Source organism: Ptychodera flava, unplaced genomic scaffold, assembly GCF_041260155.1.
Source record: "Ptychodera flava strain L36383 unplaced genomic scaffold, AS_Pfla_20210202 Scaffold_162__1_contigs__length_58692_pilon, whole genome shotgun sequence".
Lineage (NCBI taxonomy): Eukaryota > Metazoa > Hemichordata > Enteropneusta > Ptychoderidae > Ptychodera > Ptychodera flava.
Window position 1 is genome coordinate 1 of NW_027248344.1, and position 58775 is coordinate 58775.

The window sequence follows — 58775 nt, forward strand, 5'->3', positions numbered from 1 at the left end:
CTTAACATATATTTAATATTTGTAAGAAAACTTTTATATCTGAACGGGGAAACTTTATTTTTGGGGTAACTGTTTTTAAAAACTTTTAACAAAAACAACTTTAACTTTAAAAAATAACTTTAACTTTGAACAAAATATCTGTTTCTCAAAAGCGTTTTTTATTCGAAAAGAAGTAAAATTGTTCACAGCAAGAGTTGAAGATTTTTGCTAAGCGCGAACTGAGTTACTTAAATGACATAACCTTATGTCTTTAGAGCAGAAAACTTAAATTCTTAAAGAAAAGTTTTATTTTTCCAAGAGTAAAATTAATTTCTTTATGGAAAAAAGATTTTCTCAGAGCAGCAAATTGAAATACAGAGAATAAAACTTTTTCTCATGGCGAGAAATTATTTTCTGAAGACAACAAAACTAATTCTTTCAAGATATATTTCTACATATGAGTGTGGTTTAAGAATTTGGTAAAACTGAACTGAGAAAGAACGAAAAAGGAAGGATGAAAAAGTCAAACTTACTTTTCTTCAGAGCGAAATTTATTTCTGAGAGGAGAAATATTTCATGTGAGGGCGCAATTACCTGTAATGCATCAAAACTCTTTCTAGCGAGAGTAGGCTAAACATATTTTGGGGAAGAGTAAAACATTTTTCCGACGAGCAAAACTTTATTTTAACGGCGGCGGAAGTTAAAGTATCCCACCATGCAACACCCCAGTTCGATGACCCAGAGTCTCCGAGACAACCATGACTGACTTCATCGGCGATACAGGCACCTAGCCCGGCCCTAGCTGCAGTACAGTACCTCTAGGTTTTACCTGGGTATTTGGGTGGACGGTTTGCCGTACTGTACTGCAGCTAGCCCGGCCCTACCCTGCCTGCGTACGATGCTGTGTGTTGGGGCCGTATAACGCCGGGAACACACAGCATCGTACGCAGGGCTATGGGCACGGGCACGCAAACGAGTCAGTTCAACAGTTGCCACTTGTCTGAGTCCCCGAAGAACGGTTTTGTGTTTGAGTGATTCGTCCTGACTGCAGACGTTGTGCGACGGGATGGACCACATTGGGTTCCTTCATAGCTCTGCATGGGCTGTGTGTTACCGGCGTTATATGGCCTCCCACCACATAATGCCGGTAACACACAGCCCTGCCATGCAGAGCTATTCCTTCATCAGTTGCTGTGTTGTTAATGTTATGTTGTGTGATAGTCATCTTTTCTATAAGCCAGATTCGTAATTGATAGAGTCTTCGACTGAAACTGAACCTTGCCGGCGCGCCAGATTTGACCACAGTCGAGCGTGGTTCAATACAGTAGTTGTGGGTCCACAGCTGTGGTGTTTTCGGACGGGATATGCCTTTTACGGGCTGGTTGACTTTCACGTTTTTGACCCCGCAAACCACACGTGAAAGTCAAAACCAGTCCGCGACTGTGGTCAAATCTGGCGGGCTCGGTTCAGTTTCAGTTTCTATAAATTACGAATCTGGCTTCTCCTCTTAGAAAAGATGAATATCACACACATTGGCTGTGTGTTACCGGTGTTATGTGGTGGGAGACTGTATAACGCCGGTAACACACAGCCCTGCCATGCATAGCCCTGCGTACAGGTCTGTGTGTTCCCGGCGTATAACGCCGGGAACACACAGACCTGTACGCAGGGCTATGCCATGCAGAGCTAATGAAGAACCCCAATGCGGTCCCGTCGCACACCGTCTGCCGTCAGGACGAATCACTCAAACATAAAACCGTTCTTCGGGGACTCAGACAAGTGGCAACTGACCCGCGTGCCCGTAGCCCTGTGTACGATGTTGTGAGTTCCCGGCGTTATACGGCCCCAACACACAGCATCGTACGCAGGCAGGGTAGGGCCGGGCTGGTGTGCCCGTATCGCTGATGAAGTCAGTCATGGTTGTCTCGGAGAGCAGATCGTCCATATAGCCGGCACGAACACGAACTGATGACACGGCTACCAACTCGGAGACTCTGGGTCATCAAACTTGGGTGTTGATGGTGGGATACTTTAACTTCCGCCGCCGTTAAAATAGTTTTGCTCGTCGGAAAAATGTTTTACTCTTCCCAAAAATATGATTACTCTCGCTAGAAAGAGTTTGCCATGCATTATAGGTAATTGCGCCCTCACATGAATATTTCTCCTCTCAGAAATAAATTTCGCTCTGAAGAAAAGTAAGTTTGACCTTTTCATCCCTTTTTCGTTCTTTCTCAGTTCAGTTTTACCAAATTCTTAAACCACACTCATATGTAGAAAATATCTTGAAGGAATTAGTTTTGTTGTCTTCAGAAAATAATTTCTCTCCGTTGAGAAAAAAGTTTTATGCACTATATTTCAATTTGCTGCTCTGAGAAAATCTTTTTTCCATAAAGAAATTAATTTTACTCTTGAAAATAAAATTTTTCTTTAAGAATTTAAGTTTTCTGCTCTAAAAACATAAGGTTATGTCATTTAAGTAACTCAGTTCGCGCTCAGCAAAAATCTTCAACTCTTGCTGTGAACAATTTTTACTTCTTTTCGAAATAAAAACGTTTTTGAGAAACAAATATTTTGTTCAAAGTTAAAGTTATTTTTTAAAAGTTAAAGTGTTTTTGTTAAAAGTTTTTAAAAACAGTTTACCCCAAAAATAAAGTTTCCCCGTTCAGAAATAAAGTTTGCTGTGGAGAAATAAAATTTCTTACAAATATTAAATATATTGCCAAGAAATATGAGTTTATGTTCAAAAGTAATAAATTTCCATGACGTGTAGGGGAGTCTGTTATCTTGAAAAAATTTTACGTTTGTTTTACAAAATAAAAAATACTTTTGAGAAACATATTTTCTTTATTGTTAAAACTAAAACTACTTTCGAGAAGTTAAAGTTAAGATAATGTTAAGATAAAGTTGCCCGTACAAAATTAAAAGTTTGCGGTGGAGAAATAAAATCTCTTACAAATATTAAAGATATTGTCAAGAAAAATTAGAGTTTATATTCAAAAGTAATAGAGTTTCCGTGACGTGTAGGGCCACCGTACTGAGCAGACTAAAGTGTTTTACTCTAGTCAATCTAAGATAAAAACAAGCCCGAGCTGCACGTTGTTTACTGTCAAAGGTTAATATGTGATTACGTACAAATGTTTCGCTAAAAATTCAAAAGAATTCTTAAACCATTATTGTAAGCAGCACGAATGTCACTCATACATCTTTTGGGGGAAACACTCTATAAATTGAAGCAGTACATCGAAGAACAGAAAGTTTGGAAAAGCCTTATTTTGACCAGAGTTGAACAGCTATGAAATTAATGTGAATTCGTCTATGAATACAGAGATCTAATTTGGCGTATTATATCGTTACCATCATTTCCAAAATGGTTCAAGATGGCTCCAAAATACGTATGTTTCACAACAAATTCGAAGACCGTATTATTGAGAAAAATGTGAAGTAAACGTGAAATGTTGTTCCTTGGTTGTTTTACATACAGACACTTCGATTTCTTAGCATTATAGATAATATCGTGCTGGACATCGACGCCACCATAACTAATTAAAAATACTTTTTAACTAGCAGATTAATAACCTTACCAGAGGGTCACACGAGAACAATATTGTATGCATACATGATGTGATTTACATATTTTCCTGCAAGGAAACAGCCAATTTGTGTTCCACCAAGTTCACTACTTAGCTTATCAACATACAGTGCAAAAAAACAGGGGAGGGGGGAAGAATTCCCCCTGTCTGATACCTTTTTTGACTGGAAAGCTGTCTGACAGTACTGAACCCCATCTAACATCAAAATCTTGGTGTCTGTTCCAAAAACTAAGAGTTTAACGATATAAAGAGGAACAGGTCTGTCAATCAATTAACGGAACAAGGTCCATTTGTTCATCCTGTCAAATGCTTTCGTCGCATCAAGAAAGCATAAAAATATAGTACTATTATAAAGATTGTAAAAATCAATGACCCTCTTTCCAAATAAAGATACACATATCAGTCGAGTGGTTTTCTTTACAACCAAACTGGTGATCACTGGTGCTGAGAAAACACTTACATCTCTATAAAAATTATTTCATACAATTTGGAAATTGAAGTAGTTATTGCAATTTGATGGTAGTTGTGTGTAAATAGGTGTGAGCTTAACGGGACAGGAACGTGTTGAAATGTCAACTCTATTTAAGGTAGAATGCGCCTCGGGGACAGATATTTTGGCTGTCAAGATTTTCCAATTCTTTCCTGATCTACCACTTGTGGGAGCTCATTTTGAAGCCATTGAGTAAGAAAATTTTCGCCGTCTTAGTTTTTTGAAAATTGAAAATTTTATTTTCTCCATAGAGTTCTGGACATTAATGGACATTAAATGTCAAAACTGGTCACAGAATTATACATTAAGGAAACAGGAAACAGCAAAAAACCCACAAAGGTATCATACCCATACGTCATCGTCACCGTATACAGTATATAGTTATAGAAGTCAACTTTGTACATGTAAGTCGATCACATGGATACATACACTAAATTAATCATTTCACATGGTTTTACAGCATCTTTGGCTTGGGAACAGATACAAAATTGGAATCAATGCCAATAATCATCAGATAATTGCTCCGCTTAGCTGTACCATTTTATTTTGTCAATATACTTATTCTACGAGCAACATTAACTGCATTAAGAGCAGTTCAAATGCCGCGGCATTTCCGAGAATTGTCTCTGTAAATGTCAACCTCAGTGATATGAGAATGAATAAACGCAAGGATATTAGGCTAGAACTTTTTCACCTTGAAAAAGCAGAACTGGTGCACTTTGCATCAAGTTCCGAAGTTATGTGTAACTACACTCTAACTGTTGTATGACTGCTTATAGTAAATCACTTTAATTTGGTATGTTTGCATCACAGTGCAGACATATTTAATCACGAGATTAAACCATTTAAGTTGTTCAGTCTAGGGTATACAGTGGCGCCTTTCCTCATTGGCGTCTGTATACAATCGCCTCAAAATTGATCGGGTGAGACATATGAAAGTAGAACGACAAGTGAATTATGGACGAATTCCTAAGCGACTGCAAGGCTGATTTTGTAAACTCTTACATTGACCTAGCAAAGCCTGCCAATAACTGTGACTTAGATCTGAGATCTATCGATAAACTTTAAGTTCAAAGGTCTGTCTGGAACATTGACGGTCGACAACTTTGATTCTACGTCGGTTGTATATTCCAGAAGAAACTTTCGGCACAACTGTGAAAATAAAGGAAGAGAATATGAGTTATTTAATAATCCAAGAGATTCGCGAACAGGAAAACTATATGGTAGCTCTATGTTATGGTAACGTTTCTCCCCTCCCTCCACAGATAAATGTTTTGCATGAAGTACATACCTGCAGGTGGACATAGAGAGTTTTTGTGATTAAACCCAAAGAATCGATATTGATAACTACTGCAGTAATTTGCTTCTTCCAATTTTCACTGATGACATATCACTCAAATTGCTTCAATTCAACATAATCACCCCAAGTATGCTATTTTTATCTATCGAAAATATGACTGTTTCCATACATGGGAAAATTGCACAAATAGCTGTAACTTTTGATAGTTCTTTCATTACTTTTCTTATTTAATAAGTATCTTTTCCTCTCCCTCTTCTCCTTAAAGACTTTTGAAATGTAAAACGCGAGTCAAGCTAGCAATAAAGCAATGTGTACGTTATATAATGTTAGTATGAAAAAACTCTAGCTTACATAATTCACTTGTCAACAAGACCAGATATGAACTGAATATGCTCACTTGTTTTACAACAGGTTCATTAATAGTAGTTCGCTTCACAGAACAATGAGATATATGTTATCACTATATGTAGCAGGTTTTTATCAACTTCGCACAGTACTCTCAGAGTTTAATCACTAATTACAAAACTTTATTTAATATGCAAATGAGCTGTTCATTAACTTGACACTGCTCAATGCTTTATGGGACAATTAGATATCCATCAGATCAACATTTGTAGCAAGTTCAATTTAATTTAATGCTGTAATTTTAGAGTAATGTCACTAATTACAAAGTTCATTAAATATGCAAATAAACCCTTAATTAACTTGACACTGTTCAATGATTCATAGCACAATTAAATATTTATCAAATCAATATCTGTAGCATCTTTTCACAAAATTTTGCTGCCGAAATTTCAGAGTTATATACCTAATTACAAAGTTTATTAAATATGCAAATGAACCCTTAATTAACTTTACACTACTTAATGCTTTACAACACAATTAGATATCTGTCGTATCGGTATGTGCAGCAGTCTTCGTCACATTTGATGCAGTTATTTCGGAGTTATATGATAATTACAAAACTTCATAAAATATGCAAATGACCTATATGTTAACTTGACACTGCCAAATGCTTCTCAGTACAATTAGATATTTATCAAAACAATATCTGTACCCAATTTCAAAGACTTGGGTGCCATAATTTCAGAGTTATATACCTAATTACAAAGTTCATTAAATATGCAAATGAACCCTTAATTAATTTCACACTACTGAATGCTTTACACTACAGTTAGATATCAGTCGGATCAGTATCTGCAGCAGATTTCATCACATTTGGTGAAGTTATATCGGAGTTATATGACTAATTACAAAACTTCATAAAATATGCAAATGACCTATTTATTAACTTGACACTGCCCAATGCTTCTAAGTATAATTAGATATATATTAGATCAATATTTGTTGCAAGTATCATCAAGTTTGGTGCAGTAATTTCAGAGTTATCTCACTAATAACAAAAGTTCATTAAATATGCAAATGAGAAGGTATTGACATGACACTCACAGCATCATCATAATGTTCTGAGATTGTCATCTGTGAAAAGTTTCATGAAATTTTGTGCAGTATTTCTTGATATGTGTCCTACACTGTCATTACCGTCTCCATAGGGAACCATTGTACGGAAAAAAACGATATTGCATAACTTCATTAATATGCAAGCCACACTAACCAAATCTAATCAGTTCTTGCAAGTAGCATATGGTACCTGTGTACCAAATCTGACGTGAATCCGTTCAGGCGTTTTTGAGTTATCGTGTAAACAGACACAACACACCAACACACACACACAACACACACACACACACACACACACACACACACAACGGACAGACAGACAGACATCGCTATGACAATAGCCCACGTGTTTACACACGTGAGCTAAAAATGAAGAATACACATAGAGGCGGAGTTGGTGAGTTGGATTGAATGATTCTAAGAGTAGGACTATTTTGTTTCATAACAGCTTACCACAAAGGATGGAAAAGAAGCCAAAAGTTAAGGCTACTGAAGATTTACATATCAGACTGAATTTGGTTAAAGCCTACCCTCGCTAATGCCAAATGTATTTCCAGTTCTGCCAATCTCTTTCCTGTTGAAATTTGAGTGAAATCACGCTTTAACACGAGAGAAGAATATTTGTTGGCTGTGATAAAATTCAGCATTATATGCGCTAATGCAAAGTTTAAGAGCGAAAGGAACACACGTATATCTTCTGATATTCTACGCGATGCTTATAATCTTTTACAATACAGGAGACTGTCAGCATCAAAATAAGAAATAGGAGTTTGAAAATAATTTTCGTGTATTGGGGAAATAGAAGTCAATAACCATTTCTTCAGGTTATACGACAGATTCTCTTCTTGGCTTAAAACTCTTCATTTTCTTACTTTACTCTTATAAATCTTAAAAATAAACAGTCCCAAGGACATATTGAAATCTTTATCCGAAAATGCTAAACATCTCTTAAAAGAATTTACATCCGAACGATGCCGTGTGGATAACGTCTTATGTAAAGTAACATTGTGTCTGGTGATTTCAAAGACCGCGTAATATATACCCCAACTGTCTCATGTATATGTCCGAAGACTTACCAATACACATCCTTGGTCCGTAGCCGAAAGGTATTGAAGTGAAACCGTAAAAATGTTCGTTTTCCCCTCGTATCCATCTCTCGGGGCGGAATTCCAAAGGATCGGGGAAATATTCCGGATCTCGACTAATCAGCCAAGTCTGTCCGACACAGGTAGTCTGAATAGACATAAAGGACAATGTTTGTAAGATTCGCTACCATTACTTCATGAAATGGATCCACAATCGATCAGACACGAATACTTCATCATTACAGTGACACGGGCTCTCGGTGAGGTGTCTTCATTGAATTGCTTCAGACAATTACATATGATATATGCGGACGATTTCATGAGCAAGCAAAAACCCAGAATACTTAAAATATTTTATCTGGCTTTTCTCTATGACATCCGTTTAACCAATATTTTGAATATTTTGTCCTTTGCCCCCAAACGTTATATACATATAGTAGTCTGAGTGTTGTGGCTGTAATATTTCATGCTGTATAAAACAAAACGATAACATATCATAGTCCATGTGTGTTATTGTCATTCGTCTTGGGTTGGTTCTCTTTTCTACAGTTTCGCTTACTATGTTTTCAGCGCTCATACTCACTTTAGCTGGAATTTGGTAACCACCAATTACCACATCTTTACTCAGTACCCTTGAAATAGTGGCGGTTGGTGTGTACAACCTATGCAAAAGGAAGAACAGATAATGTCAACTTTTCTGATAATCGATGTATTTATAAAATGTTAATGGCAAACTCTCAATATATTAAATGATTAGCTAAAATCCCCAATGTTCATAATATGAATATCATATTGCATCCTTTCAATTTACATAAATGATTACTCTTCCATAAAATATGAAAATCAGTTAAATGATGTTTGGATACATGATCATGCATTCACACTTCAACAACATGAGTAAGGATACGAAATTTGGGTAATGTAATCAATACATATAAATTAGCAAAGCTTATTATTTAAGATCAAGAAAGTGGCATTTTCTAAAGTCACACAAGATTTCACCCAATGACATTTAAAAAAAAAAAATACAATGATACTCGAACACACTTACACATAAACAGACTATAACACGCAAAAACACACATACACAAATATATTATAATAATATATATATATATATATATATATATATATATATATATATATATATATATATATATATATATATATATATATATATATATATATATATATATATATATATACTCTCTGTGCCCAAGTTCAGAGATTGCCATAAAGCCATTATGGTGAATACCGGGAGGGCACATTGTTTACATTTTGTATATATATTATATATATTATATATATATATATATATATATATATATATATATATATATATATATATATATATATATATATTATATATATATATATATTATATTAGATATTATATATATATATATATATATAATTGTACATACATACATATATATATATATATATATATATATATATATATATATATATATATAATTGTACATACATACATACATACATACATACATACATACATACATTAAAACTTACATTAATACATACATATTTTAATACATAAATACACACACATTGAAAGATACATAAATACAAGTTTTAGATTGATAGATTATAGGATTAATAAAAACGCTCCGCCATCTCCCCCTCCCTTTCCTACAATAACTGATTTATCATAGGTTTCCAATACGACTAAACCCCTTCTGATAGCTCAGTAAAAAGCTTCGTGCTTTTCCGATTACTATATGTGCGTGTACTGTGTCTTTGTGTCGTCTGCTCCACGCACACCGTGTTGTTTGGTCGCGCACAGAATTGCAACATCTAAGTCGGTTACTGTGACCAACTCTTTTGGGTTGGAAGCAGTGGCCGACTGGTTTTGTGTGAGGTCTAGCAGCTAGGCGATGTTGCCGTGAGTGTGTTGGGATTCGAATCACGTTTGGGTTATAGTAAAATTTATATTTATATTACTATGTCGTAATATGAGTGAATGACGTCAAAAAAATTATGACTATTTTACCTCAATGTTTCCCTAACAGTCGCCTTTAAATATGGCATTTGGTTGATGTGTTCGTACGTAGCTGTTCCTCCCACGGGGACCGCATTTTGAATTTCCCTGAACAGTGACTCCTGTACGTGTGGGTTCTTAGCGAGACAGTATAGTACCCATAACAATGAATTCGATGTCTGGATGGTACGAAAAACAGAAAAATTAGCCTAAAGAATCGTCATAAAAATCCTGAAACACTTTTATAATGTACTTTTTTTGTGGTAGTATGCGCCTCGAAAGTGAAAGACTTAAACTTTAAAACTTTTGTTTATAATCTTTCCTTGGTGAAGCTTTAAACCGATCTCTTACGAAAGTAAGAAAAAATCAGGGGTCACCATGTAAAGTTTGGGTATTAGAGAAGCATATTACCCTAATTAACATGTATTTAAAATTAAAATGACGCCCATCGCAATGTTAACTTCATGGGGAGAAATATTATTTTCCGTGCTTGGAAAAAACTAAGACGGTGAAAATGTTTCTCAATGTTAGGGCTTCAAAATTAGCTTCAAAAGTGATAGATAAAAAAAATGCTCCTTTAAGGCGGGCGTCATCTCGTATCCCGCAATGTTATTTCTCAGATCTCATCTCTCTCAATTATATTTCAATCCGACCGAGTTACACTTTCAAATTTGATCAGACAAAAAGTAAATTTTCTCAAACAGTAAACAACCGTAGCTAATACACAGTTGCCTACAGAAAAATTATAAATACGAATAATATATTTTATCATATGCACAAGCCAACTTTGTCGTCTCTGAACAGAAAACACGGGATGCATTCTCTGGTTGTTCTACGGCACGACAACCCGCGTCTATGTCATCATGTTGGTGCGTCGACCCATTTTTGCGCCGAGCCGAGGTGTTCTTATTATTGTAATCAAACGAAATGGCGGCTGGTATTTGTCCCACGATAAAAAGGTGTCAGACTTGAAAATATCGTAAAAATTTGTCATGATTATTAGAGTCTGACAAAATAATTTGGCAAATTTTGACTCCTTGTGTTTTAGTTTTGTCGTCAATTTGAGAGTTCGTATTCGTATAGATCCCCGCCGACACCTCAACATTCGACACTCTTGAGTACTTTCGTGCGGTACACATACAGCTTCCACTGCAACATGGGGGTCAAGTACGATGTCCAGGCTTCAAAAAGTCACGTTATGTAATAGATATTTTCATACTGCGACAATAATAATGAGAACAATGAAACACAAGAGTGTACCGCCAGTATATTCCTCAGGAATTACGTGAATAGTTTGCAGAAACAACGAACCCGAAGCTGGTCGAGCTTAAGTAGCGTTTACCGTGGGTTCCGTAAGCATTGTAACCAGGGTCAGGCGCAATGTTGCACAATGTGTTCGTGCCGTTGAGATTCGGTCAATTTTTGTTCTCGAAAAAAAAAGTTACTTGGTCGGAGGTAAATTTCTAGGCTTATGCTATCTTTGAAATAGTATATAACTTTGCGGAAGGTACGTGTAGACCGAGAGGTCGTTGGCGTTTCCTCCACTGATACACGAACGTGAACGCAGTGTTCCTCTCTCACACGACGGACTACAAATGATCGACAACTTGCCCACGGCGTATTGACATTACTCCTAATGTAGTTCAAAAGTTTAAACGCGGAATCGTTATGGAAAATTTCTTTTGCTTTGCAAAAAATAATGAAGTCTTGGTTCATTCATGTGATAAGTACATTATTAGCTAATATTTTTCTTCGTGACGTAATGACTGTGTCACAACGAGTCTAATTTAAATCGGTCTGTCTCACTGTCTAACTCTGGAGCTTTGTGCCGTCCCAGCTGAGATAAGTAGCCTATCAACTTTTACAGTTTGTACTCTGTCCCTTGACTTAGTGATTAATTTTATTTATTTTGTAATAAATCTTATTTAAAAAGGAAGTTGCTGAGTTCAACGTTGTAATTTTTCTCACGTAACACAAGATTATTAAACTTACAATTACGCAGTAATGTAGGCCTACCCCTCTGGGACCACAACGGACGAAAGGCAACTTTGTACAAAATGTACAAGGCGAAGGCTAGCACATCATGGGGATACATTATTGCTATCATTTTATAGATTTGCAATGCCAGGCGATTTTTAGATGTCGAAAACATATGCATTGGACCGCAATACTGAATAATCGGATAAATTATCAGAAATGGGAGTAACATCACGAAATTCACTAGTATTGACAAAACTATGGTATAATATCCTTTTACATATAAAAATGACAAAAAACAGTCTCACCGTATCGACAGACGCAGCTAGTAGTTCTGTCGCATTGGCGTATATTTCATCTAACTCCAGTGTTCCTTTCATAACCATGTACGTGATGAAATCGGCTTCTTCACCAATATCTTCTCCAGCGGCCATCTGTTTTGTGATGTCATTCATTCTCTCGTCGATAAACTTGTTTGCTGTCGGTTTCAATAAATTTTGACGCATTGTTATTTTTGGTTATTCTTAAGCAATAAAGCACACGCAGCGACGGTATACTACGAGACTTTGATCCGTTCATGCTTTATTGCTTTTATATCATAACAGCATATTCAAGTTCAATCATGGACTGTCAAAAAAAGGAGTTTTGTTCTTGCCGAGAGTTTGCTCGTGTGCCAATAGTGCTATATCGTTAATGTACGACGGTTCTTTTCACGTTTCGACAAATCAGATCGCTGTATTCGCACCATCATGTACTGGTATTAAGTAATTCTTAAAAATGCGTGTTAAATCGCTAACTATTCGTTTACGCAGGGACCTTTTCCATCATTGTGTCTACCCCATAAACCTGTATGCTGTTGTGCTCTAAATGATCAACATGGCCAAACACAAAATTTATATTCTGTATACGCTGTTTACGTAGCCTAGAGACCACGCACAGATATTTATCATACGCCTAACATAAAATTCTGTTGACCAATGTTCGATTCATTGCTTGTCTGGTCAGTACTTTCACGCAATTTGGTTCGAAAGGGTTGTGTGATATATATCACTGGAACACATGAAATTAAAATAGCTGCAGTGTTGATGAGAGGCACACTAACAGGTATTTCTAGAATACTGTATATTCGGGTATTTGTAAACTGGGAAGATATTGTACCTTCCAGGGGTTGCCTTTGACATTTGAGTAAATCTTGTAGAATAAAAAGCCATTTAACTCCCCCAAATTCCACTAACCAGTAGCATAGATGGTGTCCCACGCTCTGAGATGTTTCTTCTCCAAACCCAGCTGTTGAGCTTTTGATGAATTCGAATCGGGACGAGGTGGAGACTGGCCGTTGTGTTGAACATGTCATGTACTGCTTGTATGAAAGTCTCGGCCTCAAAGTACGGTTTATCACCGAGAAGGTGTAACTTCTTATCATAAATAACAGCACAGGTAGCTAAGGACATAAACGACCATGCCTTATTAAAAATCACATTTTTCCAGACTGGAAATCTTTCAGATTAAAAGTTGTGTACATGTAGCTTATGGTGTACTTCCATATTTTTCTACTCTCGACATGGCATTCTTCACCCCGGTTTCACATTCACTGTACATCAAATATGGTTACTCTGTGACTTTAATGTTTGAATGTGAACTTGATCTGGTAACTTTACTGATCTGTGAGTTTTAAATTTGGTGTACATTTGGTGTACGATGTGTTCGAGACCTGTATTGAAGAAGTGATTTTATGAAGGGCATGCTGGATGTCACAGATAATTTCGTAAATTCAAGCATACTTTCAACAATTCAAAGAAAATCCGCGTAAACGGCGAATTTCCACGAGTTTTATGTACAATAATTGACTTGTCGATTTATTCCATCTCTGACAACAGTAGGCCTAATGTAGGCCTACAGTAAACTGTAAGAAAGATTTTTCGGAAAGATTTAACTTTGAATATCATGATTTTATACAGTTATACCACTCTCCGCCTCGTGCCCATTGTTCTAACCATGCTCTCTAATTTCCATAACCGAATATTTTATTATATACCACCTGGCTTTCTTTTGTTTAAAAAGTGTCCGATTTACAAGTTCTTTTGTTTAAAAGTGTCCGATTTACTAGTAAATCGGCACGTTCTTTTGTTAAAAACTGTCCGATTTACTAGTAAATCGGGCACTTTTAAACAAAAGAACTTGTAAAATGGACACTTTTAAACAAAAGAAAGTCACGTGGCGAAGAGTAAAAAAAACAAAATGCGAGACATTATACCAGAAGAAATTATTTCACCATTAAGTACAGAGTAGAGACACTTTAAAAGAATCACCGGACTAAATTAATTTTGCACGACTGTACATCTCAAAATCAATTACAGGTCACCGTGAAATAACGGCATTGATTGCAAATATCACTTCAGTGTTAAGGTTATTATTATCACGATCATTTCGAAGCTGAAATTTAAGACTTAAAAGTCAGTTATCAACACTGAATGTAGAGGTTTCAGTCGCCTTTGGTAAAGTTAAATCTAGCTACAGGCAAACAGTGAACACACAAGCAGTACTACAGTCATTGTGGATCTACACGTATTTTTTTGTACTTGCAGTTTCTGTTGCGCCTTTCTCTGACGTGGCTGTGTAGCTTGGTCTTCCGATTGTGGCCGTTAGCACTGGCGTGACAGGGGGACTTTTCTTTTCTATCTTTGGCTTTGATAGTTGAAGTGCACCGGATACAGCTTTCATTTGTACTTCATCCGCCATATCGATATACGTAGAGCGACTCGGCAATTGCGTGTATGCTGCTCAAAGTTTTCGACCCAAATGAGCAAAGCGTGGCTCTAACGTCGATCTGCAAACACCCTTTCACTTCATTCAACTAACCAATCAATCAAACTTAATTCGTACAATTCAAATCAAACCAGGTGCTCAACTACGTCATCGCACTACAATAGCAACACATGTCAACTTTGTTTTATCCAATCATGGGTTATTTTTTTATACTTTCGTTCAACAAGGTGTCAAAACGCGTCAATGTTTTCCTGCCAAAGTTTCAACTTGCACTGCACTAAAATTACAAATAAAACTTTCGGCGTGCAAATAAGGCTCTAAAACTCGGCAAATTCGTGGTATAACACGGTCAGCGAACTCGTAGTCGGCGGTTTACGGAATTTAACGGTACAGTTTGCCATAAAACTCCACGGCCCTGCGGGCCTCGAAGTTTTACTGGCAAACTGTACCGTTAAATTCCGTAAACCGCCTCCTACTCGTCCGCTTACCTATAGTAAACTTGTGATTTTAATTAGTCATTTAGGGGCCATAACGATTGGTGCACTTACCATCTAGTGACCAGTTAAACAGTATATTTTCAATATCGGGTACAATGTTGTCCGTTTTGTAAGCATCTCTGGATCTGACACCTTATTTGCCAGATCAGTGATGACGTCATTGAGGGTATCGGTGTAGGAGGCAACTTCACGTGGTATCATCATTCGCTTGCTGAGCGCAGCTCTATTGCGGTGCCAGTCAGCGCCCTCCCTGTTCAATGAAAACGGTTGAAATTTCACTGAGATTAGGGACCGTTCAGTTTTTACGGCCTGGGGGCCGGCAAAATCTTGTCGCTGGTGTTCAAAAAAATATAGACCCCCCTGCATTTTTCGTGAAAAAAAGATTACCCCCCTTTGTCAGAAGAAAAAAATTGATGCCCCCCCCCCCCGCTGAAAAGTAACAAAAACCCATATGTCAAATTTACCCACACGGTTTGGATTTGAACTCCGGTACACGGCGCACTTTATTCGTGTAGCAGAGATGCCAGTGCACAAACTTCTCAGCCACATCCATGCAAAAGTCTGTTAATTAGGACGACTGTAAGGCAATTTTTAACTTCATTTCCATAGACAACTTATGTCCATGGACATTGTATAAAGTAAACTTTATTGGAGTGGTTCGCCAAAGGCAGCCCTCCGGTTAAGAAGGTCATGGGCCATTACGTAAAGTCAACTTTATTCTAGTGGGCCACCAAAGGTGGCCCACCGGTAAAGATGGTCGATCATTGCCATTGCATTATTGAAAGTAAACGTAATTGGAGTGGGCCACCAAAGGTGTCCGCCCGTAGATGGCCATGGGTTATTACATAAAGTTAATTAATTGTAGTGGCCGCCTAAGGCGGCCCGCGGTAAAGAGGGTCGATCATGGCCATTGCATAAAGTAAACTGTACTGGACAGGGCCGCTGAAGGCGTCCGGCCGTTAAGATGGTCATGGGCTATTACATAAAGTCATTTATTGTAGTGGGCCGCCGAAGGTGGCCCGCCGGTAAAGAGGGTCGATCATGGCCGTTGCACGAAGTAAACCTAATTGGAGTGGGCTGCCAAAGGCGTATGCCCGTTAAGAGGGTCATGGGTAATACATAAAGTCAATTTATTGTCTTGGGCCGCCGAAGGTGGCCCGCCGGTAAAGAGGGTCGATCATGGCCATGGCATAAAGTGAACATTATTGTAGGTATAATACCTACAATGAAATGTGGTGAACCCCCCTTTCCTACCAGTGAAAAAGTGATGACCCCCCCCCCTTCGCGGATTCCAAAATTAGGATGACCCCCCTGGATTTTGCCGCCCCCCCCGGCCGTAAAAACTGAACGTCCCTTAATGGATATGCATTCTGCCAAAACCACACGCTAAATTAAATACAACTTATCATATCTTGCACGCATACCCAGAGCTTGTTGTTTTACACACAGCCCCTCTGTGTTGTATATTTAATTTTAAGCTGCTCGTAAAGTTAACCTACGTGTAGATATATCTGTAGTGCTGCGGAGACATTAAGCCCTCCAATACAGCCCTCCAATCTTCCGATGAGTGCTATGATTGTTGAGTGACAGGGTCATTGGACTTACTGAAGCAAAACACCGCGGCCTAACTTTCGCTGTTCGCGATGCACCAGCCAAGGTTTAAATCCTGTTCTCTTCGGGTATTTTCCTTCACTTCGCAGTACGATTTCAAAATATGTCGGATCGCCCAGAAAAACTACTTCTGAGGACCCAAACTTTTGCTTCCAGATCGGACCATAGTCTTGTCGTAGCTTTGTCAACGTTCGCCATGGTTTGTACAGTTCGCCGGTTGCAACTGCGGCAATGTATGAGGTTGCCAGTGAGACGATACTGCTCTTAGGTCCCGGTATATCATGGAAGGGTTTTACACAACTGCTGTCGTCATTCGTCTGAGACGCGGTCGTTGAGCGGAACCTGGCGATGCTTAGAAGCTTCAGCCTGCAGTTTTGCCTGGTGACAATCGTGTTAATTCCGAAGGCCGCCATGTTTGACCTCACACGGTGACCTCGTTTTCTGAAAACGTTTGCGTTCGTCTGGGGTCAATTCGTACAGGTTACGTGATTGTGTTGTCACTCTATCTGTATCGTGGTGAAAGAGAGAAATGGGAAATGACATGACACATTACAATACTTCTATACATACGTGCTTGAGCTTAGATGTGTATGGATATGGAATATTATCATATACCCTGCCCATATCGGGACCCATATCGCTCCTTCCTGGTGACGTTTAGCCTAAGCTTACCGTAAAATACCAGCTTTGATATTTCACGGTAAACATCGAGATATGCAGTTTTGGAGTTCTCGGACTAAATTTGTAATGTGATAGTAAATCAGGCAAAACGGCTGGCGCTCTCCGCCTACTATTTGATGAAAGGCATTGAGAAAAAAAGGTTATTTCGGGTTGCTAAATACCAAAGTAACATGTTGAATCTTGTATTAAATTCAATAAATTCAGTAGATTGGAACTCACAACGTACTGCATCCAGTCACCTAGCGAAGACATCACAGCCAAAACTGCTCGGTTCCTGCCCATAACGGACGAAAGCAAAATTTGCACAACATTGACTAATCAAATTTCCTGTACATACATGAACTTGTAACCACCCTATTCTAATCAAGTACAATTATGTCAATTATAAAATGTCTATTAATGCACAGATATTGCTAGTTTTATATTGGAAAACAATTGTTCATAAGTTTCCCATAGATTACCACGTATAGTGAATCAACATTATCGATAAAATCCAATAATAATATTTTTATAAACACATACACTTTCCACTTACAACGTCAAGCAAAATCCTTTTACGTGCATTATCAAACGCATAGAAGTTTACAGATATAGCTTTTTTATAAGGAAATGTTAATGGTTTGCCAAATAGACTCCTATGTATTATGATTTGAAATTTCATAGCAATATATCAGCCACATTTTGCCTTCTAATAGTTGCAAGCCCCTAAAATGTTGACCCCCCCCCAAAAAAAAAAGCGTACGTGAAATTTCATGACCGTTCAAAATACGTACGTACGTAAAAAAGACCCACCTCTAATTTCTCTCCCAACCTTTTGAGGGGATTTTAAAAATTATGGTAAGACAGAAGGGGGATTTGAACGCATTGAAGGTTTGTTAGACGGCATTTGAACAAATCGGAGAACTTTTATTGGACTCCTCTCCCCAGAAGTGTTTGTTTGTGAAAGCAGCCTTATATCATACCATGATCGGTGGTGACATAAACCGTGGTATATTTGCGATGTAGCAGGAATGGCACACTTGAGGAGACTTTGAATGAGAAGTCATTTTGAAAATTACATAAAAAGGTCTAGTCAACGTGCTAGATTTCAAGATAATGTAATAAGTTTGTACAAGAGACCGTTTTTAAAAATACGGTTTGCTGCAACTGAGCCAGATTAAAAACAACAACTAAGTTCAGATGCATACCATACATTTAGAAGAATAAATGAATCAAAGTTAATGTTATGTTAGCTTTTTTCAATGTTTGCTTAATTTCTTCTCTTACATTTGCACATTTGTACGACTTTTCGTATCATAACATGTATTACAATTTTAGAAAATATTAAATATTCATACTTGGATGGATGTACTGTCTCTGCTATTTTTAATAGTTTACACGATGAGAGACTATTGTCCCATTAACATGCCATTGGGTACCTGTCTACCTATGTGTGGCTTTCTATGCAGTATATGTTGGTCTTATAGACAATAATAATTGGACCATGCTATAAATATCGATTGGTATCTTTCTAAGCTACGTTGCCATCACAAAAGTGGTATATCACCATATCTTGGCAGCAATGTAAACCTCAACTAGAGTGCTACCTCTGCCTTAATGATCCAGTTCTTGGAGGTCAACATATACTATCAAACATCTGTACAACGGGGGTAATAAAGTGCATACACGAAATATGTAAAATGAACGTCATCTCATTTTAGAAAAGACGGCATGAATCAACTACCTCCTCTTCGTCCATCCATCCAGGGAATGATAAGCCCTGAACTATAAAATTGAGAGTTCGTCATTGCACAGATAAAGGTTTAGTTCAATGATTGGTGTGAAAGACTTCAATACTAGCTCTCATTGCGTTGACGTCAGTAAACTCAACTAATACGAAAAAAATCTTATTCTCTAGCAAAACGCGCATTTTCAAACTGTCCCTCAATATTGCTCTTCGTTTTTTTAGTAACACAGTTTCTTTGTTTTGCTAAATCCATCAGCCAGCAAGCGTACACTGAATTACAGGATGAGGTACCCATTATACCAGTTACTCAATGGAGCAATGAAGAAGAAAGTGCCTTGCTCAAGGGCACAACACCAATCTAGATTCTCGAACTCACCATCCTCTGACAGAGAGTCCGTTACCCTTGACTTACTTGGTCTTGAACTCTCCATACTCTGATAGTGAGCCCGATACCCTAAACAGAACATCATGGTGTCTCCCATATGAATACATCAGACACCCTGGATTCAGGCTCATCACACACCAGACCTCTCAGCATGTATCGTGCAGTGATAATATCTCTTTTAACAATGTATAGTAGCGACCATGGTGATGTATCCAAAGGGTGTCCATTGCCATGTATGTTATTATCTATAATGTTTTGTGTCCATTTCAGCCATGGGCTATTGAGATTATATTATAGGTGGGATGGTACTTAACATCTTTAATGCTTTCATTGATATGGTTTGGCCAAAATCCATGGTTTCTACTGTTAATTCTGGGCAAGCTGCTAGTTAAGTGAGTAAATCTGTAAATCGAGCTGTCTGTCTGTATCCGAATTCCGTGTAAACGTTTTACAGTCACCAGCTAATGAAAACGTTTGCTCAACGCAATAATTGTCAACATTCACAAAAGTGTACTGATAAAAAATCAACTGATGCACACAAGTTCTGTTGAATACTATAATGCAAAGTGATTGCCTGTTTTCCAATCATGTAAAACCAACGATCCGTCAATCAGAATATCCGACAGTTTCTTCATTCCGAAAGAATAACTTGTCAAATTGACATACGAGAGAAAGTTTACAATCAATTTAGCCATGTCGAATGTTGAAATGTTGCAAGGCTACAACCGCCTCGTAATGATTATGTTTAGGCACTTTTCCCGACGAAGTTGTTAGGAGGGCGGGGGAAAAGGTTCATCGCCAGTCTGTCATCAATTGCGACAATTTACTTCTATCCCAACCGGAGGAAAACATAAGCTATCTCTGGATCTTTTATCAACGAATTTCATGTTCAAAGGTCTGTCTGGCAGGGCCATGGTAGTCATTTTGACTTTCACACCGATCGTCGATTTCAGAATAAAAATTTGGCACAGCTGCAAAACAGTAGAAAATAAAACTAAAACTTAAGAACTGTCTATCACTCATGTAGTCGTCCAATGGCAGACCGCAACCAACACTAAAGAATATACTGCCAGTAACACTTTGAAAGTGAAGTAAATTATCACTCTATGTGTCCACACACAGTCACGGTCATGGTCACAGAATGATCCAGTAAGTAAACAGGAAATAGCAAAAACCCCACAAGGGTATCGTCACACCCAAACGTCATCGCCCCCATATATAATATGGTCAAAGAAGACAATTTTGGACATGTAATTAGATTACCTCGGATTTTCCAGACAAACTAAAGTGGCTTGTTACTTGTTTAACTTAAAAGACACACTATATAGTATATGTACTACGTATTGTAAAGAAGAACACGGAGGCCGTTATTCACTGGTTTTTAGCAATAAGGAGAGCCTACTTTATTCTGAGCTTACGCACAACATTACTTATACGTCACCAGATGGATATATTAGCATATACTAAACTGCTTCAACTTTTAAAAGAAAAGTGTTACATGCCTAAATTTCTGCAATTACACTACATTGCAAAATTAACAGATTTAATTTTACTATTGGTTTTCTAACTCTATTTGATCTCCTGACCGGTTTAGTAGTTGCACTAGGTTTTGCTTATGAATCCTGACTTGGTGTTACTTTGTTGGATTTACTGGTACCATTAACTGCAGTATTTTCTTCCGTTTTCACTACACTTGGTTGGCTGTGTACTGAAATCGCTCACATACGCCTTTGATACTCTGAAGAATAGTACTTCCATATAATTGAACTCGGGTTAACTTTCTTCATAGGTTTTCACCATATGATCTGCAAAAACCAATTTAGTCAAGTACCCTATTTTGACCGTGTAATTGCGAGGTCCTTTGACTTCAATTACAGAGCGTAATAACAAATTGTCAAGCTTTGACCCGGCTGTATGATTTTTCATTCTTACAATATCACCTATTTCGAAATATTTCTCTTGCTTTCTATGACGATCAAATTGCCATTTTTGTGCTTTTTTGGTTTCTTTTCTACCCGCTTTGCAAAACTTTGTTTTACCAATTGCAATCTAGTTCGAAACTGACGTTTACACATCAACTCAGCTGGACTTACACCTGTTGTATCATGAGGTGTAGTTCTGTATCTAAACAGAAATTTTACAAGTTCTACATATCAAAGAAAACGACGCGTCTGTTTAGTAAAGGTTTCCTTTGCAAGCCCTACTGCTCTCTCTGCATCACCATTAGATGCAGAGCGATATGGACCTACTTTAACATGCTGAATGCCATTTCTATGTTTACATTTTAGGTATCATTAGCTACAACTGGAAAACTCTCATCTATTACACTCACAGCAAATACAATAACCTGAGCACCTTGTGTGCTTGGACTTTGAAGTCTTGACAATGCAACACTAATTGCGTGTGCTTGTATATTATGATACTCTGTATCATAGTGCAGAGTTAGTGCCCATCCTTGCATTCTTGCAGTTGCTATGGAACTTTTCGAACCAAAGATTGCTAGAAATGGCTTATGTTCGGTAATCAAGTGAATTTCCTCCCATACAGAATTTTTAAACTCCAAATATAAGTGACAGTGCTTCCCTCTCAATTTGAGCATAGTTATGTTCACTCGGGCTTAGCGTTCTAGAGGCATACGCTATTGGTCTTTCATCACCATTTTCAAACAAATATGAGAGAACAACTCCCACACCATAACTTGAAGCATCACAATCTAACTTTAGCATCTTATTTAGATCATAATGTACAAGTAAAGTTTCATAGGTTAACTTTGCTTTACATTTCTCATACGCTTTTTGATATTTTTCTTACCACTATCAATCAACTCCTTTTTTAACAACTCACGGAGTGGCATGCAAAGTTGTGGCCAAATTCGGTAAAAACGGATAGTAATATTGTACCTTATCTAGAAATGATCGCAACTGTGTGAAATTATTTAGAATTGGAGCCTGCTTAATTCTTTCGATGACGATTCCACAGGTCTCAATCCTTTATCACTGTATTCGAAACCAAGATATACAGTGCTTGCTTAGAAAAAATCACATTTCGACAAATTAACATGGAGATTGTTATCACTCAATCTTTTGAGGACTTCCTCTAAACTATCAAGATTCTCATGGACATTATCACCTTCGAAGAGAATCATCTTGAGATACAATCCATCTTGCTTTGGAAACTCTTTGATGCAGACTTCACACAATAGAGTAACTAATATAGGCATACAGCCCTTTGTCAGTATCGATGATTAAGTACTTTCGACTTTCATCATCAAATGACAATTGTGCAAATGCATGAGTCAAATCTAAACGTGAAAATACCGTCCTCGTCGCCACTTGTAGTATATGTAATACGCATTGCATAGAAGGACACGGAGGCCGTTGTTCACTAGCCTCTAGAAATGATCAGAGTCTACTGTATTCTGAGCATGCGCACTACAATACTACGTCACTACATAAGTATATTAACATATTTTACAACTACCATAATGAAAGATAAAAAAAATGAACGTTACGCAAATGAAATGATGTAAATATAATATTGAATAAGTTTACTTAGATTTCATCCTTACAGCAAAATAATGAAGTTTTTATATAGCAGAAAATATAATTAAAGGAAAGCAAGAACCTTCATATAACACTTGGGATACATGTTAAATTAATCAATCTACATAGTTTTTACAGCAGCTTGGGCTCTGGAACAGAGACAAAATTCGAATCAAGGTCAATATTACCATTATTTTTTGTCAATATCTTATTCTACGAGCACCATTAACTGCATTATGGACAGTTCAAATAGTATTACCCACATTTTGCTCTGTAAATGTCAACATCAGTGATATGAGAATGCAGAAATGAAGGATATAAGGATAGATCTATTTCACCTCGATGAAAAAGAAATGGTGTCCTTTGCATCAAGTTCGAAATTGTGTGTAAGTACTCTCTTACTGTTATATGACTACTTATAGTAAATAAGTCTAATTTCGTATATTTGCATCACAGGGCAGACATTTTCGATCACGAGAATCGGAGATTAAATCATTTAAGTTGCTCAGTGTAGGGTATAAAATGGAGCCCACTTAAAACAAATGGATTTCCTCATTGATGTTTGTATGCAAATCGTCTCAAAATTGATCGTGTGAGACATAAAAGTAGAAAAAAAGTGAATTCCAGGTGAATTATCGACGAATTCCTATAGCGATGGCGTCGCTAATTTTGTAAACTCTTACATTAACCTAGTCAAGCCTGCCAATAGCAGCGACTTAGGTCTGAGCTCTATCGATAAACTTCAAGTTCAGAGGTCTGTCTGGAGTATTGACGAGCGTGAGCTTTGATTCTACGTCGGTTGTGTATTCCAGAAGAAACTTTCGGCACAACTATGAAAATAAAGAGGGATAAATGAGAGAAATGTTACTTTTATCATAACCTATGATATTCATGAATATTAACACTATATGTAGCCCTATGTTATGGAAACGTTTCTCCTCTAATAAGACTATCTGGTTTGTATGAGTTACATACCTGCAGGCGGACATAGAGAGTTTCGAAGTGACCCAAAGAATCGATGTCGATAACAACCGTACTAATTTGCTTCTTCCATTTTTACCTGATGACATATCACTCAAATTGCTTCAATTCAACACAACCCTAGTATGCTATTTTTCTGTTTAAAATATGACTGTGTTTCCATGCAAGAGAAAATTGCAGAATATGTAACTTTTGATAATTCTTTATTTGCTTTCTTCTTATTTAATAAGTATCTTTTCCTATTCTTCTTCTCCTTAAAGAGTTTTGAAATGCAAAACACTAGTCAAACTAGCATGAAGCACTGTGTACAATGTACAATGTTGCTATGGAAAAATTAACTCTAGTGCTGACAACAATTGATTTTTCAACTGGAAAATGGAGAATACGGGCATAGAGCGGTGTTGGTAAGTTGGACACAATTAATTCTGTTATCAGGAGATACACACAAATGATTGAATAGAAACGAAAATTTATGGCTACTGGAGATCTACATCTCATACTGACTTTGGTTAAAGCTTACCCTGGCTAATGCCAAGTGTATTTGCAGTTCTGCCAATCTCTTTCCTGTGGAAAGACGAGACAAGAGTAAATTGTACGTTGGCGTTGGTTCAGCATAAAATGCGTCAATGCCAAGTTTAAAAGCGAAAAGAACAATTGAACCTTCTGATATTCTAAGAGGTGATTAATACAGGTGACTTTCAGCATCAAAATAAGAGAATAGGAGTTTCAAAATTATTTTCGTACACTGGGGAAATAGAAGTTAATAACGATTATAAATTTCTTTGGGATAGACGAGAAATTCTCTTCGTGGCTTAAAACTCTTAAGTTTCTTTCTTTCCTCTTATAAATCGTTAAAATAAACAGTCCTAAGTTCTGTAACATCGGATATATTGAAATCTTTACTTCAAAGTCGCTTAACACCTCCTAATAGAAGTTACATTTGAACAATGCCATGCGGATAACGTCTTATGTAAGGTAACATTGTGTCTTGGTGATTTCAAATACCACGTAATAATCCTAACTGTCCCTTGTCTGACGACTTACCAATACACATCCTTGGTCCATATCCGAAAGGTATTAAGGTGAATCCGTAAAAGTGTTCGTTTTCCCCTCGTATCCATCTCTCGGGGCGGAATTCCAATGGATCGGGGAAATATTCCGGATCTCTACTCATCAGCCAAGTCTGTCCGATACAGGTAGTCTGAATAGACATAAAGGACAAGGTTGTAAGATTCACGACCATTACTTCATGGTACGGATCCACAGTGGATCAGACACGAATACTTCCTCATCGCAGTCAGACTGGCTCTTGGAGAGGATATTCCATTGCTTTAAAAATTACAGATGATACACGCGCACGATTCGTGGACAGAGCGTAAACACACCATACTTTAAATATTGTGTATAGCTTTCTTGTATGGCATCATTATAATAGCATTTTGAATCATTTGTCCTTTGCTTCAAATGGTATGGTAATCTGTTTGTTGTTGCTCTGATATGCCATCTGTTTAAAACAAATCGAGAACATATCATAGTCCTTGGAGATGTGTGTTATTGTCATTGGTATTGGGTTGGTTCTCTTTTCTACAGTTTCGCTTATTATGTTTTCAGCGCTCATACTCACTTTAGCTGGAATTTGGTAACCACCAATTACCACATCTTTATTCAGTACCCTTGAAATAGTGACGGTTGGTGTGTACAATCTATGCAGAATGAAGAACATATAATGTGAACGTTTCTGGTCATCTATTTATTTATACAATGTTTATGCAAACTCTCAACGTATTAAAATGATAAGCTAACATGTCCAATGTTCATAATATAAATGTCTTATTATATTATTTCAATTTACATAAATGATCATACATTCAACACTTTAACAATATGAGTAAGGATACAAAATGTCAGTAATGTAATCAATACATATAAATATACAACCGTACAACTACATACATACATACATACATACATACATACATACATACATACATACATACATACATACATACATACATACATACATACATACATACATACATACATACATACATACATACATACATACATACATACATACATACATACATACATACATACATACATACATACATACATACATACATACATACATACATACATACATACATACATACATACATAGTTAGATTTATAGGATTGCTACAGACCCTCCAAGATCTCTACCCTCCATCCTCACCAACAGTTGTTTCAGCAAAGGTTTTCAATGTGACAGAACCCCTTACCAGGTAGTTGTATGAGTTAATGACGTAAAAAGTTATGATTATTTTACCTCAAGGTTTCCTTAAGGATCGCCTTTAAATATGGCATTTGGTTGACGTGTTCGTACGTAGGTGTTTCTCCTACAGGGACCGCATTTTCAATTTCCCTGAACAGTGACTCCTGTACGTATGGGTTCTTAGCGAGACAGTATAGTACCCACAACAATGAATTCGATGTCTGGAGGGTAAAAAAACACAACATATAGTCTAAATAATCACAGAAAACTCACTATCAAATCCTGAAACAATTTTAGAATGAACTCGTTTGTGGTAGTATGCGCCTCGAAAATGAAATATATAAACTTTTGCTCATAAACATTCCTCAGTGAAGCTTCAACCATTCTCTTACCAAATCAAAAATAAAAATCAGGGGTCACAATGCAAAGTTTGTAATTAGAGTAGCACATAACCCAACATTTGCGGATGTTTTAAATTCAAATTGGCCGCCATCCCAATGTTAACTTTATGGCGAGAAATAAGATTTTCTATGTTTGAAAAACTAAGACGGTGAAAATGCTTCTTACTCCAATGGTGGCAAATTTATCTCCCACAAGTGATAGATCAGAAAAGAATTCTACCTAAAGGCGGAATATCTATATCCCTTAAATATCATTTCTCCGAAGGAAAGCTGTCTTCAATGTTCAGTATTCAACCGCGTTACACTTTCAAAATTTGATGAGACAAACAGTAAGTCTTACCAAACAGTAAACAACCCTAGGCGTGTAGCTGATACACAGTTGTCTACATAAAATTATAAATACGAATGATATATCTTATACTTCATCATCATATCTTTTTTCTTCTCGTACCTTTGCAACGGTTTCGGAAATACATGCAGGTGAATGAAAATATATGAATCACAGAAAATCAATAAATATGGAAATGTAATCCTCCATACATTTACATCTAGTTTTATACATACATGTATCACCAGAGTGAAATAAATGGTACCTAAATGTCATGCCTTACCTTTTGAAAAGAACATGACAGGATCATTAGACTTACAATTACGCAATAATGTACCCTATAATCTACAATAATCTATCCCTCTGGAACTGCAATGGACGATAGGAAACTTTGTACAGCATGTACGAGGGCCGAAGGCGAGTACATCATGAGATACATTATTGCTACTATTGTATAGTTTTGGCAGTGCCAGGGGATTTGTAGATGTAGAAAAACCTGCATGGGACTGCAATACTAAATAATCGGATACATTATCAGTAATAGGAAGTGACGTCACAAAATTTACTGGTATTAATAAAGCTGTAATATAGTATCATTTTATATATAAAAATGATAAAAGAACAATCTCACCGTATCGACAGACGCAATTAGTAGTTCAGTCGCATTGGCGTATAGTTCATCAACCTCGAGTGTTCCTTTCATAACCATGTACGTGATGAAATCGGCTTCTTCCTCAATATCTTCTCCAGTGGCCAACTGTTTTGTGATGTCATTCATTCTCTCGTCGATAAACTTGTTTGCTGTCGGTTTCAATAATTTTTTGACGTATTGTTATTTTTGGTTATTCTTATGCAATAAAGCACACAGTGACGTTATATCACGATATTTTGAACAGTTCACGACATATGTGCACGAGCGATAACGCGTTCATATCAGGTGGTATGCCGTCGCTGGGTGTGCTTTATTGCTATTATATCATGACAGTATATTGAAATTCTGGCATCGAATGTCAAAAAGGGACTTTTGCTCTTGCCAGAAGTTCGCGAGTGTGCCAACAGTGCTATATATTGTACCACGGTTCTTTTCATGTCTCGACAAATCAGATCGCTGAATTTGCGCCATCAATATACTGGCATATGATTACCTATAATGCGTGTCAAATCGCTAACCATTCGTTTACGCAAAGGCCTTTTCCATCATCCACTGGCATTAATAAACCACCAAACGAAACAAATAACACATGAGTCAACTCATTATATCTTTCTTAAAGTCAGTTAGTGCAGCATGTTAGCTACCTGATATCTCATTAGAACCAGTCAAGCAGCCTTTACAGTCATCTAGAGGGACATTGACAAGCGATATGAGTAAGTGAGTAGAATAAAAGCCATTTATCTCCCCCAAATCTCACTAACCAGTAGCATAGATGGTGTCCCAAGCTCTGAGGTGTTTCTTCCAAAGCCAGCTGTTGAGCTTTTGATGAATTCGAATTGGGACGAAGCCACGGAGGAGTCTGGCCGTTGTACTGAACATATCGTGTACTGCTTGTATGAAAGCCCTGGCCTCAAGATTCGGTTTATCACCGAGAAGATGCAACGTCTTATCATAAATAACAGCACTGGCGGCTAAGGATATAAACGAACGTGCCTTGTTAAAATCATATGTTTCCCGTACTGGACATCTTTCGGATTAAAAGTTGTATACAAGTACATGTAGCTTATGGTCTACTTTAAGTATTTTTCTTCTCTCGATATAACATTCTCCATAGCCGGTATAATAGATACTGTACAGATTTGGTTAATCAATGACGTTATATTTTCGGCAAATTGAATAATCATTTGATCTGGTACATATACTTATCTATGAGTTTTGGTGTACATTTTATGTAAGATGTGTTCGAGGCCTGCTTTGAAGAAATGATTTTATGACGGTCATGCTAGATGTCATTGAGCAAACTTTCAGCAATTTAAAGAAAATGCGGCAAATTTCCACACGTTTGTGTAAATGATAGACTTGTCGACTACAGTGTTATTCCATCTCTGACAACAGTAATGCACAGTACATTGTAAGAAAGATTTTTGGGAAAGATTTCACTTTGAATGTCATTATTTTATACAGTAAACTTGTGATTTTTATTAGTGATTTAAGGGTCATAAGGATTGGTGCACTTACCAGCTAGTGACCAGTTAAACATGATATTTTCAATATCGGGTACAATGTTGTCCGTTTTGTGAGCATCTCTTGCTCGGACCACCTTCTTTACCAGTTCAGTGATGACATCATTGACAGCATCAGTGTAGGAGGCAACTTCACGTGGCCTCATCATTCGCTTACTGAGCGCAGCTCTATTACGGTGCCAGTTAGGGCCGTCCCTTTTGAATGAAAACGGTTAAAATTTCACTGAGATTAATAAATATGCATTCTGTTTTCACTGCATACTAAATTTAATACATCTTATATCTGGCATGCATACCCTAAACTTTGTTGTTCTGCACACAGTTCCTCTGTGTTCTATATTTAAGTTGCCTCGTCGATTTAACCTACGTGTATATATGTGTAGTGCTGCGCGGCAGTAAGATCCCAGTGTAAGAAGACAGCCCTTTGATCGTTGGGTGACAGGGTCATTGCACTTACTGAAGCAGAACACCGCGGCCTAACTTTCGTTGCTCGTGATGCACCAGCCAAGGTTGTAATCCTGTTCTCTTCGGGTATTTTCCTTCATTTCGCAGTACGATTTCAAAATGTGTCGGATCGCCCAAATAAACGACTTCTGAGGACCCAAACGTTTGCTTCCAGATCGGACCATAGCCCTGCCGGAGCTTTGTCAACGTTCGCCATGGTTTGTACAGTTCACCGCTTGCAACTGCCGCAATGTATGAGGTTGCCAGTGAGACGATACTGCTCTTAGGTCCCGGTATGTCATGGAAGGGTTTTATATTCTTTCTGATGCGACTGCTGTTGTCGTCATTCGTCTGAGACACAGCCGTTGAGCGGAATCTGACGATGCTGAGAACCTTCAGGCGGCAGTTTTGTCTGGTGACAACGGACATTGTGTTGCCGAAGGCCGCCATATTTGAAAGCCAGTCACATCCTCCGCTCACCCGACCAGGTGACCTCGTTTTGAAGAAAACGATTGCGTTCGTCTAGGGTCAATTGCAGGTTACTTGATTGTGTTGTCACTCTATCTGTATCGTACTAAATGAGGGAACAAAGGGGAAAATGACGTAGCACATTACAAATACATATATAACAACATGCTTGAGCTTACATATGACTGTATGGATATTTATGTAGAATCCCATGCTATTTTGCTCTGTTTGACGTCATCGCATATGAGTGTTTTTCGCGGAGCCGTACAAGTTCGAGCCGAAGGAGAGAAGTTTAATATTTTGCGGCTCCGCGAAAAACACGAGTATACCATGACGTCAAACAGAGAACAGTTCCATGGGATTATATATTTATTACATGAACAGTTTTCTTAATTTTCTTTTGATGTGGATGGATCAAAATTATTGTCACAAATTGCATGATTTTTGTCTCGATTTGTATTATATTTGCGCGAATTACTTTTATTTAATGAATAAAGTGGCCCATCTTCGCTACAGCCTATGCTACAGATTTTATTCCGATTGAGAATTTATGGAATTTTTGTGTGATTAAGGAAATTTATCGGAGCTTTTCCAACATTCGCCATGGTTTATGCAGTTCACCGGTTGCAACTGCCGCAATGTAAGAGATTACCAGTGAGACGATACTGCTCTTAGGTCCCGGTATATCATGGAAGGGTTTTATATTCTTTCTGATGCGACTGTTGTCGTCATTCGTCTGAGACGTGGTCGTTGGGCGGAATCTGACGATGACGATGCTGTGAAGCTTCAGGCTGCAGTTTTGTCAGGTGACAATGGAAATTGTGTTGCCGAAGGCCGCCATATTTGAAAGCCAGTCACATCCTCCTCTCACCCGACCAGGTGACCTACTTTTTTAGACAACGTTTGCGTTCGTCAAGGGTCAATTGCAGGTTACTTGATTGTGTTGTTATTCTATCTGTATCGTATGATAGAGAGAACAAAGGCAAAAACGACATGCCACATGGAACATTAACATATATTAAGCCTATATATAATCCCATGGTATTTTTCTCTGTTTGACGTCATCGCATACGAGTGTTTTTCGCGGAGCCGTACAAGTTCAAGCCGAAAGCGAGAAGTTTTGCGGCTCCGCGAAAACACCAGTATACCATGACGTCAAACAGAGAAAAATTCCGTGGGACGTACACTTATGATGATGAACGACGTATGTATAGTGCAGAAAAAAAGTTACGGGCTAGTTCATGTGATAATGAATATTATCACATGAATTGGCCTGGATCGCCACCTGTGTGAAGTAGACCAGCACAGATAAGAAATCCATATTACCCTGTTTTACGCCATCAACCGGAACGTTTTTCCTCCACCTTTACCTGTAAGCTATTCCCAAGAATCGAATGGGTACGCTGTCGATCGTTTTGCTCGGTAACATCGCGGCTCCAGTAAAGTCGTCGGGCTCAATATTGACGTCGTACCTGGCAAACAGGCTGGCGATACACCTGAAAGCTACACCTCAACGTAAGTTCCACTGAATAAACTAAGTGACGTATTATCTTCGGGAAAGCGACATAGAAGGCACAAGCATCAAGTCATTCGACGAACAACGATAAGTTTCCTTCATCACACGAAAAATCCGTAAATTCTCGATCGGAATCGAACCAGCAGCGGGCCCGCCAAGGTCGTAAACTTGTGATATCTTTAAAAGCCACGACATCTCTCAGAATGTATACTACTGTTTCGATAGTGTCATTAGTATCTTATAAGTATATATATATATATATATATATATATATATATATATATATATATATATATATATATATATATATATATATATATATTTGCAGCCGTGTATCGAGTATTAATACTCTAGCATGAGGCTCTGATTGACCATGAAGGTGTCTCAAAGTGTTAACGCGCACGCATAGTGTTATATACTACAGCCCGCATGGCCTAAAGCCCGGAACATGTGTAACAATAAAAGAAAGATATTCGCTGATATCTGCAATATATATGTATATATATATATACATATATATATATATATATATATATATATATATATAATATATAGTATATGTAATATATATATATATATATATATATATATAGATATATATATATATTATATATATATATATATATATATATTTGTCAGGGCGCGGTTTAGAAATGAGACTTGCATGTTTACGGGATGGGTTGCTACCTATGGATAGTGCAAAACCAGTCAGTTACTGTCTCATATAGAAATGCAAGAAAACATCTTTATATTATTTATTGTCATTTTCTTGAAACTCACAAAAGACTTCGAATGAGTAATTATTTTGAAAATTATATAAAAATGTCGTGTCAACGTGCTAGATTTCAAGATAATGTGATGTTTGTACAAGAGACTATTTTTAAAAATGCGGTTTGCTGAAACTGAGCCAAATTTAAAAACCCAATTAAGTTCAGATGTAGTACATACCGTACATCCAGAAGATTAAATTAATCCAAATTAATGTTATGTTAACTCGTATTTGCATATATTGGTGAACATCTGTCGTACGATTACACTCACTGACTTGAAAACCAGCCGTGTATCGAGTATTAATACTCTAGCATGAGGCTCTGATTGACCCATGAAGGTGTCTCAAAGTGTTAACGCGCACGCATAGTGTTATATACTACAGCACGCATGGCCTAAAGCCCGGGAACATGTGTAACAATAAAAAGAAAGATACTCGCTGATATCTGCAAAATATACATGTTGGCGTAGAAAAGTACATTCCAAAGGTGACGGTATGTTATAGATCTGAAGTAGATAACGGTACAGGGTTTATCAAATTTTAATCACTTCAAATGAAAAGTAGACAGCACATTACCACATATCAGCACCAAACTATTCACAATTACACTGTACAAAAGCAAACACAACGTCCGTTAATTTATAGCTTTCCAATCTCCCCTGACCATGAATAAATCTTCCTGCATACCCTTTTTTCAGGTTCTTTCAATGTTTGCTTATTTGCACTTTTTTACGACTTTCCGTATTATAACATATATTACAATTTTAGAAAATTAAAATATTTATACTTGGATGGATATACTGTCTCTGCTATTTGTAACAGTGTGAAAATCAGACTCTTGTTCCTTTAACATATGCCATTGGTACCTGCCTACCTATGCATCATGGCTTTCTATGCAGTATCTGTTAGTTTTATACACAATAATAATTGGTTCATGATATGAATTATCGATTGGTATCTTTCTCATCTACTTTGCCATCAAAACATTGACTAATCACCACATCTGGCAGCAGTGTAAACCTCACCACCTTGAGTGGTAATGTTGCCTTAAATGCGATCCAGCCATTGGAGATCAACGTACACTATTAAACATCTGACATAAGTAATACAAAGTCCATACTTGAAATATGTAAATGGCAGTCATCTCATTTTGGGAAAGACGGCATGAACAGAAAAAAATCAACTCCCTCCTCTTCTTCCATCCATCTAGGGGAATCATTGGCCCTTAACTATAAAATCAAGAGTTCGTCATTGGTGCAGATAAAAGTTCAAAGTTATATAAAATGCTGACCCGTGTGAAAGACTGCCATACTAGTTTCCATTGCGTTGGCGTTAGTAAACTCAACTAATACGAAAAGTAACCGTCTCATTCCCTAGCAACGACGCGCATTGATTTCAGAGGAACGTGTCATCATTATTCACTGCTTTCCAGGCTCCGTGATCCTGGTTCGCGTCATCTTCTTGACTTTGCCTCCTAAGAAGAAACAATGAACTTCCTTTCAAACTGTCGCTCAATGTTGCTCTTTGGTTTTCCATAACAGAGTTTGACATTGCAAACACATATTTGTTTTATTTCACTAAATCCATCATTCCACAGGCGTACGCCCAATTTCAGGATGAGGTACCCACTATACCAGTTACCCAGTAGAGCACTGAGGAGGAAAGTGCCTTGCTCAAGGGTACAACACCGATCTAGAGTCTCGATCTCACCATCCTCTGATAGTGAGCCCGATACCATGAACAACACACCATGTCTCCCATATCAATACATCAGGCACCCTGGATTCAGGCTCATCTCAGACCAGACTAATCAGCATGTACCGTGTATAGTAGCGACCATGGTGATGTATCCAAAGGGTGTCCATTGATTATGATCTTTGTACAAATCAAAATTTTCAGTAAAGTTACTATGTTTACGATATTATTCATATTTAAGGGCATGAAAACAAACCATTACTGTGTATTTGTGGGCAGTCACGTGGTTCAGCTCTACCAATTAAAACGCAATGGACAGGGCATGGTAATATGAGTATCAACAGTCTACCACGAGCCTTCTAAAGGCCCACTGGGAGAATTCTCAAATTGTTAACGCTTACGCATGGTATTATATATTATATTATACCAGTATACTGACGGCGCAGATACGGCGATATGATTGGTTAAGACGTGAGAAGAACCGTGGTATATTGGCGATATACCACGGCTGGTACCAGCGCGAGTTCTCGGCTGGAGCAAACATGCTCGTGCATACATGACATTATCTGGTCAAAATCTCGTGGCATACCGTCACTGAGTGTACTTTATTGCACGGCTTAAAGCTAATGAACATGAGTAACAATAAGAAGAAAGATATTCTTTAATATTTGCAAAATACGTGTTGAAGCATGAAGTAGATTCCTATGGAGACGGTATGTTATACATCTGACGTAGATAACGGTACTGGGTTTATCAATTTTAACCATTTCAAATGAAAAGAAGATGTCGCAAGAGCACATATCAGCACGAAACTATTCACAATAACTCTTTACCAAAGCAAACACAACGTCCGTTAATTCATAGCCTTCCAACCTCCCGTGTCCATGAATAAATCTTCCTACATACTTTTAATTCAGGTTCTTCAAATGTTTGCTTACTTCTCTCTCTTACATTTGCACTTTTGTACGACTTTTCGTATTATAACATGAATTACAACTTTAGAAAATATTGAATATTCATTACTTTGATGGCTGTACTGTCTCTGCTATTTGTAATAGTTTGGACGTTCAGAGACTGTTGTTTATGTTTAGGCACTTTTCCCGACGAAGTTGTTAGGAGGGCGAGGGAAAGGGTTGCATCGCCACAGTCTGCCATCGATTGCTACACTTTCCTTCTATCCCAGCCAGAGGAGTCCGTCAGGTTTCTCTGGATCTTCTATCAATGAATTTCAAGTTCAGAGGTCTGTCCGGCAGGGCCAAGGTCGTCATTTTGACTTTCACATCGGTCGTAGATGTCAGAATAAAGTTTTGGCACAGCTGCAAAACAGTAAAAAATAACCCTAACAATTTAGAAGTGTCTGTCAAACATGTATAGTCGTAAAATTGCAGACCCAGGCAAACACTAAAGAATATACTACCTGACTGAACACTTTTTTGAAATTTACGTGATCTTAGAAAGGTCACTAGTTTCACACAGCCAGGGGTGTCTATCTAAGCAAACACAAAGGTTAACATAAACAAGATTAGGCTCCAGTGATATTAAAGGGGGACTAGCAATGTGTAGGAAAATCTGAGCAAATATTTCATTGATTTTTTTCCTGCATATAAGTAAAGGTTTTAGTCCACTTCCATGTAACAAAAAATATATAAGACACAGGCAGTGCCAATACTTCAATTAAAGACAATTAATTGACGTAAAACTAACCCTTGCCAATGTCAGGTATATTTCTAGCTCAGCAAGCCTCTTCCCTGTGAAAACAATAGAAAAATCGTCTTCTTAGTTAGGGAGTGATACGTTATTCTAGATGACATTAATAGCCAAACATTCAATACAAAAACACAAACACACACACGCATATAATATATGTACATACATACACACACATATACATACATACATACATACATACATACATACATACATACATACATACATACATACATACATACATACATACATACATACATACATACATACATACATACATACATACATACATACATACATACATACATTATACACACAAGCAGACCGACAGACAGTCAGACAGTCAGACAAACAAACATATGCATATACATGTACCTAAATATCGAAAGAAAAAACTCACCAATGCACATCCGCGGTCCGTAGCCAAACGGTAAGGACTTGAATCCGTAGAAGTGTTCTTTTTCAACTCGAATCCATCTCTCTGGTCGGAATTCTAGCGGATCCGAGAAACATTTTGGATCTCGACTCATCAGCCACATCTGCCCAACTATGGCTGTCTGTCAAAATAATTGAGAAACTGTATTTGTCGGGTATGCCCTACATTTGTCTGGCCTGTGAATACACCAGATACCTGTGAATCACGATGTCCAGGCCAAGGCTATTCATTTTAACACACCGTATAGAAAGTGATACTTTATTACTTGCCATGATCGGGTCGATACAGAGCGCAACATTTTGGTAGAAACATCAAAAACTGCGATCAGAGTAACGCTTACGGCTACTTACCCCGGCTGGTATCTGGTAACCGCCGACTGAAATATCTTTGTCCAGTATCCTAGCCAAATTGGCGATTGGAGGGTATAATCTAGATCAGGTAAAGTAAGCCGTTTATTAACAAACGTAACCGACCAATTTATGAGAACGATTACTTGGCTTAGGGAAGTACAATACGAGCTTTTTCCAAATGATCATGTTATCCTAAAAGCCATTTCAGTATGACGGTAATACTGTTATATTTTTCTTTACTTTTTCGGCATATTGATAGTGTTTTATGTCCCTAATGCAAAAGTAATGTATTTCGGCAGATACAACCAGTTGATAGTAAATTTAAAACAAACTCGTTCGAATTTCGCAACGTACACACTTTATTTCATGTTATATCAAGCGAAATGATGACGTCATAGATTATCATGGCTGCTACGTATATCTGGCCTGAGCTTGAAATCATTCACAAGAAAATTAGGATTGAAGACTAATTACTACCTCATAGACTCCCTGACAATTGCTTTCAAGTAAGGCATTTGATTGACATGTTCGGGTGTTGGCGTCTCTCCTCTCGGTACGACCCGCTCAGTTTCCTCGTACAGGGCATCCTGGACTCGTGGGTGCTTGGCGAAGCAGTACAAAGTCCACAGCATAGTGTTCGCTGTCTGCAACCAAGAATACGAGTTTTTGATCACGTGCATCAGCTTCAGGAAAGCGACATTTCACCCCCCCCCCCGAGACTATTTCTACTTATCGTTGCGACTTAGCCGATTTCCGGACTTTATTACCATTTCTCAAAGAAAACTTCAAATACAGACTGCAAACACCGATTCCCGATAACTGTGAAATTTCAAAAAATCACAGAACTTGGCAGCAATTTTTAAAGGCCCTGACTATATCCTTTGCCTCTACTTTTCCTAGCTGTGTCTGGGATTCTCTTATGCCACATTCAACGTTCGTAGGATAAAATTAACAGCCTGAGGGTACAATAAGCGCAACTGAAGAAATTACTGAGATATCCCTGGTTCTCGCATTAGTGGAGTTCTCCTCCCAGTCAAACACTTGGCCAGTACAATGTTTGATTTCTATAACATTAAATACACAAACTGATCGCAACCTTTTGTCACATTTTGCTAATCCTGCAAACAGAGTTTATGCAAGCTTTTGATTGACGGTCGGTTCAACTTGCCAACGGTCATTGATTCCTCACCAAAAACGCTTAATTTCCTACAAAATTGTCTTCCAGTCGCGCTAGACTTTGAATATAACACAGAGTTCGATCGGCAGCAACTTCGCGCTGACCGCTTGGCAGTCTGTCTGCATTATTACGACCGGGGAAAACTAAAAGTGGCATTTTCTGGAGCGTGAGCCCGCTTGTTGCCTGTTTGGTGTCACTTACACAGTGAACGCCGCCATACCTTGGCGGCCTTTTAAAGGGAGGCTCCGCCTTTAAGGTTTTAGTTCCGATGCTGTATACATGAGAGGGTTGAGAAACGTTTTTTCGTTGCATTTTCAATTTTAGCTTGCTCTGACAGACTTAATTAAAAATACTGGAAAATATATATATATTAACCTCACCGTATCGACAGTTGCAGCCAGCAACTCCGTCGCATTGGCATAAATTTCATCGACGCTAAGTGTTCCCTTCGTAATCATGTACGTGACAAGATCGGCCCCTTCTATACCTATGTCCTCTGCAGCAGCCATTCTCTTAGTGACGTCATCATTTTCTCGTCGATCAGCTCCTTCGCTGTGAAGATATGAAACGAAGAAAATTACCACTCGCCCGCTTTGTATGTGTACGTACACACACACCAACACACACACACACACACACACACACACACACACACACACATACACGTGTACTATGACTTGTGAGACGCCAGTTATAATGACACTTATGGACCCCTATGTTGCTTTAGTGTTAGAACCACAAAAACAAAATAATTCTAAAGTATTCCAGTCAGACTACACATAAATCATAAAAGTTTTTAGAAATAAGCATAAATGACATTTCTGTAGCAGTGTAGACTTATGAAGCCATCCTGGGCTGACCTGAATTATGGATCCGATGGGTGTGATTTATATGCACCCCATAAGCAGTAAAAGTGTGGCCATTTTACAATATAGTACATAGTAAGGCCTTTGAGAGTTTATTTTTCTGCATATGTCAAATTTGACAAGAACCACATCAACTTCCATTGTTGTTGCTATTTCCTTGGCAAAATATTTAGGAACTTGATTGGTGGTCATCCACTCTCTTACTTTATCATTTTCCTGGAGTCTCTTAGTACCGCCTTTCTCTATCACTGCATGAAAAGCCAATAATACTTACTGTATTTGCATGGATTATTGCCTGTATTTTAGCTGAAGAGTGCATATACAGGTGAATACAGTTATTAATCCATTGCTTGTATTCAGCAAGCCTGTATTCACGTGGATTCATGTGAATTCACGTGTATTATTCAATAATACAGTCAACTCATCAATGTGAATTTATCTGTATTATTGCGTTTTCATGCAGTGTATATAGTCAGAAGAGTGAACATAGGGACGTAGATGAAAAGAAAGCACTGCAGCAATGACTAGTCAATGTACATCACCAATTTCACCAATCTACTTTCTGAGAATCCTTGCCTCACTAACTTTTGTGCTAACAGTCCGTGTCTCACTCAAAAGTCTTCATATGCATTGAATGCTCTACTGTATCTAAGATGTTATGAAATATATATATCATAAGCTGGAGATGATGGTATATTGGTTGACAAAAAGGAAAAGTTTATAATTTCAAAATTGAATGTGATATGCAACGAATTTAAGAGGAAAAGTGGGGACATTTATACACTCATGGTATTTATAGTACGCAGTAAGACCATATGGTGTATTGGAAGAGGAAAGGTGGGGCCATTTATACACTCATGGTATTTATAGTACACAGTAAGACCATGTGTGTGTATCTGTAAGAGGAAAGGTGGGGCCATTTATACACTCATGGTATTTATAGTACACAGTAAGACCATGTGTGTGTATCTGTAAGAGGAAAGGTGGGGCCATTTATACACTCATGGTATTTATAGTACACAGTAAGACCATGTGTGTGTATCTGTAAGAGGAAAGGTGGGGCCATTTATACACTCATGGTATTTATAGTACAAAGTAAGATCTTGTTGTGTGTTTTAACAAGAACATACCAGATTAAGAATAAAATGTAACTTCAACCTTAGACAGCAACCAACTACACACATGATGAATGATTTGTTGGTCTTATTTTTGATATCAGTTGATATGTTATCTTTGGCAGAAAAAAAGGTGTTTCATCCTTGACATCTTTCAACCAGATATGAACTGAAAATGCTCACGTTTGATCACAAATACAAAATATCAAATTTGTTGATAGGAAACTTTGGAGAGTCTCTTCATACAGTTTTAGATAGGTACAAACAATATTCTGGCGTTTTCTTGATTTGCAATGTGAAAGGTCTCTCATATAGTTAACTATGTACACAAACAATATCGACAGGAAGTTCATGGCGTCAGAAGCAAGGGTTTTGATTAAAACTGTGAAAAGTCTATTGATACAGTTTAATAAGTACACAAATAATATCTCAAACAAGTTAAATGGAGTTCGGAGTAAAGGTTCTTGGTTTTAAGTGGTAATTGCTTAACCCATTTAATATGCAAATTAGCTTGTAGTTGATAAAAACCTGTAACAAAGTCTCTAGCTACAGTTTAATATTTACACAAATAATATCTCTAACAAACTTCATGGAGTTCAGAGGTTTTGATTTTGAGTGCTAATTACATAATCCCATTAAATATGAAAATTAGCTTGAGGTTAATTATAAACTATGAAATGTACACAAACAATAGCACCAGCAAGTTTCGTGGAGTTTAGAGTACAAGTTCCTGATTTACAGTGCTAATTTGTTAAATTGATTAAATATGCAAATTAGCTTGTTATTAACATGATACTGCCCAATGTCTCACTTCTCAATAAGAATTTATTTGGCATGATGCTTCTTGAGCTATATTGCTATTCAGATAATAGCTGGCATGGTAAGTTTCAAGGTGATTGGTGCAGTAAATCATGCTGTATAACACTATAGTCATCATGCTTCCCATACACAACCACGTATCAGAAAAATTAAAACTGTGATAGCTTCATTAACATGAAAACCACGCCCATCAAAACCTTTTAAGTTTTAGCCATTTTGGTTCTGAACATGTGTACCAAGTTTGGTTGAAATCTTTTCAGCCGTTCTTGAGATATCATGTATACACACAGACAGACATAGCTAAACCATATGCTCACGTGTGAACACGTGAGCAAAAATGATGCAGCAACATAGTTTCTAACTTTTTTTTATTTTTCAACCAACAAGAACGTACAAAAGGCATGAAAACAACATAGGAATGAATGCAGAAATATATGCACAGCAGTGATGCCTGAGGGGATTTTGTTGCACAGCAACAGTTCTGTGTTTGATTTTTTGTGCACTAATGCATAATTTTGACAGCTTAATATAACAGTGAGATATCTGTACAGCTTTTTTTCACTTAAATTTTCCTCTTGAGATGAAGAAATAAAAGGTTCACTTGGCAGATCTATATTGACATGAATGAGGATGAGAAACAAACTTTTCTTTTGGCTGTACTTGAAAAACAATAACAGGATATACTGGTATAAACATGAATAACTATTAATCATATATTTTTACTGCAAATTGCCGACGAAGAAAGAAATTTTCACAGCCGTAATTTTTCTGTTTTGGAACAAGTCATCGTTGATGACACAGTCCCCACTTGTTAATGGGTACTTTGATTACAGGTCCTGTGATAAAAATACTTTGATACAGATGGCACTCAATGGCCAAGAATGAGTTCCATGGTAATGAAAAAACATAAAACCAATGAAGACCACTATCCAAAGGTCATTAAATGAGTCAACCGGGAATTAGTTGACAGGATGTTGCAAAACATTTTTTCATACTATTCTAACACTAATAGATTATCACCGGTACCATATTTCATAAAAGTTTAATGCAGTATTTACAACACTATGAGATCAACATCTGTATCAAGTTTCATCTAATTTGAGGTTGTATCTGTGGATATATCACTCTAATTAGGAAAGTTCATTACATATGCAATTACAAACTAATTAAAATGACACTGATAAATGTCTTTTTCACTGTTAAAGCAATGTGACCTTAACATCTGTACAAAGTTTCATGAACTTTAATGCAGTATTTCTTGACATATCAGCCTAATTATGAAACTTCAATAATTGACATGATACTGCTACATGATGTGAAACAAATTGACGAGCATGTATGAAATATGTCAATGTCCTTGTACCAACTTTGAATGATACTGGTGGAAATATGTCTGAGTTATGGCTCACTACATGAGAAAATCGTAACCACCGCCACGCAGCGATATTTGATCTTACTGTTTAAAAAATCAACACGTATATGTATGACATAAGTCAATGTCCAGGTAGAAACTTTGAATAAAATCAGTTGAGACTTGCCAAAGTCATGGCTCTCGACATGAAAAAAACCATAACAAAATTGCCACCATGTGGCCATATCGGACCATATCGAGAAACAAATCAAAGTACATATTTATATCGAAGTACATATGTATACTATAAGTCAATGTCCTTGTACCTACTTTGAATAAATTTGCTTGATACATGTCTAGTTTAGTTCAGGACATGGAAAATCGTAAATAAAATGGCCGCCTGGCAGCCATATTGGATCGTATCACAAAACAAATTGATGTGCATATCTATGACATTGGTTAATGTCCTTGTACCAACTTTGAATAAAATCCGTTGAAACATGTGTGAGTTATGGCTTTGTACATGAAAAAATTCTAATAAAATGGCCGTCTGGTGGCCATATTGGATTGTATCGCAAAATAAATCAATGTGCATCTGTAGGTCATAGTGCTATGCCTTTGTGCCAAGTTTGAACAAAATTGGTTAAGCAGTGTCTGAGAAACTGTTGATGACGGACGGACGCACACATGGACGGGACCCAATCTATAAGTCCCAGCCGGACTTAGTCCGCGGGGACTAAAAAAATAGTGTCAGGGACACTGTGCTCACATGTTTTGAATTGGTACATTTGAGAGTGATATAAACCAGCAACCTAGCTTTTGTATCCTGAAAAGTTCTTGCAGACATATCAAAGTGTGGGTACTGATGAACGTTCACTATTTGATTTGAACTATTCATAAATATCTATAATAAGATAAAGATGACATCTGGCCTAGAAGCTTAATATCTTTTATCCTTGGCACTGGGCGTGGGAGGCACGTCACATTGGAAGGTGTTATCAACTATCAGTGTACATACTTAAGTGGACAAGCGGCCTTGGGACCAATATAGACCCTTTGTGATATATAGGACAATTGAAATGATGACACCCCTAGGAACCTCCATACTAAGTTTCAAAATGAATTGGACCAGTGGTTTCAAAGAAGACTTTTAAAACCACAAATTGGAAAGTTGCCCAAACATACAATTATGCAAATTTCATCACACTTCAAACAAATATGACAGAGGTTACCCCTACGAACCTACATACAAAGCTTAAAACCAATTAGAGTGCAGTTTCAGAGGAGATGATTTTTTTTTACCAACATGGGAAAAATTGCCCCAAAACTACAAATATGCAAATTTCATCACAATATCATCAATTCCGACTTAAGATCACCCGAAGAAACCTCCATACCAAGTTTGAAATAAATTGGAATTATGGTTTCAGTAAGAAGATTTTTTTAACAAAAATGGGAAACATTGCCCAAAAAATACAATTATGCAATTTAATCACAATATTTGAACAAGTCTGACTGATGTAACCCCTAGGGACCTCAATACCAAGTTTCAAATGAGTCAGACTTGCGATAACAGAGAAGAATCTTTTTTTACCAAAAATGGCATTTTTAAAATCTAATTTGCATATTTTTGAAGAAATCACCAAAACGAAAATATCATCCGGGCATTTACACATCTTGCATTCACACTCCAAATATCAAGTCTATAGGTACTACGGTTCTCAAATTATTTGAGTGGACAGACATGACATACATACATACTGATGCCAACTTCAGCCTATACAATAAGCTCACATTGGTAAAGCAAAAGTAAGCTATAAAATCTTCATCAACTCCATGAACTCTAATACATAAAAATGAAGGAACAAGAATTCGATAAGGCTAAATGTAACTCTCAAAACTGTTTTACATGTGAAAGACAACCTATTTGAAAAAAAAAGTGAAGAGTATGGTACATCATATATTTTTTGTCTATGTTATCAATTGCGAGTTACCACATGAGGGTTCATCACATGCTAAATTCCTGAAAACGTTGGTTTTGCTGTGTTAAAAGACAAAGCGTTTGAACAATTTTGAGCGAAAAAATTGAAGAGTACAGTACTTAATTTAAACATTTAATCAGAATTCAAATTTTGGAGTTACCTAATTTTGTTCATCACATGGTTAATTCCTAACTCTGTTGGTTTTGCTTTGTGGAAGAAGAACTGTTCAGACAGTTTGAAAGATAATAAATGTAGAATATGAAGAAGATGGTATTCACATATTTTGTTTTTCAAACTTAGGATTTTGGAGTTACCTCATGAGGTATATCAGATGGTAAATTCCTAACTCTATTGGTTTTGATGTGTTCAAAGACAATTTTTTGGAAGATAACAAGTGAAGACTATAGTGCCGCTGGTAAACATTTTCTTGTCAAAGTTAAAATTTTGGAATAACCTCATGAGGTTCAACACGTTGTAAATTACTAATACTGTTGGTTTTGCAGTGTTCAATGACAAATCATTTGAACTTCTGAAATTTGAAAAGATAAGTTGGTTTTGATGTTTTCAACGACAAACTTTTACAACATTTAAAAAAAAACGAGTGAAAAGTATGGTACTTCATGTAAACATTTTAGTTCAGAGTTAAAATTATTGAGTTACCTAATAAGGTTATCACATGGTAAATTCCTAACTCAGTTGTTTTGCTGTGTTCAAAGACAAAGTGGTGGGATTTTGAAATTTGGAAAAATAACAGGTGAAGTGTATGGTATCTGCTGTAAACATTTTGTCAAGAATTAATATTATGGCGTTACCTCATGAGGTTAATCACATGGTAAATTATGAACTCTTTTGATGTGTTTAAAGACAAACTGTGGACATTTTTGAAAGCTAACAAATGTAGTATACGAAGAATTGGTACTTCATGTATTTTTACCCGAAAAATAATAATTTTTGAGTTACACCATGAGATAATCACATTATGAATTCCTATCTCCTGTTGGTTTTGATATGTTCAAAGTCAAACTGTTTGGGCATGTTTAAAAGATAGCAAGTGAAAAATTAACATATTTTTCCAAATAAAAATTATTGAGTTACCTCAAGAGGTTCACCACATGGTAAATCTCAACTCTATTGGTTTTGCTGTGTTTAAAGACAACCTGTTTGGACATTATTGAAAGATAACAAGTGAAGAGTAGGGCACTTCACATACTTTTTTTTTCAAAGTTACAGTTTTGTCATTACCTCATTAGGTTCATCACATATAAAATTTCTAACTTTGTTGGTTTTGCTGTGTTCAAAGAGAAAGTGTTGGGAATATTTGGAAGATAACAAGTTGAAGACTAATAGTGATTCATGTTGACATTTTTTCAAAATTAAATTTTGGAGTTGCTGTAAGATATTCATCACATGGTAAATTCCTAACACTATTTGTCTTGAAGTGTTCAAAGACAACCTGTTTGCATATTTTTGAAAGAAAAGAAGTGAAGAATATGGTATTTCATATCCTTTTTTTCAAAGTTACACTTTTGGAGTTACCTTATGAGAGTCATCGCATGTCAAATTCCAAATTTTGTTGGGTTCTTGATATGGCCAAAAAGAATCCTCATGAGGAAACTCAAAAAGGTCTAATTTTGAAAAAAATGTGGTACCATAACTTCACTTTTTATATCTCAAAAATATCCAGTTTGTCTTCGAACACACCAAACGCAACAGACCAAGTAGGAATTTACCATGTGTTGAACGTCAGGGGGTAACTTCACAATTACATTATTCTGAAAAACATTGTACACACAGAAACTCAGAGTCAAGGTAATCTAACAATCTGAATGCAAAACAGCTATCATTATACATCTCCTACAACTGTTTCTTTGCTCTCCTCTCATATGCTATTGCCCTGCTTTTAACATGTGCCATTTCAGCAATTTCAAGTTTCTGTTGCTCAAAACATTTTTTTATTTGCTAAGCATTTTTCAGCTTCGGCCTTTGTGACTATTTTATTCTTTCTAATGTGTGACATGAAATGGCTGTCAATGGCGGCTTCTTCTGCTTCAGTTAAAATTTTGGAATTACCTCATGAGGTTCATCACGTTGTAAATTACTAACACTGTTGGTTTTGCAGTGTTCAATGACAAACCATTTGAACTTCTGAAATTATGAAAGATAAGTTGGTTTTGATGTTTTCAAAGACAAACTTTTTGTAACATTTTAGAAAAACGACAAGTAAAAAGTATGGTACTTCATGTAAACATTTTAGTTCAGAGTTAAAATTATTGAGTTACCTAATGAGGCTAACACTTGGTAATTAATTCCCAGCCCTGTTGTTTTGCTGTGTTCAAGGGCTAAGTGGTGGGATTTTGAAATTTTGAAAAATAACAGTTGAAAAGAATGGTACCTGTTGTAAACATTTTGTCAAGAATTAATATTATGGCATTACCTCATGAGGTTCTTCACATGGTAAATTCTGAATTCTGTTGCTTTTGATGTGTTTAAATACAAACAGTGGACATTTTTCAAAGCCAACAAATGTAGTATATGAAGAATATGGTACTTCATGTATTTTTACCCCCCAAAAATTATAATTTTGGAGTTACAACATGAGATAATCACATTATGAATTCCTATGTCTGCTGGTTTTGATGTGTTCAAATACACACTGTTTGGACATGTTAAATTAAAAGATAGAAAAAAAAATTAACAGTTTTCCAAGTTAAAATTATGGGAGTTACCTCAAGAGGTTCATCACATGGTAAATTCTCACATTTCTGGCCGCTGGGAGTGCGGGATCGACAGTGTGGGAAAAATTGATCCCACACTCTCAGAAACCGTCCCACACTCTGCAGTAAATACTACACGAGCTCTGATTGGATGATAAACAGTCTGTTTTGTTCCACGCGCAAAATGTTATCCAATGGCACGACGAGTAACACACAGACAGAACTACAAAGTAAGCAGGTCAAAGTACAGTGGCAAATGATAGACTTGTCACGATTTTGGAAAATGTTGTACATGTCCAATGTGAATTTAACGCATTTTGTGGTCATGTGAGAAAAGAATCTCACACACCAAGGACCTGGGATCAGATTTCTCACACCAGTTGGGGATATTTTGTCTCACACGAGCCTGCGGCTCGTGTGAGACAAAATCTGATCCAAGGTCCTTGGGGGTGTGAGATTCTATCATTCCCAACTCTATTGGTTTTGCTGTGTTCAAAGACAACCTGTTTGGACATTATTGAAAGATAACAAGTGAAGAGTATGGCACTTCAGATACTTTTTTTTCAAAGTTACAGTTTTTTCATTACCTCATTAGGTTCATCACATATAAAATTTCTAACTTTGTTGGTTTTGCTGTGTTCAAAGAGAAAGTGTTGGGAATATTTGGAAGATAACAAGTTGAAGACTAATAGTGATTCATGTTGACATTTTTTCAAAGTTAAAATTTTGGAGTTGCTGTAAGATATTCATCACATGGTAAATTCCTAACACTATTTGTCTTGAAGTGTTCAAAGACAACCTGTTTGCATATTTTTGAAAGAAAAGAAGTGAAGAATATGGTATTTCATATCCTTTTTTCAAAGTTACACTTTTGGAGTTACCTTATGAGAGTCATCGCATGTCAAATTCCAAATTTTGTTGGGTTCTTGATATGGCCAAAAAGAATCCTCATGAGGAAACTCAAAAAGGTCTAATTTTGAAAAAAAATGTGGTACCATAACTTCACTTTTTATATCTCAAAAATATCCAGTTTGTCTTCGAACACACCAAACGCAACAGACCAAGTAGGAATTTACCATGTGTTGAACGTCAGGGGGTAACTTCACAATTACATTAATTCTGAAAAACATTGTACACACAGAAACTCAGAGTCAGGTAATCTAACAATCTGAATGCAAAACAGCTATCATTATACATCTCCTACAACTGTTTCTTTGCTCTCCTCTCATATGCTATTGCCCTGCTTTTTAACATGTGCCATTTCAGCAATTTCAAGTTTCTGTTGCTCAAAACATTTTTTTATTTGCTAAGCATTTTCAGCTTCGGCCTTTGTGACTATTTTATTCTTTCTAATGTGTGACATGAAATGGCTGTCAATGGCAGCTTCTTCTGCTTCAGTTAAAATTTTGGAATTACCTCATGAGGTTCATCACGTTGTAAATTACTCACACTGTTGGTTTTGCAGTGTTCAATGACAAACCATTTGAACTTCTGAAATTATGAAAGATAAGTTGGTTTTGATGTTTTCAAAGACAAACTTTTTGTAACATTTTAGAAAAACGACAAGTAAAAAGTATGGTACTTCATGTAAACATTTTAGTTCAGAGTTAAAATTATTGAGTTACCTAATGAGGCTAACACTTGGTAATTAATTCCCAGCCCTGTTGTTTTGCTGTGTTCAAGGGCTAAGTGGTGGGATTTTGAAATTTTGAAAAATAACAGTTGAAAAGAATGGTACCTGTTGTAAACATTTTGTCAAGAATTAATATTATGGCATTACCTCATGAGGTTCTTCACATGGTAAATTCTGAATTCTGTTGCTTTTGATGTGTTTAAATACAAACAGTGGACATTTTTCAAAGCCAACAAATGTAGTATATGAAGAATATGGTACTTCATGTATTTTTACCCCAAAAATTATAATTTTGGAGTTACAACATGAGATAATCACATTATGAATTCCTATGTCTGCTGGTTTTGATGTGTTCAAATACACACTGTTTGGACATGTTAAATTAAAAGATAGAAAAAAAAATTAACAGTTTTCCAAGTTAAAATTATGGGAGTTACCTCAAGAGGTTCATCACATGGTAAATTCTCACATTTCTGGCCGCTGGGAGTGCGGGATCGACAGTGTGGGAAAAATTGATCCCACACTCTCAGAAACCGTCCCACACTCTGCAGTAAATACTACACGAGCTCTGATTGGATGATAAACAGTCTGTTTTGTTCCACGCGCAAAATGTTATCCAATGGCACGACGAGTAACACACAGACAGAACTACAAAGTAAGCAGGTCAAAGTACAGTGGCAAATGATAGACTTGTCACGATTTTGGAAAATGTTGTACATGTCCAATGTGAATTTAACGCATTTTGTGGTCATGTGAGAAAAAGAATCTCACACACCAAGGACCTGGGATCAGATTTCTCACACCAGTTGGGGATATTTTGTCTCACACGAGCCTGCGGCTCGTGTGAGACAAAATCTGATCCAAGGTCCTTGGGGGTGTGAGATTCTATCATTCCCAACTCTATTGGTTTTGCTGTGTTCAAAGACAACCTGTTTGGACATTATTGAAAGATAACAAGTGAAGAGTATGGCACTTCAGATACTTTTTTTTCAAAGTTACAGTTTTTTCATTACCTCATTAGGTTCATCACATATAAAATTTCTAACTTTGTTGGTTTTTGCTGTGTTCAAAGAGAAACTGTTGGGAATATTTGGAAGATAACAAGTTTAAGACTAATGGTGCTTCATGTTGACATTTTTTTCAAAGTTAAAATTTTGGAGTTGCTGTAAGATATTCATCAGATGATAAATTCCTACACTGTTTGTTTTGATGTGCTTAAAACAACCATTTGCATATTTTTGAAAGAAAAGAAGTGAAGAATATGGTATTTAATATATTTTTTTTTTCAAATATATTTTTTTTCAAAGTTACACTTTTGGAGTTACCTTATGAGAGTCATTGCATGTCAAATTCCAAATTTTGTTGGGTTCTTGATAAGGCCAAAAAGAACCTTCATGAGGAACTCCAAAAAGGCTAATTTCGAAAAGAAAAATATATATGGTACCATATCTTCACTTTTATATCAGAAAAATGTCTCGTTTGTCTTCGAACACACCGAAAGCAACGGAGCTAGGAATTTACCATGTGGTTAACCTCATGGGGTAACTCCACAATATTAACTCTGAAAAACATTTTACATACAGAAACTCAGTGTCAAGGTAATCTAACAATCTGAAAGCAAAACAGCTATCATTATACGTCTTCTACAATTTTTTCTTTGCTTTCCTCTCATATGCTATTGCTCTGCTTTTTACATGCCGTTGCAGCAATTTCAAATTTCTGTTGCTGAGAACTTTCTCAATTTGCTAAGCATACTGTTCAGCTTCGGCCTTTGTGACTGTTTAATTATCTCTGATGTGAGACATGAAATAGCTGTCAATGGCGGCTCCTTCTGCTTCAGTTCACGGTACTTACTGGCCAACAGGCTTTTTTCGAACTATAGTGAGGAAATATAGAGAAAATGGTTCATAAAATCAGGCCTTAACAAAATTCAAATATCTGTATTTCTCTGAAGAATGGGACCCTTCCTCACTAAAAAGTTGTAGGGGTCCTAGTGCGAAATAGGGAGTCTGCAAGCAAAATTTGGGGTTAACGCAATCCCTACATAAATACAAACAAACCCCACAAGGCAGCTCAATATGCTGCACACATCAGTATCTGTTTGTCTTTAGCTGATTTAACAGTTGTGGGGTCACAGGTTCATGTGGAAAGCTATTTTCCCCCTAGGTATTACACAAGGAAGACAATCAAATAATATTAAACTCTATGCTATGCACATGATGTTCTGTTGATCTACTGTTACATGCTCAAGGAACAGATTTGTGATGTCACCTTCATGGCAAGTCATCCAATAATGTTTACTGGTTACAGGTACATATATGTCAGTATATCATTGACTATCACTGACCTTCAGAAGTTTCATCATGTTCACATTGCTTCTTGTTCTTTTCTGCAGAGGACTCCATATGACTCCCTGGGTGGATAGTGTTCCTTTGCATATTCTCACTCGCAACTAATAATCATAGGAAAGAGCACCATCATGTAAGACCATGCAACACATAATACTGAACTTGCTTTTTGCAGATAATTTGCACTAGCGAGCGGCTCTCTCTGTGGCCTCTCTGCTAGGTGACTGATGCCGTATGTTGTGGGTTCGGACCCGATTGAAAACTAGCCGTATACAAAGGATATTCAAGATGAAATCTTAATTTCTTATTGCCATCTTTCCGACAGTAATCATAAATATGTGAGAGAGATAAATCATGCTGTCACAAATTAATTTCCAATTATATGACTGCCACAGATTCTGTATATCCCTGTATTTTATGGAAGTATTTAGCTGTCAATTGATATGTCAATCAATCAATCAATCTATCAATCAATCAACCAATCAATCAATCAAAGCAATTTATAAGTGCTAGAATCAATTACACTGTTATTTTTGAAGGCACTGAAGTTAAAATACGTGAATTCTGTTACCATTGGAAGCAGATGGCACCTAGTCCTCACAAAGTAGAGCACAGGGCAGCACTTATTTTTTTTATCAAAGTTAACAGGCAGGCCACTACCTTTAATTGCTTGGTATTTTCAGTTTTTGTGGGTGTGTGTGGCAATGCCATTTTCTTGTTCTCCATAGTGAATTCCAACATACCCAGTTTTTTACAAGTCAACATATGTTGTGTCAATATATTAGTTTCGTTGTTCTCATTTACAAATGCCATCAAATCTGGAATGATAATTTTTCAGACCTGATCTGTGTCAAGAAGATTAAAGCCCCAGTAACTCTTGAAAAACTTTCAAGGTGTATTGTCTCAGTTTTGTGTGTATTATAACAGTGGCCCTCGTTGTATTCTGCAAACAATTGCTTGATGTAATTTATCAACACACCCATTCTGTAGTAATCACCATTGTTATTGTTGAAGTCATTGTCAATGACATAGTCCCCATTCAGAATTGTGACATCAGTCTCATAGAGCATTCAAATGAAGTCTGTATAATATACGGATAGTTTTCAATCGGATGCGAACCACAACATACGGCATCAGTCGCCTAGCTGAGAGGCCTGAGACAGAACCAGTCGGCTAAATCTCCACTCCCAAAAAAGAGTGGTTCAATAGCCGGCTAAGTTGTTACATTTTTTCTGACTGAGAACCTTTCAACACGTTGTAGAGTTCGTGAAGCACTCACGCTCGCATGCTCACTATCATACATCGCACATACACACTTTATCGAAGCCAAGAAACAAATTTCATCGCTTTAACTGGGCGAACAATAACCTCGGGGACAATTCTGTCCACCAGCAGTGTTACCGACCCAGGATAGAAAATACGGATAGTTTCAATCGGATGCGAACCCACAACATACGGCATCAGTCGCCTAGCTGAGAGGCCTGAGACAGAACCAGTCGGCTAAATCTCCACTCCCAAAAAAGAGTGGTTCAATAGCCGGCTAAGTTGTTACATTTTTCTGACTGAGACCTTTCAACACGTTGTAGAGTTCGTGAAGCACTCACGCTCGCATGCTCACTATCATACATCGCACATACACACTTTATCGAAGCTAAGAAACAAATTTCATCGCTTTAACTGGGCGAACAATAACCTCGGGGACAATTCTGTCCACCAGCAGTGTTACCGACCCAGGATAGAAAATACGGATAGTTTTCAATCGGATGCGAACCCACAACATACGGCATCAGTCGCCTAGCTGAGAGGCCTGAGACAGAACCAGTCGGCTAAATCTCCACTCCCAAAAAGAGTGGTTCAATAGCCGGCTATTGTACTGGTGAATCCAGTGATTGTTTTCATGTCGAGGCATCAATAAATAAGTGTGATTGGATGTATCATAAAAATGTATGACACAGGTTAATATCCTTGTACCAATTTTGAAAGAAATCAGTTGAGACGTATTGAGTTATGGCTAAAGGCATAAACAAATCATAACAAATGGCCAGCTGGCAGCTATCAATTGCATCATATGACAACAAAATTGAGAGGTACATGTATTACAAAGGTTTATGTCCTTGTACCATATTTGGAAGAAATCAGTTGAGGCATGTCTGAGTTATGGCTTAACCCTTTTCCTGCCAGACAGTATTAAGACTAAATATTACTTCCCCATCAGCCAAGTCAGTAAAAAGCGGTATTGAGCCAAAAACATGAAGTATTTTCACACACTTGGCTTGGTCTGTTATAGCATCTTTAGTAAAAAAAATAAAGTTTATAGTATTGATGTTTTCAACAGCTTTCAATTGATGTACAGTATTATGTTAAAATACGCCATATGTTGTGTTTCATTAATTTTAACCATCTTGACCTGATGGTGAAATATGGACTTGGCAGGAAAAGGGTTCTGACATGAAAAAATCATAACAAAATGGCTGCCTGGTAACTCTATTGGGTCGTATCACAATAAATATCAACATGAACATGTATAACATAGGTCTATGTCGTTGTACCAACTTCAAAAGAAATCAGTTGAGACATGTTTGGGTTACGCTGTGGGTTACGGCTGGAAACATGAAAAAATCGTAACAAAATGGCTGCCTGGAGGGCATATTGGATTGTATTTTAACAAAATAGAGATGCATATGTATGACATAGGTCCATGTCCCTGTACCAATTTTGAAAGATATCAGTTGAGACACACTGGGTTATGGCTCAAGACATGAAAAAATTGTAATGAAATGGCCACTGGGCGGCCATATTGGATTGTATCAGAAGAAAAATCTACAAGCATATGTACGACATAGGTTAATGTCCTTGCACCAAATTTGAAAGACATCAGTTGACACATGTCTTGGTTACGGCTCAAGACATGAAAAACTTGTAAAAAACTAGCTGCTAGGTGGCCATCTTGGGTCATATTGTGAAACTATTAAATCAACGTACATCTGTATGGAGTCTGGTGCTATACTTGTGCAAAGTTTGAAAGAAATTGACCAAGCCTTGTCTGAGATATCTGCGTGAACAGGGGAAGGCATGCATGTGCGCGGACTTACAGACGGAACTCAATCTATAAGTCCCTGGAGTTCGTTTGTGGGGACTAATTAATGAGGTATATGATAGTGTGCCATTAGGTGCCTTAACCTGCCATACCGGTATATGAACCATTTAGTCCTTTTAGTTATTTAATTATTCACATTTATGTGATATTAAGGGTAATGACCTTTGACCCCAGCATAATTGATGAGGTGTATGACAGTTCATCATAAGGTGCTATAACCTACCAAATATGAACCATCTAGCCGTTTAAATTACCTAGTAATTCATATTTATGTGATATTTACGGTCAATGACCTTCAACCCCAGTTGACATATTGGCGAAATGGTTTGATCCAACGTTTCCGCACTCTCGAAGTTGGGTCCTTCATTTCATGCATAATAAGGGATTTCCTTCAAATGAAGGGCGCCCTCTCTTTAGTTTCGATGACCGTTACACCATGTTTCACGGCTAGAAAAATCGGCAAAAAACACTGCAAAAGGTTAGTATTTATGGAAATTTTCCATATCCTTGCCATTTATATTGCCTCCAGTCGTGACCTATGTAAATTTTTTCAAAATCAGGGCAAATCTTTTGTAGAAATCACCAGATACGATTTTTGTAGACATGTTGACCTCGCCTTATACAGCACTGCGTCGCTTGCGTTGGCAAGACATTTAATTTAATTTGCAACCAGGTTTGGTCGGATTTGAATCTCATGACTATGATTTTCTGCAAAAGTTTTGGTGTTCAAAACGGACAAATATGAATTTAACACGCCTTTGAAATGAGGTCTGTTCGGTGTTGAATACCGTTAAATCCAATAAATATGGTGGCCATGCACACGCAAACAGCTTGAGACGCGTTGGTATCACATATCATTGCGTATTTTCAGTATCCCAGTTGTTGTAATCTTTTATTTTTTGAGCAAAATTTGTGATCAAGAATATATATAATGATGGTTTTGTTTGTTTAAGTATGATCCAGTTACCGAATACATGTGTCTTTACATTTTGTTGCAGATATACTGTGGCTGATAACCTACCACAGCCCGTTCTGGCAATGGCACATGGCTTACATATATTCACCGGTATTTTGTACCTGTATCTATGTTTACTAACAGTTTGAGTTTATGGTAACGTTTGGCCACAAGAAATTCACGTACTTTGAAATCATTTGTCATAGTTTTGAAAAATAAGAATTAAATGTTTGAAAGAAATCTATTTTGTTGAAAAAAGGAGAGTGTTTGGATCCTTAGCCATATCAAGCAGTGCAAGTAAGGATGCTTTATTGAGAAGTTGCATAAACTACGGTATGCCATATGCCACAGAGCATGGAAGGTTGCCCCTGACAGAAGTAAAACTTGCGGCAGCAAGTCTTCTTAAATGGAGGGCAACTTAATAATATTACAGGCCAATCGCAAAAGTGGCATATTAAATTTTTTGCCAATTTTGTGACTCAAAGACTGCAATATGCAACAGCACAAAGGTTGAACCATGTGAATATTTCTTTGTCCCTGAAAAAACATCTAAACAGTGTACACAGAGCCTGGGAAATCTAAACAGTGTACACAGAGCCTGGGTCAAGATTTCAAAAGCTGTTTCACATTGTCAGAAACTCCATAGTCGAGGGGTTTTAAGTTTGAAACAGGATGCTCAGTGCACAAAAAACACATTCATTGTCAAAGAAATGATACTGTTGAAAAGGATTGATGCAGTTATGTCATGGAAAGTAAAAGTAACATTGGCCTGCTCTCTGATATTGAAATACGGTTGTCCAGACTTGGCCAGTATGTGCTAAAAAGATGCCACAAATTTGAAAAGCACCATGTAACTGTTGTGCTAGAAGGCAAAGAATTTATTCTTCCTTTAAAATCATCGCTTTCATGTGATATTCAGAAAGAGGTGGCCCACAGTCTCGGTTACAGGAGACTACCATAGTTTTAAGTTATTCTCAGAAGACCAGCCATTGTATTGCTGTTTCAAGTCACACACATTGCACAAGAAAGTGCTTTTGATCAATATCTCTGGACTTGGAGATGTGAGGTCACATAAAGCAAAAACTCATCCAGATAAGAATAAGTGTGGTCCATGTGGTAAATGTGGGATAAAAAAAACAAACAGATGGTACCATGTTGTGGGAAAACCAGAGGAATATGTCCGAGCTGGTTAAAATCTAGGGGCATGAATGAACAGTATTGTTTCTGCAATGCGTGTCGCCTAGCTTTATATAGATAAAGAATTTTCTGGAAGAGATGGAGGGGATGATGAGAAAGCACCAATAATTGATGTCACAGAGGCCAATGGTTCTACTCCGGAATAAAAAGGACGCGATGCATACGCCATTCTACATACTCAGAACGCCCAAATAATCACGTGATCCGGTACAAACAAACCCACATGTGTACTGAACGCGTATAGAAATACACGTACGTCTGTGCGCGTTTGCGCACATGGCTTTGTTTGTACCGTGGTCGATTCGAATTCCGGGTTTGGCCTATTGTTTAATCTGTACTTTAACTGGCCCAAGTTTACACTCCACTGATGTTGATGACAAAAACTCTTTCTCACACAGTTTAATCTCTACTCCAGTGATATCGATACTTCCGTTCCTGACATAGTGTGTCTTTGTCCAGAACACTTCATACATGGATGGAAAAAACTGAAAATACTGCAGCATGCCAGATTGTAGAAAGCGCATTACATCGAATGTGCGGTTTCCGTCAAATGTTGACTTAATCAATGGCTTCTCCCATGATCATGGTGACTACATGAATTTTAGTTTTGATGGAAAAAGTCAACTGTGTGGAAAATGTTACATGCAACTTTACCATATTGTTGAAAAAATGAAAAAAACATCAAGTGCAATCTCTCAAGACTTATAATGACCTTTAGCAAGTCATTGAAGAACATTGCCTCCAGTATCAAAAATACAACTGATATCACTGATATAGCCCTGAACAAAATGTCACTTTTTATTGCGCTAAAATTATTAGAAAAGAGTCTGTCCTTCTTCAAGAGGCTAGAGGCTATGTTTTTCTTATAACCTCGGTGGTCTTTAATGCTCATACAGAGACTAAATAGAATTTAAACCAGCAACCTAAGGCGTCGGTGTTTTTCAATGTATTTGGAAGCTGAATTTGTCGATGTCAATCTCGCTCCCATTGCTTCTTGACAGTCATTTTAGAATGGGAAAATTCACAAACAGAGAGGTTACAATGGTCGCCACGGACAAGTAACTTTTGGCTTATTGACCTGAAAATTAGTCAGTGTTCATTGAAAATTCAAAGACTGGACCCGTTGACATCTAAGCTTGCTCATGACTTTCATTGCATGCGGTCTTGCCACGATGCCATCCACTGTCACTCAACAAGTTAACATTGAAGAGTACGTCTTAGTAAAAGTCCCATTTTTGTGGTGATTTTTCACCACTGCACTTTATTTTTACCTTATTATAAACGCTCATACAAAGCACAAAAACTGCTGTGTGTTTCTTTTTTTACCGTATCGACATATTGTGAGACACCGTAACTCACAGTCAATGCAATGAACTATGGTGAACGTACGCTCCACCAGCTGAACAGCTTTTTCATATGCAAAATCAGCGTACGGTATTTAACCGGTGGTATTGTTTGAATTGCATTTTATTGGAAGTGATTATATGATTCTTTTCATCAATTCTTCATGCAATTTTACGAAAAAATCTTATGGAAATGTTCACAATGACATAATATGATACCGTGTTCCCTCGCTAGAAAATCGCTCTCGTGAATTCGATTTCTAGGTAATTACTTTTTTCCACTTGTCCGTAGGGCAATTGGCATCGGAGGTTCAATTGCCCGAACGTGACTTTCCCTTGCCCTGGGCAATCGGACAACCCTTAGTGTCTTTCCCTACCCTTGTAACTTACGATTTTTTGAGTGAACCCATCTCAGATTCCTCCGACCTCCCCCCCCGGGCCATAAATAATGACGGCTCCCTAATTACCCTACGCAACTCTTTTGGCATGATTTGTTCAAAGTCTAAGGCCAGAGATACCATGAATAGGACAGTTTTGAGTACCCCACAAGGAAAACTTTGCCGGTTGCTTCACCCCAGATAGTTTTGTCATAACAAGTCTTGAAATATTGATGTAGGTCAACCCAATGTCAGTCCACTTCACTGTTTTAGTGTTTGCAATAGCTGCACATCCTGTACTCAGAAAACTAGCCCATCAGGGCAGTTTAAAGCAAGATCCTACAAGTCTAGCTGTGTTGAAATAGCTAAGAACTTGTGATAAGAAATTATACTGCTGTCTTGCTTGGCAGCTAGTGATGAGACACGTATTTTGAGAAAATATTGCCAAGCGATGAACAAAACATCTTGTTGACCATTGATTTTTTTTACTTTTTTGAAAGGTCACAAAAGGTCAAACTCAGTACAGTACCTGGTGATTACGCAGAGCTGCTCTGTCTATGCTATGCCCTGAAATGTCCTGTTCAGATATATATACCCATGACAAAATGCTATTGTACACATTTGGCTCAAAGTATCAGAATGTTGAACCTTTTCGAATCATTTGACAAGGGGATGGTCTGTATTCATTGCTTTTACACACAGAATGGCTTGATAGTGACTAGGACCTCTGTGACCTTGACAATGAAAATATGCCCTTAAATCCATGGTATCAGGCTAATGCCAGATTGGCTGGACTGCAGGTGATACAAAGTAAAATGAATGAGATCTTTTTGTGTGAGATATTGTTTCCCTGAGCACAGAGGTTGTTTTGCTTATATCTCTCTTTACATGGCTTTCCGTAGCAGTAATTGGCAACTGAGAATGGCATCAATCAAGCAGCTAGCCCCTTTGTATCATGCTTTTGATTGGTCAACCTAGTATCTTCGTCTCCTACCAAGGCATCTCCATGATTTGCTGCAAGCACCATCTTGCATCCTAGATCACCTGCAGTCTGGGGGATTTACAACAAGCATAACTGGCTTCAGCTGGAGAGAGCTTGCACTTGATGAAGCCCATGAACAACTTATCAATTTAAGTGTCAAAACTGCAGTTCATAAGCCCTCTCCTGAATTGCTTGACAACATGGCA

At 37.3% G+C, this 58775-nt stretch overlaps 2 protein-coding genes across 2 annotated transcripts; both read right to left on the reverse strand.

The window, feature by feature from the left end:
* Positions 1 to 4671: 4671 nt before the first annotated feature.
* On the reverse strand, positions 4672 to 35266 carry LOC139126916 (1,25-dihydroxyvitamin D(3) 24-hydroxylase, mitochondrial-like). Its single transcript, XM_070692833.1, has 17 exons — positions 35144 to 35266; positions 29686 to 30246; positions 29224 to 29423; positions 28467 to 28676; positions 27685 to 27854; positions 26379 to 26545; positions 25695 to 25773; positions 25115 to 25271; positions 24591 to 24634; positions 23818 to 23919; positions 13117 to 13210; positions 12190 to 12359; positions 9917 to 10083; positions 8489 to 8567; positions 7897 to 8053; positions 7351 to 7394; positions 4672 to 5211 (listed from the first exon to the last, which is right to left on the reverse strand). Exons 2-17 carry the CDS (start codon positions 30120 to 30122, stop codon positions 5098 to 5100), a joined length of 2391 nt encoding a protein of 796 aa, XP_070548934.1. The 5' UTR covers positions 30123 to 30246; positions 35144 to 35266; the 3' UTR covers positions 4672 to 5097.
* On the reverse strand, positions 34764 to 38363 carry LOC139126917 (cytochrome P450 27C1-like). Its single transcript, XM_070692834.1, has 6 exons — positions 38171 to 38363; positions 37091 to 37257; positions 36614 to 36692; positions 36228 to 36384; positions 35825 to 35868; positions 34764 to 35436 (listed from the first exon to the last, which is right to left on the reverse strand). Exons 1-6 carry the CDS (start codon positions 38297 to 38299, stop codon positions 35317 to 35319), a joined length of 696 nt encoding a protein of 231 aa, XP_070548935.1. The 5' UTR covers positions 38300 to 38363; the 3' UTR covers positions 34764 to 35316.
* Between the last annotated feature and the right edge of the window lie 20412 nt (positions 38364 to 58775).

Bases quoted from the DNA above. Each gene is read 5' to 3' on its own strand.
- LOC139126916 (XM_070692833.1), bottom strand. From the start codon at position 30,122: ATGGCGGCCTTCGGCAACACAATGTCCGTTGTCACCAGACAAAACTGC. The intron at 28,677-29,223 runs GTAAGTGCACCA...TTATATCCTTAG, and splicing joins GTTTAACTGGTCACTAGCTG to CCGCCAGTGCTGTTATTTAT. The intron at 24,635-25,114 runs GTAAGTCGTCAG...GTCTTTCCACAG, and splicing joins TGGACCAAGGATGTGTATTG to GAAAGAGATTGGCAGAACTG.
- LOC139126917 (XM_070692834.1), bottom strand. From the start codon at position 38,299: ATGGCTGCTGCAGAGGACATAGGTATAGAAGGGGCCGATCTTGTCACG. The intron at 37,258-38,170 runs GTGAGGTTAATA...TCTTGGTTGCAG, and splicing joins TGGCTGCAACTGTCGATACG to ACAGCGAACACTATGCTGTG. The intron at 36,693-37,090 runs GTAGTAATTAGT...TACCTGATCTAG, and splicing joins ATTGTCAGGGAGTCTATGAG to ATTATACCCTCCAATCGCCA.